We start from the raw sequence: 70,432 nt of genomic DNA on the forward strand, positions 1-70,432 counted from the left end.
TCTTGATCATTTTTGTTTCTGATATTTCTTACTCCTCCTAGCCCCTTAGTACAGCATTACCTGCATTTCAATTCTGTCTTTTCTTGGAACACATTTCTGCTTTGTTGACTCTTAAATGACAGTATAGTGTTAAGCACTTGGGTTCTAGCATCCTAAGAGCCTAGCTTTGAATCCTCAACTACTTTCTAGCTGTGTGAACCTGAGGTAGTTGAATTTTGAACCTTAACTCCTCATTTGTGAAATGGTATGCATATAAAGTCCTTAGCACACTGCCTGGCACTGAGAAATGAGCAAATGGTAACAATGATCAACCTTACCTGAGTCCTCTTTCCTGAACTACAATTCTGTACCACCTGCTAGTCTTTTCCATTAGCTCCATGACCTCTGATCTACCTGCTAACATTTTCCAGACACTGAGAGAAGATGAAGCTTTCTAGAGAACTAGAGGTTGAGGGGGAATTGAAAACTACTGGTGGTCTCATCAGAGCCTCAAAGGGGCCCTACAATGGCCTCAGTGAAACATCAGCAGAGAAGGCTCTAAAGAGCGACTCCTTGTGCTGGCTGACTCCTGAGATCCAGAATAGCAGGCAGGGCTGCCTTGGTGAGCACATAGAAGACGGGATTTCAACGTCTAAAAACAGCTAGGAGTGGTGAGAAGAGATATAACAGAGTCTGCAGCTCTTGGAATGGGGTGAGAAAGGTGAGAGCAGCACCCTCATGGTGTCAGGCCGAGCTCTGGCTGGGGCCTCCTTCAAGGGCCTCCTTCAGTAGCAGCATCAGAGGTGCTCCTGTTTTGAGCTGAGCTCTTGCAGGTCCCCTTTGAGAAATTCTCATTAGGCCCCATGTGTAGAGTAGGGGTTGCAGCTTTTCTAAGCACTGCAATCCTGTCCTCCCTCCCTGTTGTCTGCTGTGTGCTCCATATCCTCAGCAGAGAGCTGTGGGTGGGGCAGGGAGGGTAACCTCTCAGCTATTCACTCCCTAGCAGCTTGGCCAAGATACTTGGAGATCTAGCTCTGACTCAGAGCGTGCTCCCATTTAAATCCCACTTCTGCCATTACTATCTTCGTGGCCCTAGGCAAGTTAATTTCTTTATGCCTCATCTGTACAGTAGGGATAATGATAGACCTATCTAATAGCTGTGAGTCTTAATAAGATAATGCCAAAGAAAGCGTTCAGCTTGGTCCTCCTTTACTATCTGGAGCCAAAAGCCCTGTCCTCAACGAAATAGGCCCCCCCCCCCACTTCCACCGCTGCTGTCTCCATTTCATCTGTGTTGTTCTCCGTTCACATGTTCACAACTTCATTAGTCAGAGATAAAATTGTTGGATCTGTGTCCTAGCACAGGACCTGGCATATAGATGGATGGTTGTAATACACATTTTTAGAAGGTATCAGGCTACTGTCATCTACTCTTGGTTACTCACTACCAAATTGCAGGGCCTAGTCTCACTGTCCTGAGACTCCAATAACTGCAGTCAGTAGGCTGGGCTTGAGGCTTCATGGAGTGAATTGTCGATGGACATTAAGCATATAACAAAACCAATGGCATGTTTCAACTGGGAGCCTTACGAGTAAGGAAAAGCACAGTACAGAGCAGAGAGGAATTAGGAATTTTCTAGATGTATCAGGTAAACTGAAGCCCAATGAAAGTGCAGGCTGAGTGGAAGCAGAAGGTGAGAGATTTTCAGGAAGAAGCATACAGAAGTCCTGGATTAGAAGGGCTCAGGCTGCTGGACCAAGACAAGGTTCAGGTGTCCGGGAGCAGGTGATGGAGCCAGCCAGTAGTCTCCACACGGCTGTGGATCTGGAATGAGGTTTCTGTGAGCCCCCTGGGCTATGAGAACAGTTTAAGCCTTTATCTTGATGATAGTAGCTAACATTTATTCCATTTTATGTATGTGTGTGCTGTGCTAAGTACTCTGTTTACTCATTTACCTTTCACAACTCCTCTAGGAGCCTGGTGCTATTATTCCCATTTTGCGGATGATGAAACCTTGGCTCAGGAAAGAAAACTGGTATCAAGCTTACCCAGTTGGCTTCCAGCCTTTGGTCTTTGAATCCAGACCTGAGTGCTCAACTCCTGTCCTCCTAAATCCCCCGAGGGGCCCAGCCTGAAAGGTCAGTGCAGCTTTCTACTGGTACTTGCACGTTCCTCCATCCTGGCTCTGGGATCTGAGCATCCTCAGCAAGACGATGAAGGGAAGACTGCCCCGCAGAGCCGCTACAGAATCCTGCCCCCACCCCCAGCGTGGCCGCCGCGGAGCCGCGCAGCGCGGCCGCAGTGCGGTGGGCGCGGGTGTGGCACGCGGCCACCGTGGCTGTGAAATCCGAGGGCAGCGGACTCCAGGAGGCTCGCGGAGCGGGGCCGGGGCCGGGCCCGGCCGGGAGGGACGCCCCGCAGCGTCCGGCAGGGGGCTCCCCGGCCCAGCCGGCGCTCCAGCCGCCTGCCTAGCATCCCCTCCGGGCTCGAGGGAGGCCAAGCAACGTTTATTTCCAACCCGAACCGACTCTTTTTTTCTTTAAATGAGTTCCATTCTTTATTTCTTCATGTCCTCTCCCAGGGCCAGAAAGAGGCAGAAAAACGACACTGAGAATCCATTCCAAACGAGCAGCCGAGAGGGGAGGCAGCAGCTCCCAGATGTTGATGTTTTGTTTTTTGACATAAATCTTTGCACTCATATGGGAGTTTTCATTGATTCATGTTCCCATCTGCTGAATTTCCTTTTATTTATTTAATATGGCTTTTTGGGGAAATCTCACTCCGAAGCTCAAGAGAAGCATAAACCGTGGCAACCGCTGTACCCACCTCTCCTCCCTCCTCCAAACCTCGGCTGCTGGGGGCGGGGTGCCCTGCAGAAAAGGGCTGCCCGGGGCCCTCGCTAGGGGGCCCAAGCTCCGGACTCGAGGTACCAGAGAGATCCCGCTGCCTGGGGCCTGCTGAGAGTGTACACCCGAGAAGCCAAGCAGGAGAAAGGCCTTCCTGCTCATCCACAATACCCTTTCCCAGGGTGCTAAAAACCACTCTGGTTTCATTAACTTGGAAATCAGCAGCAAGCAGTGGATGGTCCATATTAAATGTGATACTGTATCTTCTTTCTCACCCACATTCATCACCCCTCCACGCCAATAATGATCCATCGGTAATTACTGCCTGGCCTTGAGAATCCTAACTGCTTGTTATGGTGAGTTCCCAAGCAAGTTAACTTCTCGGAATCTCTGGTTGCTCATCTGTGAAGTAGGAATAATTATTCCCATTGTCTCAGATGTGGATTGGTACATTTTGCAGTGGGCTGAGACTGGCCAAGAGAGTTGCCTAACAGATCCTTACCCATTCCTACCACCATTCCCTCATTCCAGCTCTACCCATAGATCTTTAGGACAGATCATCTGCCAGCCAGGGCTGGGGTGGGTGGGTGGAGTGCCTTTAGTCCATGAAGCAGAAGACTAAAGTTAGTGACTCAGAATGCCTGACACTTTCTAGCAATATGCATTTGAACTTGAAACATTGACCCAGATTTGGAAGGGACCCAGAAATCATTTCATCCAGTCTCTTACCATGCTGGCCCTTCTCATACCTTTACAGGGCAGCCTCTTCTATTGACACAAGTCCCTAGGTATTAGATTACCCGTTTGGGTGTATGAAACCATTTCCACAGACCAAGCAGTACATTGTTAAGGTAGTTATATCCCATTCCAGTAGAAGGGAATTTCCAGAGCTCACTTGAAGTCTTACACTATTCCATAATATCATCTGTGTGGGGCTAGCTAGATGTCTTCCTAACATATATCCTGTCCAATCCAACCTTCCTTTGCTAAATAAATTAGGGCTTATCTGAAATTGTGTTTAAGCTTATCCTGTCTATGCATACATCTTTCATCTTCAACCATGTATATTGTCTTGCCTGATACCTTTATATGTGCTTAGTACCTTACAGGAGGAAAACTTCCAAAATATTTAATGAAGAAAATAGGATGCATAAGAAAGCATTTTTGTTCTCTGTGCAACAACTACCTAAGATGAAACCACTGACTTCATCTAGAGCTAAAGCCCATGGAAACCTCAGCCATGATTTGTTCCTCAAGATTGCCATGGGAGAGAAATCAAAATCAGAGCTGCATAGTGAGTGTCAGGTCAGCCTAGGTTACAATAAACAACAAAAGAAAAAGAAAAGAAGAACTCATTGGCCAAATAAACAGAGAGGTAACCTTGGAAACAATGAGAGATGGTTTAATACTGTATAATAAGATGGTTAACTATCCATTAAAATCCATTCTTCCCTTCTTCCATGATAAGAGAATTAAACTGAGATATGGGTCAAGATCTACCTTCAGATACACATGACTTTGTAAGCAAGTGATATAATTTTGTAAAGCTAAATCCTCAAAACTTTGCATTAAACCTTGAACTTACTCCAACTCTTAACAGTTAGATATGTACCACCCCTACAAAGGGCAGTCAGTTGCATGGATTCCTAAAAAGTATCAGAACTGCCTGTATATTTTAAGCAAATCATGATGTAAGAGGGCTGGGAGTTTGGCCTAGTGGTTAAAGTGCTTGCCTAGCATGCATGAAGACCCGGGTTCGATTCCTTGGTACCACATACATAGAAAAAAGCCAGAAGTGGTGCTGAGGCTCAAGTGGTAGAGCTCTAGCCTTGAGAAAGTCCAAGGACATTGCACAGGCCCTGAGCTCAAGCCCAGGACTGGCAAAAAAAAAAAAAAATTGGAAAAAAATCATGATGTAAGAGAGAAACATGCATTTTGATTTGTTAAACATTAAGTTAGTATTGTACTGGCTTTCCAGGACAATTGAAGTTAAATATGCTTCCGTTAAAACAGTGAAGACAGTAAACTGATCAAGAGCATAGGTTTTGAAATGAAAGCATGGGTTTGGACATATATCTCAGCACCACCCCTTGGGAGCAATAACCTTGGGCTATTAGAAGGCATGGTGGCTCAAGCCTGGTATAATCCTGGATTATGGTTCAAGGCCAGCCTGGGCACTAAAAAATCCATGAGACTCTTATCTCCAATTAACCACCAGAAAATTGGGAAGTGGTGCTATGGCTCCAGGGGTAGGGCAGCAGCCTTGAGCTGAAGAGCTCAGAGACAACACCTAGGCCCAGAGTTCAAGCCCCATGACCACCAAAAACCAAACAAAACAACCTGAGGCTACTGATGAATGTCCCTGGGCTTCAGTTTCCTCCTCATTAAGTGAGAGATCGGTGTGGTACTGATCACAGTGGCTTTGGAGAACCATCTTTAGAGTTGTCCATTACAGCTGAAGATACTAATGGTCTATAATACAGAAATTCTACTACTAATTTTTGTTTTGGGTCAGTCATAGAGCTTGAAATCTCACAATGCTGTCCCTGAGCTCTTCAGCTCAAGGCTAGTGTTCTACTACTTGAGCCTCAGCTCCACTTTTGGTTTTCTGGTGGTTAATTGGAGATAGGAATTTCATGGATTTAGTGCTTTGAACTATGATCCTCAGACCTCAGCCTCCTGAGTAGCTAGAATTACAGGTGTGAACCACTGGCACCCAGCCATTACTAATTATATATCCTAGAAAAATTTAGACCTAGTACACCATATAAAATTCAAAATTATATATATACATACTATGTTTTTATTCATTTATATTTTAAGAATAGACAAAAAGTAGACTATATCTTTTAACTACAAGGGGAGTTGGGTGCTGGCTAAGAGTGGAAGTATCAAGGTCAGGACTAGCTTTGGCAGGAAAATTTGTAAGATTCTCTCATGAAAATATTTAGCAAAAAAAAACTGGGTTGGAGATGTGACTCAAGTGGTATAGCACCAGCTTAGCAAACTCAAGGGACTGAGTTCAAACTCCAATACAGCTCAAAATAAAGAAAGAAAGAAAAGAAAGAAGGGAAGAAAAGAAAGAAAGACAGAGAGTGGGAATATAGTTCACTCAGTGATACTCTCTAGCTCAGTAAGAAGAAAGTTTTCATCATATATATAGAATGGCTACATGTCAATATAAATAATATTTAATTGTTCATGTACATGTTTTAGACATCTTCTACATATATGTGCTATTCCACAATTAGAGTAAGGCATAAGTGAGCTGATAGGGTTGCATGAGAATTGAATGAGGTAATTAATGCACATAAAGCTCTAAGGTCCCCTGCCTGGTGCATAATAAGTACTCAGTGGAAGTGACTTTTTCATACTAAGGGACGAATTTGAAGCCTTGCAAAAAGCTACATAATTAGCCACTGATTAAATTAAGAAAAATCCTATTGTTTTTCTTTAAAGAATGTTGACTTTTTGTAGGTCTTGTATCTTAAGTGTGTATGTATAGGGATGGGAGGTGTTGATTGATTTAGAGCTCTTTGAGGATCACAAACTTAGTGTAGACTTAGCGAACTTTACTCTGCCCTTTGGAGAAGACAAATTGAGAAGGGAGAGAAGAATTTGTGCTGACTCCTTATGAAGGAACCAGGTCTCAGACTCCAGCAGACTTCTGGATATCTCACTTATACCCTCCTGGCTGCATTATGCATTTTGCAGTGTGGATGAGACCTCAAAACCAGCCCAGGCGACAGTCAGTTGGACTTGACCCAGCTCAGTGGTGGCAAGGGAAGTCATTCTGCTGACTGTATGCTCTAAGGCACTGTAGAAGCAGCCAAGATTAAGAGTGGACACCCAGCCAAAAGGTACTGGGATCAGCCAGAAGGCCAGGAAAACCTGGCCAGAGTCTTCCAGCCAGGAGATGCCAACAGAGCTGAGCACCTCTGGAAATGAGTCTCAAGGGTTTCAGACTCAAGACTACTTTGCGTAGGCTTGGCCATGAGTTTCCAGATGTGTCTCCCCAAGGGGAGCCCAGTTTAGGGTACTGGAAAAAGTCTTCATTTCCCGGCTGTCTGTCTTGATTTTCTTTTTGCTGCTGGAGAGAATATCACAGACTTGGTAAATTACAAAGAATATAACTTCATTAGGCTTCTGGTTTTGGAGGCTAGGAAAGCCAAGATGAAGGGGCTGCAACTGGGGAGAACCTTCTTGCTATGTCAGAGCATGGGGAAGGGCAAGTGAGTGTGCATGAAACAAGAGAATAGGAGGCAAAGAGAGCCATGGTTATAACAAACCTGTTATTTCAGGGCCCTCCTAACTTAGAGGCCTCGTTAAAACCTCGTGATGAAAATCAAATTTCACCTTTAATTTTGGAGCAGACATTTAAACTATTGGCTCACTTGATTTCCATGCTATGGACCGATAGACTTCCTGATATAGTGGAATCCAGACTCATGTGCAAGCCTTAGCCCCATTCCTTACACTGAGGATTCTTAAGCTCATGACCCTTTAAGTTTTCACTTTTACCCTGAATCTTTTATACTTATCCAACCAGTTGCTCAATTCATCTTGTATTTACTAAGGTATATGCTACCCAGGTGCTTTTTCTAGATGCTAAAGATGAACAAGGGAAATGTAGACCCTGCCCTCATCAAGTTTATAGTTTGGGGGGAAAAGATACAAGTTAATGATGACAATTACTATTTGTTAGGAAAAAAGAGGCTTAAAGGGGCTGGGAGTTTGGCCTAGTGGTACAGTGCTTGCCTAGCATACACGAAGACCCAGGTTCAATTCCTTGGTACCACATGCATAGAAAAAAGCCAGAAATGGTATTGTGGCTCAAGTGGTAGAGGTCTAGCCCTGAAAGAGCCCTAGGACAGTGCTTAGGCCCTCAGTTCAAGCACCATGACTGGGGGGAAAAAAAAGAGGCTTAGAGATCTATGGGTGATGCATGCTAGAAGGCTTAATGTGGTTTATTGATATTTCTCAATGATGGTCCCTGGATCACCTACATTAGAAGTATCTGAAGTAATTGTTGAAAATTCAGATCCTGGGTTTGATAACAGATGTGCCATGTCAAAAGCTCTGAGAAATGCAACCTAAACTCTCTGCTTTAGATGAAAACAGGGAATAAAATTAACATTAGTGAAAATCAGCCATTGAAAAGTATACACTGTAGTAGGATTTAGTGCATTCATGGGGTTGAATGTACTAATTCACAATCATCTAGTGCCAAGTTATTTTCATCATCCCTCAAAGAAACTCCATATTCATGAAGCAGTCATTCTCATTGCCTAACATAGTCCTGCCCCTTCACTACCACCAACCTGTTTTCTGTCTCTAGGAAATAAGCAATTCTGGACATGGACTTTTGTGCCTAGCTTGCTCCACTTTTTTTTTTTTAAGATCCATCTATATTGCTGCTTATATCACTACTTTGTTTCATTTTATTGCTTAATTTTGTCTACTTATACATCGATGGATATTTGACCATTGTGAATGTTGCTACTATAACCATTCTTGTACATGTATTTGCTTAAGTACCTGTTTTCAATTCTCTTGGGTATACACAGAAATGGATTGCTAGATTACTTGTTAATTCTATTTTAAACTTTTTTTAAAAAAGTTATTGTCGGGGTAATGTACAGAGGGGTTACAGTTACATTCATCAGGTAGTAGGTACATTATTTCTTGAATATTGATACCCCTTCTCATGTTTTTCTCCCACTTTCTCTTCCCCCACCCCCTATTTTAAAAATTTTAAGAAACTGCCAAACTTTTCCATAGAGGCTGCACATTCTAGCTAACATTTGTTAATTTCCTTAACTACAATATGACAGTAGTTATGAAACGGTGTCTCATTTCCCTAATGAGTAATGGTCATAAGCTTCTTTTCTTAGGCTTATTGGTCATTTGTAGGTCTTCTTTGGAGAAATGTCTATTCAAGTCTTGAACGTTTTAAAAATTGGGTTGTTGGGACCAGGAGTTTGGCCTAGTGGTAGAGTGCTTGCCTAGCATGCACAAAGACTCGGGTTCAATTCCTCGGTACCACATACATTGAAAAAAGCTGGAAGTGGTGCTGAGGCTCAAGTGGTAGAGCTCTAACCTTGAGAAAGTCCAAGGACAGTGCTCAGGCCCTGAGCCCAAACCCAGGACTGTCAAAAAAAAAAAATGGGTTGTTAGCTGGGCACCGGTGGCTTATGCATGTAATCCCAGCTACTCAGGAGGCTGAGATCCTGAGGATGGCAGTTCAAAGCCAACCTGGGCAGCAAAAGTCTACAAGACTTTTATCTCTGATAAACTACTCAGAAGAAGCCAGAGAAGGTGCTGTGGCTCAGGTGGTAGAACATTAGCCTTGAGCAAAAGAAACTCAGGGACAGCACTCAGGCCCTGAGTTCAAGCCTCATGAGGCTGGGAATGGCGGGGGGGGGGGGGGGGGGGGGGGGGGGGGGTAAGAGGTGGGAGGAGTGAGGAATGGGTTGTTTTTGTTGATGAGATGAAAGAGTTGTTAACATGTTTTGGATAACAGAAGTTTCTTGACTGAATTCTTTGCAGATAAATAACAGGGAAAAGACCTCTTTCACTTTTTTTTTTTTTTTTGTGGCTCATAGGGCTAGTCCCTGAGCTCTTCAGCTCAAGGCTACTGCTCGACCCTTGAGCCAAGTCCCACTTCCCATTTTCTAGAGATTAACTGGAGATAAGTGTTAGGTCCTTTTATTCATGGGCTGGCTTTGAACCTTGATCCTCAGAGCTCAGCCTCTTGAGTAGCTAGGATTATAAGCATGCAGAACCGTGCCTGGCACAAAGCTTTAAATTTTGATGAAGTCTGTTCTAAATATTTTTCTTTTGTTGCTTATATTTTTAGTGTCAAATTTATGGAATAGTTGCCAAGTTCAAAGTCATGAAGGTTTTTCCTTAGACTTTTTCTAAGAGTTTTATAGGTCTTTTTCCTCATGTATTTGCTCTCTGATCCATAATGAGTAAAGATTGTTTTTGTTTGGGCCTCTAATAATAGAAAACTAATACAGTCCAGAACAAGAAAATGATGTGTAAATATAGTCAATATATGTAGTTGAGGTTGTTTTCCTGCTTGGGTCTTATGACCCAGCAGATCCAACAGTGCTCCAATGTCTATTGCAGATAGGAACACAGACACATCTGGGAATCCCTGATAGAAGAACCCTGATAATAGGTCGGGAGTTTGGCCTAGTGGTAGAGTGCTTGCCTAGCATGCATGAAGACCTGGGTTCGATTCCTTGGTACCACATACTTAGAAAAAGGCAGAAGTAGCGCTGAGGCTCAAGTGGTAGAGTTCTAGCCTTGAGAAAAATCCAAGGACAGTGCTCAGGCCCTGAGCTTAAGCCCAGGACTGGCAAAAAAAGAAGAAGAAGAAGAAGAAGAAGAAGAAGAAGAAGGAGGAGGAGGAGGAGGAGGAGGAGGAGGAGGAGGAGGAGGAGGAGGAGGAGGAGAACCCTGATAACAGTTCTAGATTTTTTTTTTCAGTCCTAGGGCTTGAACTCAGGGCCTGAGCACTATCTTTGGACTTTTCTCACGGCTACAGTTCTACCACTTGAGCCACAGCACCACTTCCAGCTTTTTTCTATGTATGTGATACTGAGGAATGGAACCTGGGTCTTCTTGCATGCTAGACAAGCACTCTACCACTAGGCCAAACTCCGGCCCTAGCTATGCTTTTTATACAAATAATGTATTCACATTTTGAGAAAATAGTTCCTAGGTTTGTGCCCGGGCTCTGATAGATAATAAATGGCTGGCTTGAAATGCCAAGGGAGTATATAACATTTACCCATTTGTGACAAAGGACATTTGAAACAGCTAGCTGGAAGAGATGAAGAGGGAAGACATATGGGAGGGGACATATGGCTTCCAGATCCTCTTTTATGTGGTATTAGGTTAGGCTTCTTTTTTCTTCCTCATCTTCATCTTCTTTCTCCTCTTCTTCCTCCTCCCTACCTCTGACAGGATCTCATTATGTAATCTCTTAATTTTATCTTATTGGGGTTTGATGTCAGGGCCTTGGTCTTGCTAGGCAGGTGCTCTATCACTTGAGCCATGACCCCAGCCTTTTTTGTTTGAGTGGTATTTTGAATAAGATTTTATTTTTATGTGTAGGTTGGCCTGAATCATGATCCTCCTATTTGTACTTCCCATGTTGCTGGGATTATCAACACATGCCACCATGCACAATTTTTTTGTGTGTGGGTCCTGGGGCTTGAAATCTGGGCACTGTCCCTGAGCTCTTCAGCTCAAGGTTAGCACTCTGAGCCACAGCATCCCTTCCAGTTTTCTGGTGGTTAATTGGAAGTAAGAGTCTCATAGAGTTTTCATGCCTGAGCTGGCTTTGAACCTCAATCCTCAGATCTCAGCCTCCCAAGTAGCTAGGATTACAGGAATGAGCCACCGGCACCTGGCACATTGCATAATTTTTATTGGTTGAGGTGGGGGAGGGTGTCTCAAGAACTTTTTGCCCTGGCTAACCTCAAACTCCAATCCTTCCTCTTTTTCCAAGTAAGCTACTGCACCCAGTTCTATGCTTTCAAGTCTTTCAGGTTTATACTCAGAACTGGAATTGTCAAATCACATGGTTAATTCCTTTTTTAATTTTTTGAGAAGCCATCAAACTATTTTTCATTAGAAGTGGACCATTTTACATTCTTACCAACAGTGCATGAAGGTTTCAATTTTTTAATAGTATGAGGTGATATCTCATTGTGGTTTTAATTTGCACAGGAATCTGCTGCCTTTTAATAACCTTTTTCTTTTGGAATAATTTTAGATTTACAGAAAAACTGCACAGATAGTTTAAACTATCTCATTCAGTTTTCATTCTCATTTCCCCTAAGGTTATCATGGAGCTAGCATGGTACTTCATCAAATCTGGGAATCTACTTTGTGATAAGTGAACACAAACAACACACATGCACACACACATGTTATTGTTCTTGCTCTTTTTTGGCAAGGGATGAAGGGCCTGGAATGGAAGCCACAGATTTTCACATGCTAGGCAAGGTTCTACCATTGAGTTACCCCATCTTATGCAATGGTTCATTTATCATTATGCGAAAGGGCCACTGATGTACTGGTCAGAAGTTTCTGCACAGCAATCCATCCGAGCTGTTCCAAGAAGTACAAATGTAAGTGAGTTAAAGGGGTGAGGTGTAATCTAGGCAAATAGAACAATGTCAAAGCATGGGGGTAATAAAGAACTTGGGACATTTGAGGGTAATCATAATAGCAATAATAGTAATTTATTGACACTTACTATATGCCAAGCACTAGTATGCACTTTAGAACATTATTTCACTTAATTTTTCACAATAGCTTGATAAAGTAAAAAGAAGTAACTTGCCTAAAGCCACATATCTATTTAAAAAAATGGCAGAGGGCCAGGAGCATGGTCTAGTGGTAGAGTACTTGCCTAGCATGCATGAAGCCCTGGGTTCGATACCTTGGTACCACATACACAGAAAAAGCTAGAAGTAGTGCTCTGACTCCAGTGGTAGAGTGCTAGCCTTGAGAAAAGTCCAATGACAGTACTCAGGCCCTGAGTTCAACCCCCCGGGGCTGGCAATAAATAAATAAATAAATAGCAGAGTCAGGATTTGAACTCAAATTCTCACCTCCCTCATTATTTTTATTCTACTAGGCTCCCATAGCATTTACTCTCTTGCTTATGGAAAGTCACAAAATATTAAATGGCCTTCTTTGTCCTTGGCCTACTCTCCTGTCTTCCCCAAACTACTCATTCTGTAGAACTCAGAGAAGCCTTCCCATTCCAAAGCTAGTCTTTCCTGGAAGTCCTGGGGCTTGAACTCAGGACCTGGACACTGTCATTGAGTACTTTTTGCGCAAGGCTAGCTCTCTACCACCTGAGCCACAGCACCACTTCCAGCTTTTTCTGTCTATGCAGTACTGAGGAATTGAAGCGGGGGCTTCATGCATGCTAGGCAAACATTCTACCTCTAGGCCACACTCCTTGCCTCCAAAGCTAGTCTTTAATTTATTGATTATAGCATGAGTGAATAAATAGGAACAGCATTGGTTACAACTTGCAGCTGTACAGTCATTCATATGTTTATATGCTTAATGCTGTTTGTCCAACTGTGATGTCAACCCTGGGATGGCAAAGATCAAATCTGTTTGGTTTTCCTGACACTGATAGGTGCTAACTAAATATTAGCTGAATAAATGAGGATATTACCAATTTTTTAATGTTTAATGATTGATTTATTTTTGAGGTACTAGGGTTTGAACTCAGGGCTTCATGCTTGTTAGGCAGGTACTCTACCACTTGAGCCATAACTCCAGCCTTTTTTCCTCTGGCTACTTTTGATATAAAGTCTACTTCTTGCTAGGGTCAGCCTGTATCATGATTTTCCTACTATAATTATGATTACAGACATATGCTACCATGCCCAGATTTTGCTGTTGAGAAGAGATCTTACAATCATTTTTTATCTGGTCTAGCCTGAAGACTTGATCTCCCAATCTCAGCCTCTTACATAACTGAGATGACAAGCATGCATCACTGCACTCAACCATTGTCTGAGATGAGCATTCAAGAACTTTTTGCTAGGGCTTGATTTGAACCAGAATCCTTCTGATCGCCGCTTCCTGGTCACTGGTATTACAGGTGTGAACCCTTTTTTTTGCCTGACATATAACTGATTTTTATTTTTGAAGAGGAAGGAAGCCAAATGGATTGCTGGATATCACTTAAGATATCAGTCATAGGTTCCATCTTCCCCAGGGACAACCTCAACCTCATTAGCTCATCTGTCAGACCTCACTGAAAGTACCAATGATTTCATTCCCCAGGGAGAGAGAAGCAGGAAAGACCTTGGTCTGATTAACCTAAGGAACCTTTCATTGACTGTTAAGAAGTCTGTACCCAAAGATAGGGATGTTCCTATTTGAGAATATCATCAAGAAAAGAAATAAAAATGAAACACACTTTCAGAACATCAACGGCTTTCAAGAAGGGGAAGAGGGTCAGTGCCCTCCTGGCCATTTTCCTATTTTGGGATTCTGCTTTCCGGCAGCACCAGAGAGCCTATGCTGCAGGTGAAGGCATAATTGCTCCTTCTTTCCCCTGGTTCCCCCAGTGTTAAATTAGCTTTATGTCAATACCACATCGGCAACTGGGATGAATTATTGAAGCTCATTCACTGCAATGGGCCTCAGTTCCACTTGCTTTATGGAATGGAGGTGAATGTGAGCATATTATTTCTGTTTGTCTTATTGCAGTCAGTACATTTTCAGTCTATGGTTAATTCAAAGGGACTGGGCACTGATGGGCAGATCCCTGCTTCTTTCTAGGAGAACAGTGGAAATGGACACAGTAGGAGGGCTGAACCTGAGTGGAAAAGGAGCCCAGGAACATAGAAGCTGGCTCCTAAGTCCAAGGGGATCTTAGTTATCACCATTCACACTGCAGTCCCAAACACTTATTCAAATATATACAAGCAGGTGCCATCTACAACACACACACACACACACACACAACACACACACACATTCACACACTCACTCTTTTTTTAGTCCTGGGGTTTCTTGTGCACTATCCCTGGGCTTTCTCGAGGCTAGCACTCTACTACTTGAGCCACAGCACCACTTCTGAGGAATCGAACCCGGGTCTTTGTACATGCTAGGCAAGCACTCTACCACTAGGCCAAGCTCCCGGCCCTTACTCAGTCTTAATTAAGCTACACTCAGCAGGGGCTAAGTATAAAGAATGATTTTTGTTTGTTTGTTTGTTTTATTTTTTGCACTCAGGACCCCAGGTGCTGTCCCTGAGTATTTTTTTTTTTTTTTTTTGCTTAAGACTAGCATTCTACCACTCTGAGCCACAGTGCTACTTTTGGTTTTCTGGTGAATGATAGGAGACAAGAGTTTTATGGATTTTCCTAGCTGGGCTGGCTTTGAATCACAGTCCTCAGATCTCAGCTTCCTGAGATTACAGGTTTGAGCCACTGGTGCTATCTTAAAGACCATAAAATTCAAAAAGACCATAAGATTTTAAGCCTTTTCCTCCTCCTCCTCCTCCTCTTCCTCCTTCCTTCAACATCAGTGCTTCTGTACAAGTGCTGGCTAATTTGTACCCCATACTTGTAGGGATAGATGACTTGGAATACCCAAGGTAAAAGACAGGAATTCATCTGCTAGAGGCTTCTGTGTGCATGTGAGAAGTCAGATGAAGTGAAGTGTTCCTGAAACATGTATGTGTGTGTGTGTGTGTGTGTGTGTGTGTGTGTGTATATGTGTATATATATATATATATATATATATATATATATATATATATATATGGGATCTTGGGAGATAGCACTATCCCTCTATCTAAGAAGTTATCACAACAGCTGGAAGGTACTACTCTCTAAATATATATATATATATATATGTATGTATTTATTACAGTACTAGGAATCAAGCCTAGAGCATCTTGCATGTTAAGCAAGCACTCTACCACTTCAATAACACCCCTAGCCCTTTTGTTTATATTTTGTCTTTGAGATAGGATCTTATAACTTTGCCTTGGTTAGCTTCAAATCCCTCCTCCCTCTGCCTTGAAAATAGCTTAGATTACAAGCATGCACCACTACCCTCAGTTGTGTTCCTGAATTTCAAGATATGTTTCTTTTCTTGGACTGAATGAGACGGGCTTCCTGGACTTACAGTTTATTTGGAAGGCTGATGAAATATCTTCCTGATGCTATCAGCTGGTCACCTGCCTCTCAAAATCCCATCATTAAATATTTATCCTTTGGGGAGTCCCCAGTTGAAAATCAAATACCTTTGGTTGAGGCAACACACCATAAGGTTATCATCTAACATTTTGGCAAGAACTCAGTTTTGCCCAGAAAATCTCTTTGCCTTGCTCTTTAGACTCTTACTTCTTCAGATCTGATCCAACCTTTCCTGCCCATCTCTTCCTGACTCATAAAGGAAGGTAAGTTCTCCCATTAATGCATTCTCATTATTCCCTACCATTTTCCTCAGCAGCACCTATTGTAACTATATATATTAATTTTGGGGATATATATATATATATATATATATATATATATTGCCAGGCCTGGGCTTGAGCCCAGGGCCTGAGCACTGTCCTTGGACTTTCTCAAGGCTAGAGCTCTACCACTTGAGACTCAGCACCACTTCTGGCTTTTTTCTATGTATGTGGTACTGAGGAATCGAACCTGGGTCTTTGTGTGTGCTAGGCAAGCACTCTACCACTAGGCCAAACTCCCAGTCCCAGTATATAATTTTTTTTGAACTCTAGGTCTGGGCAGTCTTCAGCTCAAGGCTAGTGCTCTACCACTTGAGTCACAGCACCTCTTCCAGTTTTCTGGTGGCTAATTGGAGATGAGTCTCACGGATTTTCATGCCTGGGCTGGCTGTGAACTGCAATCCTCAGATCTCAGCCTCCTGATAGCTAGGATTATAGGCATGAGTCACTAGCTCCCAGTTGTAACTATAATTAAATAGATATTGGTGTGATTATAATGGTATAGTTTGTGACTTGTATCATGGATGGAGGCCTTCAATAGTTGGCTGGGTTTTTGTCATTTTTGTTGTTGTTATTATTTTGGTGTTGGTACTAGAGCTTGAACTCAGGGCTTAGGCTGTTATTCCTGTTATTGCAAGGCTTAAACCACACTTCCACTTAAACTACACTTCCACTTAAACCACACTTCCACTTTTGGCTTTTTGCAGGTTAATTAGAGGTAAGAGTCTTTTAGAATTGCCTACCTGGGCTGGCTTTGAACTGATATCCTCAGATTACAGGTATGAGCCATTGAGTAGTTAGCTGCTTTTCTCTCTCTTTTTTACTATTCCCTCAGTATAATCTACAGGGAGATTATTCAACAAAACTTAAACAAAATTGGTGTATTTGGGAAGGAGGGGACGCGGATGATAAGGACAGAGCATCCTAAACTCTGCTGGTTGGACCCTACAAACATCATGTCTCTCCCTTCCTCACATGGTATCACCTTCCATATGTCATGTTAAGAGTCCAAAGAAGTCACAAGGGACCACATTAAGATGGAAGGAGACAGACCTTTCTCAATTCAAGGAAATAGGCTAACAAGGCATCCTGGCCTAGTCTGCATTCCTTCTTTCCAGAATGTAAAGATCTCGTAGTTCTAGAGTACATATATCTTGTGTGAGATACTTTCTCTTTAAGATAATTAAAACAAGGTGGTTTGTTGCTGAGGATATATGGTATTGATTTTGTTTTAAAAAATATTATCAACTATCATTTATCCAAAATTTACTATATGCTAAGCATTTGGGTAGGCATTTATAGTTATTTATATATAATATATAAATGTATATATATAAGTATATATAGCCCTTTCAACTTCTTTGCGGGGGGGTAGTACACAATAATTCTCACAATAATTCTGCAGCAGGAGAAACAAGCTCAGAGAGAATAAATAATTGGCCTAAAGTCCCACCATAGAAATCTCCTGAGCCAGGGTAGCATTTTGAGGCCAAAAGTTACCAACCTTTGCAGAATTTCGAGGCTGGGTCCCATTTAAGCCCTACAGGAGATACCTACAGGGTATTTTCCTAGGCTCTTAACCTCAGTCAACAGAAACTGGTGCATTTAATGGATTTAAATATAAAATGGGATCTTGGGAGATAGCATTATCCCTCTGTCTAAGATTTAACCAAACTGGCTCCTGATTCCTGGAGCCAAAGATCAGAGGTGTCAAAATATCTAGAATTGCTGTAGAAAGAATTTATCACAACAGCTGGAAGGTACTACTCTCTAAATATTCCCCAGCAAAACACTCCTACATTCCTGGTCCCCTTGTTTGGAAGAACAGCCCACGATGAATCTTTTCCATCTATAATTCTCTTCTCCCAATGGTAATCCTTGAGGCTTGTTTCAGAATGACTGAGGCAGGTGACAAATGAGTCACATGGGGTCAGAGCAAAATTAGCCAGTGGGAGAGAAAAATTGCCACTGTAGGTGGGCCCTAGGGAGCTACACTCAAGCCCTAGTCTTCTTTGTTTTGTCCCTGCAGAAAACATATTTTTTTGGTCCTGGTTTGGAGGCTTGAACTCAGGACCTGTGCATTATCCTTGAGCTTTTTTTGTGCACACCCAGCTAGTGCTCTACCACTTGAACCACCACTCTACTTCCAGCTTTTTTATTGGAGATGTGTCTCATGGATTTCCCTGCCTGGGTTAAATTCAAATCAGGATCCTCGGATATCAGTCTCCTGAGTATCTAGGATTTACCAGTGTGAGCCACCAGCTCCTGGAGGAAGTGGATGCTTTTGACATGGGGAGCATAATATGCTCTGTTTCTTTTCTGTCCCAGTATACTGACTTTAACTTGATTTCTTCAGTGATTCTCAGAACTTGACCTTCATCACTCCAAATTACATCTGGAAACCCTTTGAGATTGTCATGGTCTCATCTCATGGCTCCTGAAACTTGATGTGAAACAGACATTTTGTGGCTCATCTTTTTCACATGCAGAGATCCCGATGTTATCTCTTCTAGCTAGTGAACTCCTAAATAGTAGGATCCAAGTTAGGGCTGGATATTGTCCACTGGCATGCATCTCCTTTCTCTACTTTTTTCTCATGTGTTGCAAAGACTACAGAGCTAGCCTACATTCCTCTGACTCTCTTACCCTTAGGTGCACTTGTGTGACTAGATGGCAGAAAGAAGGAAGAAGCCCTCTTTCTGCTATTTTGGTCATTTTGCTGGCATGTGGGACCCGAGAGACATGGGATTCTCTTATAGCAGCCATCCCAGTTCACTGAGCTCTGCTTCCTAATTCCTTGATGGCAGCTCTCTGACAATGTGCTTTTTAAATCAATAGTTCCAGCTGTGGCCTTTGACCTCTTGCCTTACTGGTCATGGCAAACATATTAGCCCCCTTGGTGTACTTTCAGGGAATGGAGCTTATCCCAGAAGTTATTTCAACAATTCCCTCTGGCTAAAAGTACCGAGGGCTGGGAACATAGACTATTGTGGTAAAGTGCTCACCTAGCATGCACAAAGCCCTGGGTTCAGTTCCTTAGTACCACATACTCAGAAGAAGCCAGAAGTGGAGCTGTGGCTCAAATGGCAGAACACTAGCCTTGAGCAAAAAGTGTCCAAGGACAGTGCTCAGGGCCTGAGTTCAAGCCCAATACTGATAAAAACAAAAAAACAAACAAGCAAACACCTAGCATACTTTCTGTTTCCACCAAACCTTCACATGGTTGTAAAAATGAGTTCTAAAATGAAAGCAGAATAAAGCCAATGTTAAGGAGAAAACATTGCTTTTCTCATCCACTGATAGGCTCATGGCTGAGATCTGTATAACAAAAGACAGATTAACAAGAAAAAAAAACCCAGTCCACATTTATTTAATAGAAATTTTATATAACATTGAAGCTTTCATATGGATAAAAAGACCCAAACAAACAAAGAGATGTGTAAGTTGTCATGCACAGGTATGATTAGACAGAGGAAAATATGACCTAATGGAAATAAAATGGAGTTAGGGCTTAGTAAGGCCTGTTTGTTCAAATTCTTCTTGATAATTCTGTCTTTGAAGACAAGGTTGTTCCTTCCCTGGGTATCCGGAATAAGGATTTTATGACTTATTTCAGGAGAGAAAGAAGGGACAAAGTCTAAGGTATTATGGCCTGCTTCACAGAAGAAGAAAGATGGGTGAGAGAGAGAAGGGGATGGCAGAATGACCTTCCTGTCATTAACAAAATGCTATATTATTTTGGAGCAGGTGTGCCCCAAATTTATTACTAGGATGATAAAAGGTAGGAGGCCAGTGCTAAGTAGACATAAAAAATTCATTATCATAGAGCTGAGGGTGGGCTGGGTGGTAGAGTGCTTGTGTAGCATGCGTGAAGTCCTGGAGTCTGTCTCCCTACTGCCCCTTCCTTGTCCCCCAATCAGCCTCTCTTACTAACAACTGGTAAGCTTTCTCATTCAGATTCTAACAATGTTATCCAAATTCCTCAAATAATGCATAATAAATATTTGTTGGGGTTTTTTTTGTATATCAGTTATACCTCAATAACAATGATTTAAACAACAATAAATTCCAAGCAAAGACACAGTTAGAGACAAAGCAGATAGATAGAAATGAACATATTTCAAAAGTATATGGCTGGGCTGGGAGTTTAGCTTAGTGGCAGCACCTAGCATGCACAAAGCCTGGGGTTTGATTCCCAGTACCACATAAACAGCAAAGGCTGGGGGCCAGGAGTTTGGCCAAGTGGAAGAGTGTTTGCCTAGCATGCACGAAGACCCGGGTTGGATTCCTTGGCACCACATACATAGAAAAAAAAGCCAGAAGTGGTGCTGAAGCTCAAGTGGTAGAGCTCTAGCCTTGAGAAAGTCCAAGGACAGTGCTCAGGCTCTGAGCTCAAGCCCAGGACTGGCAAAAACAAAAACAAAGACAAAAAAAAACCCAGCAAAGGCTGAAAGTGGTGCTGTGGCTCAAGTGGCTGACAGTTAGCTTTAAGCAAAATAAAGTTCAAGAACAGTGCCCAGGCCCTGGGTTCAAGCCCCAAGACTGGCAAAAAAAAAAAAAAAGTGTATGGCTTATTATAGGAATTAGTTTTATGAAGCTCACTCTTTTTTTTTTTTTTTTTTTTAGCCTATTCTGAGGCTTGAATTCAGGGCCTAGGCACTTTCCTTGGGGCACTTTTTGCTCAAGAGCTAGCACTCTTCCACTTGAGCCACAGCACCACTTTGGGCTTTTTCTCAATATGTGTTACTGAGGAATCAAACCCAGGGCTTTGTGCATGCTTAGCAAGCACTCTACCACTAGGCTATGCTCCCACCACGGCAGCTTACCCTTCACATATAGGAGTTCAGAACTATACTATACATTCAGTGTTAAATGTGAGCTTAACATGTCTCTCCCTCACACATGCAATATGACTTAGAATTCTCTCAAACATTTTCATTCTCTTGGCCTCAAATAATATGAGGTATGATACCGAAGGTAAGACACATGTGTATTAGAGTCAGAATCCAGGTGAAGTGGTGAGCCTTCAGTGAAAGAAGGAAGTATGGACTAGAATAATGAGGAGAGAGAGCTGGAAGTAGATGAGTGGTATAATGGGAGTGAATTTAAGTAGAAGTGAGGGAGGGAGGTGAATTAAAGGGTGTTTGAGGGACAGAAAAACAGGAGAACCTATTCCCAACTCCCTCACTCCTGGCTAACAAGCTCAACTGCACAGTATGTGAAAAACATAAGGCCCTAGATAAACATTTACTGAACCAAAGAACAAAATCAGGGAGGAGAGAAGAAGGAGAAGGATGCAGTGGAATATGTGTACATTAATAACTCCTAACAGCCACTAGGTTCTATCATAAGACAGGCACTTTGGTAAGCATCTTAAAAACATCAGCTTAATTCCTCAACAAGAAGAAATTAGTAGCAATGGGCAATCAAACTGAGGCTCAGGTAGTTTAAGTAACTCAATCACATGAGCTGTGACAATCAAGATTTGAATCCCAACTTATTTGACTTCAAAACCAATGTTTCTCATTAGCATATTGTTCCCCTGGAGTCAAGTGTAGGTGTAGGCCTTTCACCTCTCCGCATCCTGTGTACCCAAAAGTCTAGAGGGAATCCCAAAAGATATGATCCCAGACCTGGCCAATCAGTGCTGAGAATACTGAGAGAAAAGGAATGAGGGGTAGGTGTACCCCGGCTGAGGAGGGACCATATTAAAACCTCATCTTCAACAACAGAAAGAAAAACAATTTGAAACTTAATCATCTCCCAGAATTATGATCCCTCCCCGCAGCAGGGAGCACATTAGCAGAGCTGAGAAATGATAATTCAGCAGCCCCCAACCCAGCAGGGAGGGAAGAAGAGGAGGGAGGAGAAAGGGAGGAAAACAGAAGCAAGCTTGGAGTGAGATGGGGGAAGGGGGAAAGAGGCAGGGTCTGACCTTCCTTATTCTTTGCCCTGTCCAGGTCTAAGACAAGGTTCCAGGGTACTGGTCTGAATTCTTTTGATTCTGCTTAGATAGGGCAGGAGTCAGGAGGCTCCCTGGATTAGTTGTTAGCAGGGATTAATGCCCACGTCCAGAGCTGCATCCAAGTCCACTCAGGCCAGATATGGTTTGTGGTCTTAGCCTGCCTGCGTGGGGAAGAGTTTCGAAGGCATCAGGGCCGGCCTTGTGCGCCCCTTGTCCCAAGGCACCTAGGAGAATCAGCGGCCCTTCAGAACCACAGTTGCTGGACAGCTCCCAGCCCCAACCTCCATATACCCGAGGGGCGGGGCTAGGCTTCCCACGCCTCCGAGGGCCCCACCCTTAGGGAAGCGCAAAGACTGCTGGGAACTCCGGGGGGTGGGGGGGGGAAGGCTGGGGTCATGGAAGGGTCCCGATGGATATCTGTTAGGAACTTTGAGACTGGAGCCCCGGGGGCAATTTCTCCAGACACATTCCTTCCTTCTGAGTCGAGACCCCCTTGGTCCCCACAACACACTCCCCCCAGGCGGGGGACAATGGTGCCTTCAGCCCCCAGACATGAATGGGGCCTTTGAAAACAGCACGCCATGGGGTCAGCGTCGGCCACTGGGTCCACGGGGCCGCCCAGCCTTCGGATCAAGGAATGGAATCCCCAGCCTGGGAAGGGAGGAGAGCTAGTGCGTGTGTAAAAGGATCCCTCGGTCGCTCTCTGATGAGTCTTGGGAAGAGATCCATTCCAAATCAGACAGTTCCTAGTAAAGAAATATTCTAAGAAATATGTAAGCGGCTGAGGAGGAAGGACTATTCCCTCATTGTGCCAGGAGACAGGACAGTTCTCTGATCCCCTTCTCAAGAGCAGCAGAGCAAACTGCAGGGGGAGAGAATCTACCAAGATTTTGCTACCTCCCCAAATCACGGTTTCAGTGTTTAGATGGGGCAGTTTGCCACCTTCTGTCAGTGCTCATGTCCCTTCATCTGGGGCTGTCCCTGAGGCTTGATCCTTCTTGATTCTTCCCTTTCCTCTGGCTCCTGCACTGTACAGCCTATCAGGTTTCTATGGAAACAGGCTAGGAAGGCTCTGCCAGAAGGCCAAGGCCACTACTGCACTTGAGGGGAAGGGGAGGAGAGAAATTGAAGTGAGGAGCGGGAGGTGAGTTCTAGTTATTCCCAAAGGCGACAGCCAGGTGTGGTGAGTGGGACTTCTATGGGAGGAGTGGGCCTAGAGGAGAGAGTGGGTGGATAGGGTTGGGGTGAGGCCTGGGAGCTAGATACAGAGATGAAATTATATGGTTGAGAGGTTTCTCATTCCCTTACTTCCAGTATCCCAGCAATCTAAAGAAGCTCTCTTGCAAGAAGCTCTATTTCTTTTACTCCCTCCAGGGAACTAAAGGGTGCCTAAGAAACCGGAGAGGAAATCAGAGTGAGGAATGGGTTCAAGAGGGTTTAGGAATTTCCTTTGGTCCTGTGAAGGCAGAGGTAGCCAGATACTTAGGCATGTCTGGTACTTTAATGGTACCTGTCCCTGGAACCTCCTTTTAAGGAGTTAGGGGTGAGGTAGGCCTGGAAGATGGTAGCTTCTCTCTTTCTGTCCATCCCCTCAGGATATTGGACTATAAAAAGAAGAAAGTGGGGGTGGCAGAGTGGGGGTTGAACAGAGACAGGAGGGCCTAGGGAGGGGTGTGTGCAAGAGTTGGTACAAATAGGGAATATCTGAGAAGTTTTATCTGTTGATTCTTAGCACATAAGCCCTAGTCCTCCCTCTTTCCCAATGTTCCAAACGTAAGGCAAAGTTGCTTCTTGGCCAGGGACTATTGGAGATCTGAGTCCTGGAAGAGTGTGCTATGGGGTCCCTTGGGAAGGGGACTCTCTGGTTATCAGAAGGCTCAGCAAAGCTTCCCTGGGGGGAGAGGGGAGTGAAAGGGATCTCCTGGGAAGCTAGGGTTCCCTGGATCCAAGCCAATGGCTCTCCTTTGGCCACAGCCCCCAGCACAGTCATCTTGGTGTTTGCTTATTTTGGTTATTTTTTGATCAGATATTTTGGCACTGTGCACACTGCCTCCTGTTGCCATGGCAGCCGTGACAGGGGCTGAGGCACCGTGAGAAAAATACCAAAATTAATGAGTGAGCGAAAGTGCAGCCGAGAGAAAAACAAGGTTAAAAAAAGAGTTAAAACGGTAATGAAAACAGGCTTCCCAGCTCCACAGCAGAGCAGCTGCTGAGGCCTCCCTGGGGCAGCAGCCCTCACCCAACCTGGGGCTCCTGGAGTCTCCCAGACCTCTAGACAGGACTCGCTTTCTTCCCCTACCCAGCTAGTCTCAGATCCAGCAAAACCACTTGGGAACTATCCTAACCAGATCAGTTCCCAACACAAGTAGCATCCTCCCTCCCAGAACAGCATCCCAGGGAACAGCTTCTCATCTCCTAGACAACAGAGTCCCAGATACAGCCCCCACACAATAGTGGTCCAACTATATTACCAAGAAATGGCCTCCCAGCTACACCCGAGCTTTGGAGCTTTAATTGCAGGCATAACAGCATCCCAGCTAGAGTCCTGTACATAAGAACAGCCCAGCTACAATTCTGGGCAATAGCATCCTAGCTATAGCCAATCCCCAGTATGCTGTCATCACAGCTATAGCTTCAGGACCAATAGAATCCTAGCTACAATCCTATACACAATAGTAGCTCTGCTCTTATCCCAGGTAACAGCCTGCTTCCCAGGTACAGGCTCCTAGCAACAGCTTCTTATCTCCTAGGATCTGGGCAGTGGATTTAGCTACAGTTCCACTTCTATCTTGTTAACAGAGAACAGCTTCTTGGCTACAGCCTGTCTCAGGTGTATCAGTCTCACCTATAGCTTCAGATACAATGCAATTTTCATTATAGCTTTCTCTCATCATACACACACACCTACACACACACACACACACACACGCGCGCGCGCGGGTTTCTGATAATCTGATCAGCTATAGCTTAAGCACATCCACATCACATCACTGCAACAGTGTCCTAGCTGCAGTCAGAAGCAATTGAGTTTCTCTTAGTTTCAGGTTATACAGCATCCCTGTCCTTTTAGCTACAGCCATCCCACATGTCAGCATATCACAGCAAGCATCCCAACCATTTCCACACCTGATATCACCCAGACTCCATTCTCTAGAGACAGGCCCAGCTAGTCTCTCAGTCACTGTCAGATTCAGGAGCCTCCCCTAATGCTTTACTTGCCAACCAGTCCTCCTCCCAGTTTGGTACAAGGCCAAGAGCCTCGCTTCCCTCTTCAGATGCCACCTCTTTTATTCCCCAGTAATCTTCCTCCCAACCCCAGCCCTCTTTCCCAGTCTTCCTTTCTAGGGAAGACAGGCCCCAATTCCCATACCCACATTGCCCCCAATCAGGACCCTGTCACAGAACCCATCCTGGTAGCTGGAGTTGGAGGGGACAGAAAGCAAGGAAGAAGGTTAGGCACACCCTGACGTTGCTGCCTTGGCCCAGTTCTGCTCCAACCACTTGGTGTATGATTTGGGTTTGATGGTGATGGAGCAGGGAGGATGGAGAAGAACATCTGGGAGATTAGCATTTCCTGCCAGGCTCGGTGGCTGCTGAGCCTGCTCAGCCCAGAGCAAGGGAGGAGAACAGAGGAGCCTTTGAATGGCTCCCAGCAAGCAGCCTGGGGAGGGTTTGCTGCAGCGGGCAGCAGGCACATGCTGGGGGCAGGGAGGCTGGGGCAGCTCTGCTGTGGAAGATTTCTTCTCTCTGGGCCACTGATTTCCTCCTTGGCTCTATACTCAGTCAGAGGAGCAAGTGAGAGCTTTGCAGGGACTGTGAGGCCACTTAGAGGACAGATCCTCCTTTCACTAGCATATGTCATTTCCCATCCAGAGCCCTGTCAGTACTTGGAATCCTGGGGCTGAGGACTACGACTGAGGGTGACAATAGAAGTTCAGTCCAGAAAGGGTAAGGGACTTCTTAGGGTGAGATCTTGGGGAAGTTCTTGCTAGTTTTCTTACCTAGCCACAGAGATCTCCCTTACCTGAAGACTATCTAGAGAGAGGCCAGAGCTGGGAAGATGTGGAAGCAGAGGAAAGAGACAAGGGATCTTAGAATGATGGTAGGGATGCAGCACGGAGAGACGACAGGGATGAGGACGTAGAAGCTATGGCGGTAACCCAGAGACGAGTCCTGCCATATCGAGGGCTTTTTCCACACCCAGTGCCAGCTCTTGCTAGCAGGGAGCTCTCAGGGTTCTGACCTAGAATACCCGGCCTGGGACTACAGGTGGCACCGGCAGGAGGTCTGATTGAATTGGGGCACTTGGCAGCCCGGGGTACAAACCCTGAGGAGGAAGGAGCTCCTAAGCTGTTTACAGTCCTGCAGATGGCGCCAGAGAGCCAGAGCTGAGCGCGAGGAACCGAGTGTTGGAGTGTGTGAGACACTGCGTGTGACACCGTGTGTGACTGCTGAGTGTGAGTGTGACGGGGAGCGTGTGGCACTGCGAGGGCGTGTGGCACAGGCCGTGACTCCGCGCGTCCTCGAGGCTCAGGGACCCGTGTGACTCTCTGAGTGTCCGGATGTCCCGGGCGAATGTGTGCGGCCACATCCCCCCCACGGCCCAGAGGGCAGGTGACAGGGGGCCCGGGGAAGAACCGAGGTCAGGCTCGCCGCTTCATCCTCTCACTGGCGTACCGCCCTCCCCCTCGCTCTAGAACTCGCGGATCCCGCCCCCCTCCCGCGGTCCCCTCCACCGTCCCACCCCGCGGCGGCTGCGGCCCCCGGGCTGACCGCTCTGCGGCGTCGGCCGGAGGGGGAGGTGCGCTTCCCCGGAGCGCAGCGAGAGGGAGGGCCGCGAGGGGTGCCTTGGGGGTCGGGGCGGGGGAGAGTGGACCTGGAGGGCCAGGTGCAGGGGAAGGAGGCTCCGACGGAGACAGCTCCCCAACCCCGACTTCCCAGGGGGGAGGATGGGGGACAGGTGTCGGTGCGCGCGGGGAGGGGACTCGCGAGGGTCCAGGACAGAGGCTTGGGTGGGATTAGAGAGGTGAAGACGGGACGGGGGGGGAGGAATTAAAAGGGGGAGGATGTGTATCCCAGCCTCAGGCAAGGGAGCCCGCAAGGGGGAGGAGGTCCAGTCTGGGGGAGCGGTGCTTAGGGTCCCCTCCCGGCGGGACCGGAGCGGTCCCGAGCTCCACCTCCCGGCCAGAGGGGGGGCGGGGAGGCGGGCGGGAGGCGGGCGGGCGGGCCAGGAGGGAGGGGGAGGGAGGGGGCGGGCCGGGCTGTGCGCTCCGCTCGCTGCTGGCTCCGCCACCGCCGCCGCCGCCGCCGCCACCGCCGCCGCCGCCGCCACCGCCGCCGCTACCGCCTCACACACTCGGGGAGCGGGAGCGCGGCGCGGACGCGAAGCTGCCGGGCTGCTGCGCCCGGAGCCAGCCGGAGCCGGAGCCCGAACCGCAGCGCCAGCCCCAGCCGTGCCGAGCCGCAGCCCGGGCCGGGGCCGGCGGCGGCTCATGGACAGCGGGGCGGGCGGCCGGTGCTGCCCGGAGGCGGGTAAGGATCGGGCGGCGGAGGCTCGGGAGCCCCGAGCGGCTATGGCCGGCGGGAGCTGAGGGAGGGGCGCCCAGTGGAACGAGGCCGCGGGGGCCCGGCCGGTGTCCAGCGCTCTAGGACTGAGGTTGGGGGGTGCTGGGCCACCGAATGGGGGTTGCGGCCGAGGCATTGTGGCCTCCGAGATTCACGGCAGGAAGCCGGGAGATGGCGGGGAGGTGCGGCGGAGCCAGACCCCAGTCCGGCGTCGGCACCCGGGGTGCGCTTGAAGCGGCGAGGATGGGAAGACTCCAGGAGCGCGCGGAATGGAGATGGTCTGGGGAAGCGCGCGGCCCTCCATTTGGCGTGGGGTCTCCTCGAGGACGAAACCAGCCAGGAACATTATCCACAGCGCGCGCGCGCGCACACGCACACACACACACACACACACACTTGTTGGGCGACTAGCTGGGCTCACTCAGGCGCTGCCAGCTCGCCGTGGGCACCTGGAGGGCCATACCGCCGACACACACACAGGCGTGTGCACATCCGTACATATATGAACACAGACCTACCTCCCGCACGCCAGCGCCCACTGGGGCTCCGTCACCAGCTTAGAATCTGCCTCAGCGTCTGCACGGCCAGCAGGGACACACAACCCGTGGCCACCAGGAGCACAACACAATCGGGTGTGACACTGGGCAACTTAGACACATAAACAGCCCTGTGCCCTGTGGATGAGTGTGACAGCTACAGTTAGACACGTGAACCCTTAAAACCTAGTCCCCCCAACACTTGTCCCTTTAAGGAACACACCCTAAATATACTGTTACTCATCCCTGGGCCAGTACATAGGTACACAGCACAGGTCTCATTGGCTCCACACACACACAGACACACACACACACACACACACACACGCAGCCCAGTGTCTCAGCACACGCCTGGATGGCACACACACCCTAACACAGTAGGACGCACCTACAGCAGAGCCTCCTGGTCACCACCGCTTCACGCTTCTTAAACACGGGTCGCCACACACCTTACATCCATCGGGTCACGTTACACCCTGCGGCGCGTGCACACAAACACACTCGGCCTCTCTCCCCGGAGGAGAGATTCGGTCGAGAATAGCCCGCGGGGTCTAGCTAGCCCCCTAAGCGCTCTCGCTCGTTCTTTCTCTCTCTGCAATTGGGACGTGGTTGTGGTTAACATGGGCACAGCGGGAACCCTAGGGCCGGACCGACCGGCTTCCAGGCGGGCACCTCCCCCCACCTCCACTCCTGGGCCGGACCGGCCGAGGGTTCCCGGAACCAGCTGGACCTGGCAGGCCGCGCCAAACTGCCTGCCTGGGGCTCTCGAGCCTTAGGTACCACCCTGGGGCGCTGTTTGAGACCCCCTTTCGGGCCGTAAAACTGAAGTATCAGAGCCACCTGGGAACCAGTACACCTGGGTCCAGCACACCTGTGCACCCACCCCCCTCGATCTGTCCCCCTTCTGGCCCGTCCTGAGGGTCAGGCCCTGGGGCTAGAAGGGGGGAGGTGGCGGCCGGCGACGCAGCAGCAAAATTCGTTGGGAAGATGGACTCGTACCCTTTCCTCATCCCGGCTACTCTCCGGTAGCTCAGACTTCTGGCCTCAGTTTCCCCAGTGGTGGTCGGCGACACTCTTCCATCTGGCTGGGAGATTGGGGGCGACGCCGAGGCCTTCACCGAGAGCTGGGCCGGTACCCCCTTCTCCCCCACTCCCGGTTTCTTGGGAATGTCCCCGCCCGGCCAGGCTCTCGGCTTTGTGATTCCGGCGCCGGTTTCCTCCCCACCCCCTTCCCGGCGCCCGCTGCGCTGCTCCGCGCCGGCGCCGGCTTGCGGGGTGTGTGTGTAGGGGGGGGACCCTAGGCCAGACCGGCGATCGCCGCAAAGAGGGATTCCCCGCGGCGGCCCCGGAGGCGAAGGACGCAAGTGGCCGGCCGGCCTAGGCGCGTTCTGCGCCCTGGCGTAGCCTCGCCCTGGGCTCCCGGAGGCCAGGCGCCGCCAGGGTGGGGGTGGGGCCACCCGAACCCCAGGAGCGCCGCCGCCCCCCACCACCCCGGGCATCCTCCCGGAGGAGACGCTCCGCGCGCTGGGTGTGTGCAGGGAGGGCCCGCTGACCGCGGCCCTGAGTTCCCGGGCTGCTCGTGCCGGCGAAGCCCGGGACTTCATATTGGAAGACGCCAAGCTCCTTCCGGTACCTGCTCTGGGTCGGCCCCTGGGATCTACCGGGAAAGGGGCAGCCCCCAGGAGGTGTTCCCGGCCCATGGGTGTGGGGGCAGGTATAACTTTCTTGTTATTCGGGTTTGAGGGGATTGAGAACTGTAATAGACTACGACAGGTAGTGGAATCCAGGAGAGAAGTGCAAGGAGCAGTCTCCGTAGATGACATGGCCAGAGGCAAGGTGGTAGGCCAACAGACAGACCTGTGGTAGGGTCTTGGAAGCATCGAGTTTTCCCTTTTTCTCCTCCCACCCCCAATTCCCAGTTTGGAAGGGACTTTAGCTGGAAGTCTTGTTGGTCTGGCCTCTTCCAGGCAGAGGAGAAGCTTGCTGTGGTTACTTCAGCCCTGAGGTGGGCAAGCGTCAGGGCTTCTGGAAAGAATGGGTGCCTACTAGTTAAGAGGGCTTCGTGAGAGGAGTCGGGACAGAGGCGTCCGTGTAATGCAGGCGTGGGAGCTGTCCATATGAGCAAAGAGAGTTTGGTACTTCAGAGAGGGGTTCTGTTTAAGTTCTGTCAGGGTCTATGGGTGAATGGTGAAGGTGCAATAGTGAATATATATATGCATGTATTTAAGTATGTATGTAGATCACATCCTTTCATAGACTTCGCCAGCTGCAGGGCATTGCTTCATGTAGTCATCAAAGCAGCAAGCACCTATTATGTGTCCAGTGCTGGCAATAAATTCTCTCTTCTGGGGTTGGAAGACTTTATTTTTACATCTGTTCTCCAGAATATAATGGATCTTATTTAATCATCGGATTGTATTTAATCCTCCTGAATAACTTCAAGAGGCAGGAATGATTTCCATTTTATAATATAAAATAGGTGCAGAAAAGTGACTTCATATAAGTAAGGTCTCTCTGTCACACACACACACACACACACACACACTCACACACACATCTAGGAAATGGTGGAGCAAAGGGTTCAAACCCAACAATCTGGCTCAAGAATGCAGGTGCCCAGAAGATTGCAGAGGCTAATAGAGGGTTGTGGAAGATCTGGGAGAAGAACTGAGGGCTGCTCACTGTGGGAGGCCTCTTAACAGCTCCACCCCACGCAGCCCCTCTTGCTTCCCAGGCTCTCAGATGGTCCCTTTGTCCCTTGGTATTTTATGCCTGCAGCAGCAGTGGCTGTTGTATAATAGTGTTGGTGTGAGGATAGGTATTCAGAGCTGACCTGGTCAGTAGGACGGTGATAGGTCTCCTAGTACCCAGCTGGAAGTGAACCTTGGACCCATCCCCACGTAGTCTGGAATTGAAGATTTTTTTTTTTCCTGAATGAACTCACCTGTCCTCATTCCTGCTTAGATGTTCCGCAGACGTGGTTTCCTTGAACTTTTGGGGCCCTTGTCCTTAATGGATCTTATGGTCCTCAGTCCTGAGAAAGATGGGTCACTGTGCCTGCCCTTGTTTAGGTTCTTTTTTCTTGGGATCTGGGTACCCTTGCCCAGGAAGGCAGGCAGTCCTTGACAGGGCTGATAAGGCCCTAATGGCTTCAAAGGCAGCTGCCTAAGCCTAATGACTCCTTGTACCAACTGCTGGGGACAAAGTTCATAAATGGTGGGGGTAGGGATGAGGGCGGCCACTTACTGCCCTTCCTAGCCACATGCTCTTCCTGGCCACATGACCTTTGGGTGAGCCGCAACAGAGCTTGGATTCTGACCTGGAACACTAAACCCTCTTCTTTCCCTCTGGAAGCCCATAACAAACATCATGTTACAGGTTTGGGGATTTCTGTTGATTCACTGCCCCAACCCAACCTTTTCCCCAGATCTTAGGATTCAAAGAGGTACTCTAGTTCTTACATCCTGGCTCTTTCTCATATTACTTCTGCTACCTAAAGATGATTAATGTATTTTTGTATCTCAGTTTGATCATTTGTAATATGGGAGGGAAGCTGTAATAATAAATATATCCCTTTTGGAAGGCTAGGAGGAGTCAATGAGGTTTCATGCACGTTCCTTTAGCAATATGTTAGTAAAACCTTAGTGTTCACTAGGATAATGGTGGTGCTGAACGATGTGGGTGGAAAAGGTGATGATGATACTGTTTGCAGGGCCTTGGGCTTTTTCTGAACTCTGTGGTAGCCCTAGAGTAGGTCAACATTGTTCTCAGTCTTTCTGCGTCCTTTAAAATATCACTGCTGCCTTAAGGTGCTCTCCAGATTCGGCCTTCCAATCAAAATTCCTAAGGGTGGGGCCAGATAATCCTCATATTGAAGGTGCTTCTAAGGCCTCAGCGGTTACCCCACTTTAGACAACCCTCTCTCTGGCCCTGTTTTACATCTCAGGAATCTCCCTCCCCTGACACCTTCCTAGCCTTGGATTTTACTCTATAGTTCTTCAAACTCAATTGAATACTGTAATTTTTCCATGACTCCTGGCTGGAGGTAAGGGATTTCCTGAAGGGGGCCAGAGCTCTGAAGGGTTAGTCTCAGGTTGTGACCTCAGATGGGGAGAAAGCCTCTTGTAAGATTCTTAAGGAGGAATATAGCCACAAAAAGTTAACTATTCTTGGTCTGGAGATGGTGGCTGATAGTGAGTGGCTTTGCCTTATTTCTTCTCTTCACTGGGTTTAGGGTAATTCCCACAGGCTTCCATGTAGTCACTAGTCGGCTCGTACTTACACAGAGAATCATGCCAGGATGAGTGCAGGGCAGTAAGACAAAGTACCCAGAAGGGAATGAAGTCCCTTGGGGGATGTGTTTGGGATGGGACTTAAAGAGGAGCCCTGTGCCAGGTGCCAGTAGCTCTTGCCTATAATCCTAGCTATTCAGGAGGCTGAGAGTTGAGGATCTCAGTTTGAAGCCTGACCAGACAGGGAAATCAGTAAGATTCTTGTCCCTAACTAATTGCCCTTCCCCCACAGCAAAAAAAAAAAAAAGGCCAGAAGTGTAGCTGTGGTTTAAGCTGTGAGCACAGAAATTCAAGTCCAAGACCTGTATACACACATACACACACACACGCACACGCACTCATGCACACACACTCACGCACATACACGCATGCACAAAGGATGAGCCCTGTGCCAGGTCCATGCAGATAGAGAGGGAGGTGGTTGTACGGTGGTAGATCCATATAGGCATCAAATAAATTTTTCCTTCTTTTAAAGAGGTTAAGGTTGCAAATGAGAATAAACCCATACATTAATCTGATAAGGACCTCACACATATTGAGGAGGGACCTCTAACTTGAGAAAGGGACCCAGGAGGAAGTGAAGCATTTGACTCATGTAGAGAATCTGTATATTCAGTGAGCATTTTCTGAGGTCTCTTCTGTGCCCTAAGTGGAGAAGGCTTACATTTTACCCCAGCAATGTCCCTGGTAGAGCAGGGGACTCTATAAGTAGACAAGTCAACAAGCAAGGACTGTTGGCCAATGCCAAGAGGTGATAGACACAGGAAATTAGGCAAAAGTTAGTTATTGAGTGTCATGTGTATCTAGGTCCAGTTCTAGGCCATGGGGATAGAGGAGTAAATGAGTAGAGGCTTTCCCTTTTTCAGCTTTTACAGGAAGCAGATTTTCCAAATAGGTTTCTTTATTATCTATTTGGTAGTACTGGCCTTGGCTTGCCAGGCAGGGACTCTACTGCTGAAATTTATCTCTAGTCCTGTGCTAACTACTTTGAAACATTTGTTGAGTACTGACATTTTTTAGGAATTTGACTTGTAAACCCACTAGGGAATGGATAACTATATTTGACAGATTAGGGAAACTGAGGTGCTAAATCATTTGTTCCAAGTTATACAGCCTGAGACTGGGCAGCTGGAGTTTGCCTTAGGTTATCTAATGCCTCAGCCAGGGTCCTTTACCCTGTTACTTTATGATGTCAAATGGATACACAGAGGCAACTCAACAGAACTGACCCAACCATTGAGGTAGAACTGTTACTGTGCCAGTCTTTATTGCCTAAGTTACTAGGCATCTATTTCTAGTACCCAGGCTAAAGTCTGGCACATCGTAAGAATTTCATTGAATTCCTACATGCGCACCTATTTCTTCTGTGTGCCCAGCTTTACCAAACTGCAGTGGTAGAGATAGGAAGTTGAGCGAATATACAGAGTTGTATCCCATCCTTCAGGATGCTTAGGATTTGTGTAGTGATGGAGGACAGTAGAATAGGTGCGCAACACCAGTTGAATAAATAACAGAGCAGGTGTTATCCCAGGCCACCCAGTGATTCATTGCCTCAAGATTGGAAAAGACAATAAGTGGCTGTGAGTGAGAGGCAGGAGAGGTTACTGTGAGAAGGAATCATGGGGTGGCTACAACATGCCTTCTGTGGGATGGGTGTGGATGGTGTCAGGCCTGGGGTGGAAATTCCAGGAGTGGGAAAAGTAGGAGCCTCTGCCTTCCAAAGGAACAGTGCTGGGCTGGAGATTTTGGATTTGCATAGAGGAAGAGGCAGTCAAGGCTGGATAGGTAGCTGTCAGGTCTGGCTTAGGTAGACAGATGGATAGCCACAAAATCAAAGTGGGGGGGGGGCACCGGGTGATAGAATAGGGTTATTGTAGTGGAGGTACAGTTGTAGTTGGCTGAGCATTTGTAAGTACTAGAAGGATCTAGAGGAGGACAAGGAAAGGCAGGAGTGAGACAAGACAGGACCAGTTAGGCAGGGAAGTAAGAATATATGGTAGGACCTAGATGTTGGTGAGAAGGGCCAAATAGAAGCTAGAAAGGGTGTGGTGGTGTGTGTAGAAGGTTGAAAATTCAAGACCAGACTGAGCTCCATAGCAAGACCCTGTCTCAAGAAATTGAGGGTTAGAGATCTAGCTCCGTGGTATACAGCTCGCCTAGTATGTGTGTGTAGGACCCTAGATTCCACCCCCATTGCTGAAAAATAACCAACACCCCCCCCAAAAAAAAAACCCTATACATCCATAGAGTGTGTGAGTGGCGATGGAGGAGGGACCTGGGGAAGGCCCCAATGGTGTCATCACAGCAGTGTCCCAGTTAGACCTGCTGGACTCCCAGTTTCTAAGGACAGGCCAGGGCAGCTCCCAACAGCAATTTGAGGGCCAGTCCTGACCACAGTCCCGACCCCACTCTTGACCTCAGCTCCCTTTTACGCATTTTGCTTATGGCAACAGGCAGAGGAGAAAAACCCCAGGAACAGCGAGCTTGATGTGCATGTTTATGGGGAGGAGTTGGAGAAAGCTAACTCCTCAGTGTTAGCTATTTTTACGAGCCTTGGTTGGGGTCCAATCCAAGCTGTTCTTAGAGGACATTGGTGGGTGATGATTGTCAGAGAAGGTGGCTTTGAGATACCCTATCACATCCATGTCCACTGATTTGACATTTTGAAAGAGGGAGACATGAGGGACTCTTGCTCTCTCACTCCATTATGGTTAGTAGTGGTGCCAGGGTCTGGGGTGACTAGGGGGCACACCTTTCTCCTACTGATGCAGGGAGAGGCACTTAGAATAGAGATGTCCAGGGCCTAACCTCTTTACTTCTCTCTTTCTCTCCCTATCTCAGTATCAGGGTAATTACCATGGGTGACTAAGGCAGGATGCTGGTGAGAAGGAGGTGTTGTGCAAAGCACAGAGCTGAGAACAGGGAGGGAAAGAAAAGGAGGGAGGAGGGAGGGCTGGTACCCAAAGAACGTCAGGTGGATAAGGGCGTTCCATGGGTGGGAACTGCTCTAGGCCTGCCAGGCCTCTTACCAGCTCCTCCAGCTGGGCCAGACACGGCTGCTACACCCGGCTGTGGGTGAGACTCTGGGTTATGGGTTCTGAAATCAGGTTTCTGGGGTGGTATTGACTTTTCTTGAGGGGTAAAATAGTGTATAAGAGAGAGGGGTTGCTCTGGGTAGCCCTCAGGGCTAACTTCCTCTTCCTAGCTGATGGCATCTGTTTTGCTTTTTCTTGTAGTTCTCCTGATTCTGGAGCCTGCCAGGATGGGGCCCCTGAGGCCCAGCTCAGGCCCGGGGGGACAGCAATTGTTGTTGCCCCTCTTACTGCTGGCACTGCTGCTCCTGTCAGCTCCGTCTGCAGGCCATAGCACTCCGATAGTGTACAAGGTGCCAGAGGAACAGCCACCTAACACCCTCATTGGAAGCCTTGCGGCCGACTATGGCTTTCCAGATGTGGGCCATCTGTACAAACTAGAGGTAGGTGCTCCATACCTTCGAGTTGATGGCAAGACGGGTGACATCTTCACCACAGAGACCTCCATTGACCGTGAGGGACTCCGTGAATGCCAGAACCAACTCCCCGGTGAACCCTGCATCCTGGAATTTGAGGTGTCTATCACAGACCTTGTGCAGAATGGCAGCCCCCGGTTGCTGGAGGGCCAGATCGAGGTACAGGACATCAACGATAACACTCCCAACTTCGCCTCACCTGTTATCACTCTGGCCATCCCTGAGAACACCAACATTGGCTCACTCTTCCCCATCCCACTGGCTTCGGATCGAGATGCTGGACCCAACGGTGTGGCTTCCTATGAGCTACAGGCTGGGCCTGAGGCCCAAGAGCTGTTTGGGCTGCAAGTGGCTGAGGACCAGGAAGAGAAGCAGCCACAGCTCATTGTGATGGGCAACCTGGATCGTGAACGTTGGGACTCCTACGACCTCACCATCAAGGTACAGGATGGTGGCAGCCCCCCACGTGCCAGCAGTGCCCTGCTGCGTGTCACTGTGCTTGATACCAACGACAACGCTCCCAAGTTCGAGCGGCCCTCCTATGAGGCTGAGCTGTCTGAGAATAGCCCCATCGGCCACTCAGTCATCCAGGTGAGAGGTCCCTTCATGTCACTTCTCAAGGGATCCATCTTTAGAAATAGGAGTCCTAGCTGGGTGCCAGTGGCTCATATCTGTGGTTCAAAGCTAGCCCGGGCAGAAAAGTCCTTGTGAGACTCTTATTGCCAATAAACTACTCAAAAAAAGCCAGAAGTGACGCTGTGGCTCAAGTGGTAGACGTCTAGCCTTGAGCACAGAGAGGCTCACGGACAGCACCTAAGCCCTGAGATCAAGCCCCAGGACTGGCAGAAAAAGAAAGAAAGAAAGAAAGAAATAGGAATGCTCTTGAATCAGGTTAGAATTCTTTTCTTCCCCCATCTCAGCATTGAGGTGAAGCCTTCCCACCAACCTCCCCTCCCCCACCAGGAGAGGTGATGTTATCTTCTTCTGTTAAGCTACTTAGGTGACAGTGATAACATTGAAATGGTACCCCCTCTTAATTGTTCCCCCTCCTACCACTACCACCACAAGGCAGACTCAAGTTATGGAAATGCTCCCAGTCACAAGGTGACCTTCTCTTTTGACCAGGGGAACTGAGATGGCACAAAGGAACCCTATCACCTCTGATTCTGTTGACCCTCTCCTAAGATGGTGGGATTTTTCTAAGCAGGGAGAGGTTCCCTTTAGCCGCAAAGTCAGATGAGATCATTTTAGCCAAGGGGATCCTCAGAGTTCTGACAAGCCACACTGGGTTGTTTATACACCTGCCTCTTCCCCTGGGCATGGGGCACTCATGGGGGGTGGGGGTCACTAAGCTTTGTGGAAGTTCTCAACATCCCTCTCCCTGGGAACTGCCCCAGGGGCTGTGTGGCTTGGTGGGGCTGGGGCCTGGGAGGGAGCAAAGAAAGCGTCCCCACAGACAGGTGGGTGTATCTCCCACTGTCATCTCAGTCTGGCCTCCTGCCAGCCCCAGCTCCTTTCTCCTTCCCCATGGGCTGAGGCTGTCTCATTCTGTGGTGGGAGGGAGCTAGGAGGGCTTAGCTGCTCTGGAGACCGTTACCCATCCTGGGAGACCCTTTTCCCTAAGTCCTGGAGCTGAAGTGGGTGGGTGGGAGTTTCTACCTTTTTAGGATAACTGGCAGACTGGAATCTGGAAATGAGGCTGAGAAAGAAAAAGGAAACAGTCAAGATATCAAATAATAATAGCCTAGGTCCTGGGCACTGTTCTAAACATACTATGTATAGTATATCATTTAATCCTTGAAGTATAAGTAAGCATTATCCCCATCTTATTGATGGGAAGCTGAGCCCCTAGAGATTAAGAAACTTGCCTAATATCACAGCTTATATCAGAGCCCACTGTTAGTCATACTCCGCAGTCTGACTTCAGAGTCTGTGAGTGGAATGGCTTTACATCGTTGCAGGGAGATGAACATGAGAGCAGGTCAGAGAATGGGCTTGAGGCTCCCAAGGCTGATAAGAGAGTATGAGAATAGGGGCAGAGTCAGAATTGAACAGGGACGTGAGATAGATGGAAGTCAAGAGTCACAGACAGAGATAGAGACTTAAGACAAGAGGCAGATAAGAATCTGGGTGCCCAGTCCACAGAAGGGAGATAGTAGGAGAATAACCATATGTCTGTGTTAACAAATAGGCTAGGGTCAGGGCTTAGAGAAGCTGTTAGGATTTGGCCCTCAACACTGGGGCCGCTCAGAAGTCTCCTCTGTAGTAAAAGCCCTAGAACATAGCAATGATTTGAGGACATATGAGGTGCAGACCCCAGCACCAGAGATTTTCCAGAGACCGAAGGATGGGTGGATAGATGACAGACAGATAGACAAAAAGACAAAGAAGCACTTTCCATGTGCTAGACAATGGTAGGAATTTTTATGTGTTATCCATTGACTCTTTACTACAGTTCTGTGGAAAGTTCTTTTATTAATCCCCATTTTATATGTTTGTAGACTTGAGACTTGAGGTTAAATAATTAGCTCAAGGTCACATCCATATTTGGAAAGTGGCTCAGCTGAGATTTGAACTCAAGACTTGTTTTGCTTGCCACAGACAGATTCTGCCAAGTTTGTCCCCTGCCTTCATCCCTACCCATCCCACCATCACAGTCTGTCTGGTTATGAACTACTTGCAGTCCTTAATTTCTTCCTGACCCGTGGTCCCTCATGGCTATTCTTACCTGGTTCCTGTTCCTCCATTACTATCCGTGTTTGTATAGACTTGGGCCCAGTTAGCGTCGGCGTTGGCGTGGGAGGGCGTGCCTACTGCAAAGGGACAGACAGTTCATTGTTTGATGCTGGGAGCCCAAGCCCGCTGCCAGCAAGCTCTGTGGCCTACACTAACCCCTCCCTCCTGGCCGCAGGCTCAGGCCGGATTCCTGACACTAGTGCCTTGCCAGCGCCTGCCAGCAGTCAAAGAGCTGCTGAAACAGGTTTCCCCGGTTTGACAGAGCAGTGGCTGGGTGGAAAAACAGTGGCTGGGACAGTGGCTGATCCAGGCCTGATGGATTTCCTCTGACCCACATCCCTACCTGGCTGCTTTCAATAGAAATCCCTCACTGTGGCCTCCAGGTGGGCACAGGAGTCTTCACTCATGCATGCAAATACTTATACACAAGCATGGCCTCTTCTCACCATTATCTGTCACACAGCCCGCACAGTCATACATGTATGGGATGCATGCCTGCGCACATGGTATGTTCATAAGTACATGCATGGGCACTTCCCTATTAATGCACCATTTCAGAAGATTGGGGGCTGATGGAATTTCATTAAGGAGTTTCCCTGGTGGTGTATTGGATCTTTATATCCACATGTGAAAGGACTATTTCAGAAATGGAGGGTAGAGCTAGACACCAGCAGCTCACACCTGTAATCCTAGCTACTCTGGAGGCTGAGATCTGAGAATGACTGTTCAACTCTAGCCCAGGCAGGAAAGTTTGTGAAACCCTTCCCTCCAATCAACCATCAAAAAGCTGGAAGTGAGCTGTGGCTTAAATGGCAGGGTGCTAGCCTTGAACAACAACAACAACAAAAAGCTCAGGGATAGAACCCAGGCCTTAAGTTCAGTCCCCAGCCCTGGCATGAAACAAAAAAAAAAGAAAGAAAAGGAAAGAATTTCTTCCCTGTCCTGTCTCTACTGGTGGGCTTTGTGACTGAGAATGACTTATCGGTTTCGTATAGGCTCTTCAGGAAAATAGGTTCATAATGTCTGCTACAGTGTCAGGATGGGGGAAAAGGCATTGCATGTTCTGTATTGGAAAGAGCACTAGGTTAGATGCATTGTGTCCACCCTTCTCACCGGGAAGAACATTGGCAGTACATGTATCTGTGATTTGCTATGCTCGGCCTCACCCATTGCTGTTTTGCTTGGGTTTTGCTCCTCCTCTATAGGTGAAGGCCAATGACTCGGACCAAGGTGCCAATGCAGAGATTGACTACACATTCCACCAGGCGCCTGAAATTGTGAGGCGTCTCCTGAGGCTGGACAGAAACACTGGAGTCATCACTGTTCAAGGCCCTGTGGACCGTGAAGACCTCAGTACCCTGCGCTTCTCAGTGCTTGCTAAGGACCGAGGCGCCAACCCCAAGAGTGCCCGGGCCCAAGTGGTCGTGACCGTGAAAGACATGAATGACAATGCTCCTACCATTGAGATCCGAGGCATAGGGCTGGTGACCCATCAAGACGGTATGGCTAACATCTCAGAGGACGTGGCAGAGGAGACAGCTGTGGCTCTGGTGCAGGTATCTGACCGAGATGAGGGAGAGAATGCAGCTGTCACCTGTGTGGTAGCAGGTGATGTGCCTTTCCAGCTCCGGCAGGCCAGTGAGACGGGCAGTGACAGCAAGAAGAAGTACTTCCTGCAGACCACTACCCCGCTGGACTATGAGAAGGTCAAAGACTACACCATTGAGATTGTGGCTGTGGACTCTGGCAACCCCCCACTCTCTAGCACCAATTCCCTTAAGGTGCAGGTGGTCGATGTCAATGACAATGCACCTGTCTTTACCCAGAGTGTGACTGAAGTTGCCTTCCCAGAAAACAACAAGCCTGGTGAAGTGGTGGCTGAGGTCACCGCCAGTGATGCTGACTCGGGTTCTAATGCAGAGCTGGTTTACTCTCTGGAGCCTGAGCCCGCTGCCCAGGGTCTCTTTACCATTTCACCTGAGAATGGAGAGATCAGGGTGAAGACGTCCCTAGATCGAGAACAGAGGGACAGCTATGAGCTAAAGGTGGTGGCAGCTGACCGGGGCAGCCCCAGTCTCCAGGGCACAGCCACTGTCCTTGTCAATGTGTTGGACTGCAATGACAATGACCCCAAATTTATGCTGAGTGGCTACAACTTCTCAGTGATGGAGAACATGCCAGCACTGAGTCCAGTGGGCATGGTAACAGTCATTGATGGGGACAAGGGGGAAAATGCCCGTGTCCAGCTCTCAGTGGAACAGGACAATGGTGACTTTGTTATCCAGAATGGCACAGGCACTATCTTGTCCAGCCTGAGCTTTGATCGAGAACAACAGAGCACCTACACCTTCCAGCTGAAGGCAGTGGATGGCGGTGTTCCACCACGCTCGGCTTACGTTGGCGTCACCATCAATGTGCTAGATGAGAATGACAATGCCCCCTTTATCACTGCCCCCTCCAACACTTCCCACCGGCTGCTGACCCCCCAGACGCGTCTCGGTGAGACAGTCAGCCAAGTGACAGCTGAGGACATGGACTCTGGTGTCAACGCTGAGCTGATCTACAGCATCGCTGGTGGCAACCCTTATGGACTCTTCCAGATTGGGCCACACTCCGGTGCCATCACCCTAGAGAAAGAGATTGAGCGGCGTCACCATGGGCTGCACCGTCTTGTGGTGAAGGTCAGTGACCGAGGCAAGCCCCCACGCTATGGCACAGCGTTGGTCCACCTTTATGTCAACGAGACCCTAGCCAACCGCACACTGCTGGAGACTCTACTGGGCCATAGCATGGACACACCACTGGATATTGACATTGCCGGAGATCCAGAGTATGAGCGCTCCAAGCAGCGTGGCAACATCCTCTTTGGTGTTGTGGCGGGTGTCGTGGCTGTGGCTTTGCTCATCGCCCTGGCAGTGCTTGTGCGCTACTGCCGGCAGCGGGAAGCCAAGAGTGGCTACCAGGCTGGTAAGAAGGAAACCAAGGACCTGTATGCTCCCAAGCCCAGTGGCAAAGCCTCAAAAGGAAACAAAAGCAAAGGCAAGAAGAGTAAATCCCCAAAGCCTGTGAAACCAGTGGAAGATGAAGACGAAGCTGGGCTGCAGAAGTCTCTCAAGTTCAACCTGATGAGCGATGCCCCAGGAGACAGTCCTCGCATCCACCTGCCCCTCAACTACCCACCAGGCAGTCCTGACCTGGGCCGCCACTACCGTTCTAACTCCCCACTGCCTTCCATCCAGCTGCAGCCCCAGTCACCCTCGGCCTCCAAGAAGCACCAGGTGGTGCAGGACCTGCCGCCTGCAAACACATTTGTGGGCACTGGGGACACCACATCCACGGGCTCTGAGCAGTACTCCGACTACAGCTACCGTACCAACCCCCCCAAATACCCCAGCAAGCAGGTAGGCCAGCCCTTTCGGCTTAGCACACCACAGCCCCCACCCCATCCCTACCGCGGTGCCATCTGGACCGAGGTGTGGGAATGATGGAGCAGGTGTAGCATGCCTGCCTCACTCACCAGACCACATGGGGGCCAACCAGAGTTAGCAGTGGGAGGTGGGATCTCTGATCTGGGAGTGTGGAGGCCTTGGTAAGAATCCTGCTGCCTAGTCCAGGCATGAGGGATTAGGCTGAGTGGAAACTGAGGGAAGGTGTTACTGTGTTCTTCTCCCTGCCCCCTCCCCAGACGGGAGAAGCCTGTGACTTTCTGATTTGGGATGCTGGACAAGCTGCAGTTTTTGTGGGTGGGAAGTTGAGAGTCAGGTGAGCAGAAGGGTTTAAAGCCAGAATGGGGGAGCACAAGGCAAGTGGAAACAGGTTTAATCTAAGCCTGGGTCCCTCTCTGAGACCAGCCATAAGTATTTCTCGGGAGGGAAACAGGCAATCTGAGGTCCTGGTGGGCATCTGGGTGGGGAATCTGCTGGGGGAGTTACAAACTCCCCACTTTGTGCCTTTTGTGTGTACTGTATATTAACGTTTTCCTCATGCCCAGGCTCCTGGGGCTGGGCCCCGACCCCCATCCCAGCCCTATACACTTGCCCCTGATAATAAAGTTCTCTATTTTTGGAGTTTTGGTTTCTTATTTTTCTGGAACTGAGAGAAGAAGTGAGAGAGACTGAAAGCAGCCCTTTGTCGTCACCTAAGGACCTCAGTTTCCCCATTCCTAATCTTAACCCTTTTCTTCAACTTCAACACCTTCCTCCCCCAACCACACATACACTCTCTCTATTCCCAGCCTATTTTAGCTGACTATTTTCCTATCCATCCTCAGACTCAATTTCCATGTTTGGGCAAAGTGGGAGGCATCTGTAGCAAATTCCCCTCCCTCTGTATTCATGAGACCTTCTCCTTAGGAACGACCAAGAAAGAGCAGGTGTAGATACACTCAACCTCCCACTATTTCCAAGGTTTAAGACTTCATTTTTCCAGTCTGTCCATGGAGTGGCCTGTGACAGGCCTCACACCAGGGCACCTCTGTATGGTGGCAAACAACCAGTCTGTCTGCCTCAGGTGAAACCAGAAAGCCTGCTGATTATATCAGCCCCTTCCCTCAGGGTGAGATCTTCCCCAAGTCCCTTTCCCAGCTCTGCATGGAAACACTCCTCAACAGCCAGCAATTAGTGGGCCCCTGTCCCTTATGTCCCCACCATGGTCACCAGCCCAGGCTATAGGAAGGAGAGCCCAGGGAGACTCCAGACTTCTGTGCTTTTCAGTGACCTGCTCTGCACCCCCCACTCTTGGGCCCTCCTTTCTGAGAGGATGAGACCTTTTAGTTTGCTATACATGAAGCCACCTTTCTCTCCTTCCTTCAGCTCTTTGCTCTGGCCATCTTGGGCTGCTGGTTCTCTCTCTCTCCGTCTCTCACTTCTTGCTCTCCTGGGTCTGCCTTGTCTCTGGTTATGCCTATGGGAGGCTAAAGTGTGGGTGAGGGGCCTCAGGTCTTGTGAGAGTCTCAGAGGCCAGAGGCAACCCATCTCCATAGTGACCGAAGAGGCTTGAGACATTCCCAGGAGGTCCAAGGCGCCAACTCTCCTTGATTTCATCCACAAACTTCCCAATGCCCTGGTGTACCCCCAATGTGAAAACTCCCAAGATTTTGGAGGAGTAGGACATGGTAAGTGAGGTTTGGTTATATCTCATTTTTCTGAACAAACCAGGTATGAATAAAGTGACCTCTGACAACTCCCAGTGACCCATTCTTCTCCTGAACCTCCCACCCACCCCAGCCCCCAGGCTCTGAAAGACTGTTCCTTACTTCAGTTGAATCTAACCCTAACGTACCATGGAGCTATGCTGAATACCCTCTTCCAATTTTTGGTTACAATCAAGCCTCACCACCTGTTGTCACCAAAATATACAAGTCAAGTTCCTACCATGTGCTCAGCATGATACTAGACTGATGGGAAAAAAAAAAAAAAGATCACACTTGTCCAAAACACAAGTGAAACAAATGACAAGTCTCAAGTGAGAAGTGCCATCATAAAACTTTCCCCAAATAATTTCTTGACTACTTTTATAGTTATTAATTCTACTTCCTGAGGTCATGCTAAGTGCAAGGTACTATGCTAACTACTTCCTGTGAATTGCTTATTCAGTGTTTATAACGCTGTGCTGTAGACCATTTGACTACTCATTTGATAGAAATGGAACCTTAATGATGGAGCCAGTATTTAAACACAAAGCACCAGGAAATCAGATTTCCAGACTCTACCATTATCTACTATGCTATTTTTAAAAATGCATGATTAAGTTTGGGTACTAAGAGAGTCACTATCACACTGGCCGATTAAAGGTTCTGCATAGCCCTATAATAAAAGGGAACCTGTAAACTTATATAGTTCTTGACTTTCCCAAGCTTTTCTTTCCTTGGGTGGCCTGAAAACTTGAATAAGGACATGGAAATGGTCTTTTGTGAGGAGGAGGAGAATATGACAGAGAGCCAGCTTGTCAGTGATAAGCAGGATTTCAGCAGGAAGTAGACTGCCTCAAGTCACCAAGTGAGCAAACTCCTGCAGCGGGAGTGAACCTGAGTGTGCTGGAGACAGGGAGAGGCAGAAAGGTATTCTGCATGGAGTGGTGGGTGTAGGAGGCAGCTGTGATTGGAAGAACTTAGGTTGTACAAGACATGGGTGCCTTGCCAGAAGTTCCTCAACAGGAAATGGAAGTCCTTGTAAGCTCGGGAGTTTTCTACAAGAGCTGAGTTTAAAGTTCATTGGAATGTAGGGTGGAGTTAAAAGGGAACCGAGATTGAAGTACAATACTGAGCTCAGATTCAGACTAAGACTGGCAGTAGGCATGATCGGTGAATGGATATGACTGAATTTAGGAGAAAGGGCCATCTGGACACAGCATAGGAAGACAAAGAATGATGAAGGATCTCCCAGGTAGATATCAGCCATGTGAGTGTGGGGTGGTGGGCCAGGGATGAGACTATTGCCTGTGAGTACTTGATTAAGGAAAATTCAGTTGAGTTTCAGACACATTCAATCTGAAGAATGTGCAAGGGCAACCAGTTAAAAACATTCTGCAAGGGCCCAGAACTTGGGGACCAGGATGAGAGACATTTTGGATCTAGACTTTTAAGATGTGATAGTCACGGAATTACAGGGAACAGTAAGTGTTCAGTATAACCCAATCCTCTATTTCACAGAAAAGAATCATAGGAATAGAGCCCTTGGGACTTGCCTGGGAGAGAGGACTGGTAATATCCTCCATTCCCAGGCTTGGGTCTGCAGTGAGGAAGGGCTGCTAGCCAGAGTGAAAGGAAACTGAGAAAAGCACCAACAGCCATGGTGCCTGTGCCTCTTAGTGTCCTCCTGCAATCTATGCACCTCAACACCAAGTGAACTATGTATTGCAACTCCCAGCCCCAAATACGCAGGTCACTTCTGGAGACCTTGTCTCCATTTCCCCAGGTCCTTCAGTCTGGGATCACAGCATGGGTCTCTGAAGATGGGAGGCAGCTCTGGGGCTTTCTTACCTGCTCCAGAGCTCCTTATCCTGCCAGCTGCCACACTCCAGCTTCCTGCAGGGGGATGGAGATCGGGGGTAGGAGGATCAGGAGGATGTGTTTGCAAACCTGGGACCATGTCTCTGACCATAGACTAAAGAAAAAGTACAGATGTCCTGAAGGATTCCAAGAGCCTAGAGACTTACCAGCAGGTCCTGGGCCTTGCTGCTCTCATCCCTGGCCTTCAGGGACCCCAGGGTCTGTACCCTCTCCAACTCCTAATTTCTGGTTGGCAGGAGAACCAGTGGCAATCCCAAGTGGATGTTTGGGTGGTTGGCTGGCTGTGCCAAGTGCCAAACAGAGGTTGCCAGGTTTCTGGGCTGATCATTAACCTGTGGCAAGCAAACAGTATTCCTGGCTGGGCTCTGCCTGTCACTCCTCTACCCTTCCAACCTCAACACTGAGTCTAAGCTCCAAGGCTGGCTCCATCAAGCTGGAAGCCCCTCAAAGAAGCTCCTTGCCATCTCCTAATGGGAGTTTCCATTGAAGATAACCTTCCCAGTCCTTACTAGGTGCTATGCCTTCCCCAAGTGGGGCTCCTCATAGGGTTCTGTCCTCTGCAGTCCCTTTCCTGCGTGGAACATTGGTGAGTTTCTACTTCTGCCCCTACCTCCCATGCCCTGGCTTGTTATCAGGCTCTTTGTCTTCCTTCCCTTCACCCTGTTCTATTCCCAGGCCTCTTTGAATGGGAGTGAAGTGGGGTTGCAGAGATGGGGTGGGAATGGGGCCTCAGTCAAGAGTCCTGAGGTTGCCTCAAATTACACACCAGGGATGAGGAACGGGCTGAGAGAGAGGTTGGCATCTCATTTGGATGGAGGCGATGGGAAGTTACAAATCAGTGAGACAGGTGAGGAGCTGGCGTCCGGAAGGGTGCTGTGGGGACATCAGGGAACTGTTTTGGTGAGAGCTGTTTGGGAGGTAGGGATCTATTGCTTTTAGAAGCTGTTTAGAAGTTGGAGGCTGTGCTAGTGTTTAGAGGCCATGCTAGCCTTTAGGAGTGGGCTAGTATTGTGCTCTTTGCTGTTGGGCTATACTCTATGGCAGCTGTGGCCATGTTGGGAAGCTGAACTAGGACTAGAAGAGCTGTGCTATAACAAGTGGCAGTACTGGACTAGAGTCCTCATGGGAGCCTTGGGGCTGTAATAACACGGGGGCATGTGCTGTGTTGGGACTTCCAGTGTGTGGACTTGGCTGTACTGGGAGCTGTCTTAGAATTAAGGGATGGCCCTCTATAAAGCCTGTGCTTTCTGGGATCTGTGCTATGCTCAAGGGCGAGGCCTCTTCTTGGCTGCTACTGAAGCCTGGGAGGGCCTTGCTGAGGCTGGGATCTGGTGTGGTACTGGGCTCACAGAGCATCCTGGCCAGCCAACACCGACACTCTTCCTTATTCTCTCCATAGTTACCTCACCGCCGTGTCACCTTCTCGGCCACTAGCCAGGCCCAGGAGCTGCAAGACCCATCCCAGCACAGTTACTATGACAGCGGTCTGGAGGAATCTGAGACACCATCCAGCAAGTCATCCTCGGGGCCTCGACTCGGTCCCCTGGCCCTGCCTGAGGATCACTATGAACGCACGACCCCTGATGGCAGCATAGGCGAGATGGAGCACCCCGAGAACGGTGAGGAATGTCGGCATGGTGAGGTACTCTGAGAATGAGTAGAAGTTCAAGAATGGTGGCAAGACCTCCATCTATGAGTTCTTAGGTGTTCAATCATAACCACTATACTGATACGTATTGGATCACTTCTTACAACCCACTCTCTCGTATGAACATCTTATTGTGCCCACTTTACTGTGGAGGAAACTGAGGCTCAGAGAGGAGGTTAAGTCAGTCGCAAAAAAAAAAAAAATCACATAGACAGTGACAGACCTGGGAGGGATTCACATCGAAGTCTCTCCGACTCCAGAGCCTTAGCGTGCAACACGACCTAACACTGCCTCTCTGAGAACAGGGACCCTGACAATGGAGGCCAGGTGGCTCAGGTAATGGTAAGGCAACCTTGAAAGGTAGACGGTAGTCCCCAAAGAGAGTGGGAGGGCCTTGTGAAGAGAGAGTGGCCCCTGATGCTATGGGGAGCTCAGAGAATCCTGGGATGACCCTTGGGAGACGAATGGGAGGTCTGATTAAAGAAGAGTGGCGGGAGGTGTGGGAGAGGTGTGGGTCCAGGAAATGGTCAGAGCAGGGACGAGTGTGGGAATGGATGGTGAGGCGTGCTGTCAGAACGAGCCTGTGCTGTGCATGTGTGTGCATGGAGTACCGGCCTGAAGATGGCCTTGGAACCTAAATAGGCTAGCTATGGGGTTGGAAAAACTGTAGCTTGGAGCTGTCCTTGGGTCTCATTCTTTCTCTCTTTGCGAAATAGAGCTGTCCTTGGGTCTCGTACTCTCTCTATGGGAAGTTTCCCTCCCCTCAAAAGATGAAAAGCTCCACTCTCCACCCTTCAGTCACAGGGCCCTGTCTAATCTCCCAGGCCCTAGGCTCAGAATGCCCTCTGTCCCCTCCCTGCCCCTCCATGCCTGATCTCATGCCCATCTCGTCCTTTTTGTGCCCGCGCAGAGCCGGCTGGCCGGAGCAGGCCCTGAGGCGGAGTGCCAGGTATGTGGGAGCTGCTCTGGGGTCTGGGGTCTGTGGGACTCTGCCCAGCACCCAGCCCCACCCCACCCAGTGCTCCGTGCCACACTGGGTCCCCAATTCTGCCTTGAGCTAAAGAACCTTGGCACTCTGAGGGTTAATGACAGAGCTGTCCCCTCCTCACCTTGCACTGGCAGGAGGCCAAGCCCCCGATGGGTGGTGCTAGGGGAGCCCCTGCCCTAGGCAGTGCTGCTTAGTCCTGTCCCTGAGGAGGGGGTCACTGCCTGGCACTGTCCCCGAGTGAGGGCGGGACAGGGACAGCTGTGACAGGAAGTGCTTATGGCCCAGCCGTTCCCATAGAGATCTCCGCTGCCCAGCAACCACACCGGCTACTGCTGATGTCAAGCGGCCAACTCCTGTTCCCGTGGGTGTTCTGGGCAGGGAGCCGGGACAAGGCCAAGGGTGGTGGCTGGTGAGGGGCTGGAGTGAGGTGGGCAGGGGCTGCATGAGCGTGCTTGTGGGCGTGTGAGTGTGTGCTTACGTGTGAACACCCCACTCAGATCTTTATCCCTTCCCTCTGGCTTTAAAGCAAGGCTTGGCTGTAAGGTGGGTGGGATGGCAGGACACCTGGGAGCATGTAAGGCTTGAGAGAGTTTTAGATGGAAGATACCCATCTTTGTCTGAGAACAGAATTGTCCAGTGGAATCAATTTGTGTGTTCATGCCTATCTCTTATGTGTGTGTGTGTGTGTGTGTGAGAGAGAGAGAGAGAGAGAGAGAGAGAGAGAGAGAGAGAGAGAGAGAGAGAGAGAGAGAGAGAGAGAGAGAGCGCACACCAGTTGTGTCCTTAATGAGGATGGGAGATTCCTCACTCACCCCTATCTTAGGTCAGATTGCATGTTGAAGCCTGTCTGGAGACAGATGATGGAGTGTCGTGATGTTGTGTGTTTGTGCACCTGTTTGAAGAGACACATTTGGTAGGCATGTGAGAAGAACACTGGAAGAAATGTGTCTATTTAAGGAGTGTGTGGTGTGTGTGTGTGTGTGTGTGTGTGTGTGTGGTGTGGATGTGTGCAGTGGGCAGACAGGTGGGTAGTGGGAGACTGAGTCTATTTGAGGTGCTGTGTGCTGTGAGTGCAGTGACAGGAGCTGTGTTGCACCTCTGTTCTGAGGCAAGGCATGGATGCCAGTGGGAGGCCATGGAGCAGAGCTGTTCAAGGCTACCATGCCTGATGATGGTCCTCCTTGCTGTCTGGCAGACCTGCGTCCTTTGCCTGATGTTGCCATGACGGGCACGTGTACCCGGGAGTGCAGTGAGTTTGGCCACTCTGACACATGCTGGATGCCTGGCCAGTCATCTCCCAGCCGCCGGACCAAGAGCAGCGCCCTCAAACTCTCCACCTTCGTGCCTTACCAGGACCGAGGAGGGCAGGAGCCTGCGGGCGCCGGCAGCCCGAGCCCCCCAGAAGACCGGAACACCAAAACGGCCCCCGTGCGCCTCCTGCCCTCCTACAGTGCCTTCTCCCACAGTAGCCATGACTCCTGCAAGGACTCGGCCACCTTGGAGGAGATCCCCCTGACCCAGACCTCGGACTTCCCGCCCGCAGCCACACCGGCATCTGCCCAGACGGCCAAGCGCGAGATCTACCTGTGAGCTCCCTTGTGGCCGGCGGCCACCCCTCCCCAAGCCGCCGGCCAGCTCCCAGCTGGGCTCATTCCAGGGCCCCCACCCTCCATCCCCTCCAGCATGGACTACGTGGCCAGGACCCCAAGTTGGGGAATACTGGCCTCAGGCCCACGCTGACTCCTCCCTCATGCAGGGTCCAGGTCCTCTCCTGCCTTTCCACCTCCCAGCTCCCAGGAGTCCCTTCCTTCCCTTTATGGGGCTCCTCCTAGCTGATGCCCAAGAGGGCTTCTCTGTAATGACTGAGCTCCCCTCCATCGACTTCCAGGGAGCACCCCCTCGCACTGGGCAAATGGTGGAATGAAGGGTGAGCAGCACATTTCAACTCATGTTTCCCGCATGGCCGACCAGGGCGGGGACAACAGACCCCATTTCAGTCCTGAATGAAGCAGGGCTGAACTGGGGAGCCCCTTTCCTTGGAAACTCCTAGAGGAAGAGGAAACTCTTGACCACCAGGGGCGCCCTGAAGGGCTTTTGTTACCAAAGGTGGGGTGGGGATGGGGGTGAGAACATGATGGAGGCTTTGTCTTCCAGTACTGCTCCTGGGCTGGCCCACCTGCCTGCCACATACCCATGCCTGGTCCCCTCTAGGCACTCCGCTTCCCTTCTGGTCATGCAGTGTCTGTATATAAGGACCTTGGAATGATGTCCCCATTTCTGCCTGATTTGCAACTCTTCTTGTTGATGTTGTGTTGTCTTGGGGGACCCCTCTGGGGGGGGACCTGCCCTGTGTCCCCTACTCCCTGCCCCAGTGATGCCCCCACCCCAGGCCTCTATTGTTCCATGTTGTAAATACCCCTGGGGTTGTGGAGGGATGGGGGTGCAGGCCAGGGAAACAACACGGGGGGGGGGGTGGGGGTGGGGTTGGGGGTAACATTTGCCTATCAGCAGAGCTGGGCTTTTATTTAATTTTTTTTTTAAGAATACAAATCTCTATTTTTTTGGAACTGTTGCGCTGTGCCCTGGGGTGGGGGGGTCCCCGCTCAGGCTGGCCTCCCACACCCGAATGAGCATCACAGAAGGGCCCTGAAGCTGTGGGGGGGCAGCTGGACAGGGGTGGGATGACTGTGCCTCTGGCCTGGTTGGGTGAGTTGGGAGCAGGAAGGTTTGCTCAGGGGGTGGCTGGTTGCTGCCTCCAGTGTGGAGGGCCTGCCCCCTGCCCCCCCTCTCTGCCCCCAGCCCCCAGCCCCTGCCATGACTGACCCTTCAGCCTGTAAAACCACCATTGCCTTGATCTCAGGGGGTGGGAAGGGCTGCCTCAGGGCACCCTGGGCTCCAGGCCCCCTTCTTCCAGTTGGGCTTCCCTATGCCAAGGCCAGGGTCCCATGGGGGAGGGGGTGGGGAGATTGGGGGGGCTGAGAAGCCCTGTCAGCCATGATGAGGTGAAGGTCTCTTCTTCGCCTCGGGGGGGCCAGGGTGTGAGGGGCGTCCTGAAGAGCCCCCATTTCCCACTGTGGCCATCTTAAAGCCTCAGCCCCTCTTCCTTCCAGAAACCCCCACTGCCTTGGCCCATACCTCTCCAGCTCTCCAGGGGCCCAGGCAGGGAGGCTGGAGACTCAGGGTATGGCCTTTGCTTGACTTAGTCTAAGCTGGGGGGGAAGGGATGGCCCAAGTGTGGGAGGGTGGGTGCAGGCTGCTGGGTTGTCTGGTGCCTTTGGGAGCTATGCTGCTGGGGTCTTGACTCCTGTGACCCCAGAGACCCCACTCCCACCCCAGAAAAGCCAGGGGGCTGTAGACTCACCCTATTCTCTGACTCTTTACCCCTAACTTGCTTTGGGGTAACAGTGCTGGGAAGGAGAGCATCATGAGGCTGTTAGCTCCGGCATCCACAGTCCTTCTCTGGAAGGCAATGGGTAGAATGGGCTGGGGTGGCAGCAGCCAGTTCTAGGGGTTGGCGGAAGTCTCCTTTCCCTGGGGCAGGCCCAGAAGGTGGGCCAGGGGCTTGTTAAAGAGATAGCCTCTTACCCCTGCACAAACGGGGCAGGTGCAATAGCAGTGGATTGGTAGAAGGAGGTGCCCAGCTGGAGAGGCAGTGTCCTCTAAGGCTGTCCTGAGTCTCAGAGGTCAGGATTGGGACAAAAAGATTGTATGAGGCCCATTTGCTTGATGGAGAGGTTGGCCCAGACAAGAGGCATTCCTAGGGCCAGTGGACTCCCTTGGAAGCCTCTGACCCGCTGGATGCCCTACCTTGGCCTTGGAGACTCTTAAGCACTGAGTGGAAGGGCAGAGGAGCATTTGCACAATGGAGAAGCCAGAAGGAAGGGGATAGTCCAGGTGGCTGGGAGGACTGAGAAGCACAGAGCAGAAGTCCTTCCACCAACCAAGGCAGAGACCCAGCTGGCCCCCTGGATGGGGCCAGGGCACTGCATCTGTCACCACCTGGACACTCAAGAGGTGAAACCAAAGGTGGGCAGGGAATGGGTGACAGCACTGGGGACTACTACTCCTGTCGGTCCTAGGTCTGTGAAACCCCTCCCAATGCCTTGTGTCGCGTACAGTTTTATGTACCAATAGGCGACATTTGGCCAGGGGAGACCCCCTACACCCAGCCTGACCCAGTCAGTGTCTTCCTAGAGGGGACCTAGTTGGTCCTCTTTCCCCTACTTCAGAGCATGTCTCTTGGTAAGGGGAGGGTATGTGGGGACAGTTCTCTCCTAGGGTCCTTGAAGCTTCTCTCACATGGAGGGGGGTGTCTCTAGGCACCCTTGACCTGGGGGCTTCCTAGCCCCTATGCCTCCCTTTGGGGGTGTCTGGGGAACATGTTTTCCCACTGGGGACCATGGAAGCATGTCTCCCCCTCCCTACCCAGGCTCTTTGGGGAGCCTGTTTTCCTCCCAGGGTTCCTGGGAGTACTTAAGACAAGTCAGTCTTGGGCCATCGCCCTTTCCAGGGAAAGGGGCAATCTCTGAAGTACCTGGGAAGGGATGTTTGTAGCCCTCCCCCCGTCTCTCCTTGGGGGGTGTCTCTGCTCTGCAGCACTTTGGATGGGGTTGGGCATCTCTGAGTTGTCTTCTCTCCAGGGGGCTCTGGGATACCTCTTCTCCCGAGGGCAGGGCCTCTGGAGCCATTTCTTCCCTGGATGCGGGCTGTCTCCAGGTGTCGGGAGGGCTTGTGTTGGCCATGAGAAAGTCTCTTAGGAGGCATCTCCACTCGGGACTTCTCTGGGAGTGGGGATGGTATCTCGCCCACGGGGTTCCAGGGCGGGGGTGCCTGCCCATGGGGACGAGGAGTCTGTGTCTCCTCGGGTTATCTGAGTGGGGAGGGGGGCCGTGTCTCTCTCGTGTGTCGGGGGTGGGCTGGGGAGGGGGGGTTGGGTGCGTGGGGTGCCCATTTTTGGGGTCGTGTTTCTCTTGGTTCTTGCCACTTCCCACCGCCTCGCTCCTCCCGGGAAGGGCCCCGCCCCGCCCCCACTCCATCCCCATCCCTGGCGCTGCGAGCACAATCCCGTTGATTTGTAATGATTTCTGTCTCTTTCTGTCTTTCTTTCCCTGACCTCCTCCCCCCCCTCCCCGCCGCGAGCATGCGCAGGCACCGCCCCCACCCCTCCGGTTCGGTTCGTTTCCGGTTTGTTTGCTGAGCTGTCAATGAAAGACCCGTGTAATTATCCCCGAGCTTTACAATAAAAGTGTGAAAACCGGACCCCACTGCGCTTCTTCCAGGCCCTCGGGTCTGCGTCCCGTGGAGAATGGAGCTAAGTCTGGGCTGGAGGTCTGGCCAAGGCGGGACCGACCCGCCCTGGGATTCAAGGGCGCCCTCCGCGGAGGGAGGGCGTGGAGGGAGCGCCCCTGGCCTGCCCGCCCGCTGGGCCCGGTCCGCGCGGGACGCGGTGCAGGTCCGGGGTGGAGGAGCCGCTGGGCACGGCTGGGCGCTTCTGCTTCCTCCTCCGGGCGCCCTCCCCGGACTTGCCGGTGGGGACCGGGCCCTCCTGTCGTTCCCTGGCTGATTACTCCCCGCTTGTTTGGCAACGAGCTTGAACTGCGGAACGAGATGGGAGAAGGGGCGGGAGGCATCTGTCTGTCTGTCTGCCGCCTCCTCCCACGCTCAGGAAGGAGGGGGAGAGAAGTCGATTTCGGGGCAGGGGACCGAAAAGGTCTCTCGGGCCGTCTCCGACGGAGCTCCCCTCCCCCTTCCGGGTTCAAGCGTCCCGGGGACTCCTTTGTCCCGCTCCAGGGTAAACACTGACTGGCTCCGCAGAGGTCGGAGAGCAGAGACCGGATCAGCCGGTTCCTGGCCCCACCTTGCCCGGGGCGCCCCTCCACCCCGCGCGCTCTCACTCGCCCGGCGCCCCCTGGATCCCCTCTGCCTTGGCCGGCTCTGCGTGGGCTCACTCCCGGATCCTGGGGTCTACTCAGCCACTGGGATTAGTTAAGAGCAGGGACTAATCCCGGATGAGCCTCCGTGTAAACCCGGATCGACTTTGGGAACGGTGGGGGAACTTCCAGGCGCGAGTTTTTGGAAGGCCCTGGAGCCCACCTCAGGTCCCCAGGATACTTCTGAAGACTGGTGGTTGGATGAGCTAAAGGGGAAAGGCGGGGCCGGGGGCGTGGTGGAAAAAAAAAAAAGGTACTGCCAGGTCTGGCTTCAGCACAGCTTGTTGTTTGAAAGTGAGGCCGGGAGGAAGGAAGGAAAATCAAAGGCCCTTAGCAACCTCAGGATCCACAAAGATTTGGTCAGATCTCAGTCTACAACCCCCATGCTCTGCACCAGTCTCCCAGCCACAGAACCAAAAACTTGCTCCCTTCCAGTGGCCATGTGACAGACCCCTAACCTTGAGGCCCCACCTCTATCTAATCTGAGAAGCTGATGAGTCAACCTGGAGAATATGGTCATTCTCCTCCCCCCCCCCCACATACATACACTTGATTAGACAATGGAGAATGAGGAGCCCTTCCTTTTAAGAGTAAGGTCAGGAAAAGATGTCAGTGATCCGGGGAGTTGATTAAGATGGGGGTGGCCAGCTTGGTACCACAGTCCAGACCCTGGTTTCTTTACTCATTCTACAAACATTTCCTGAGCCCCTCCCTTGTGTCAGGACTGCACAGAGTACAGGGACACCCCAAGAGTGACACATAATCCCTGGGATAGGTAGACAGGTAAACAATGACCACATCAGGTGCTCAGCCCTGTCTTGAGCAGGAAATTCTGGCTGAAGAATCAAAGAAATTGACTTCTCCAGAGGCCAGAAGGCTTTCTGGAAGGGTGGTGCTCAGGTTAAGTTTCAGGTTGAGGGCAAGGTTAGCTCACTGAGGAAGTGACTAGAACAGCCTTATTGGTAAGGAGCTAGTGTGTGCCAGTGCCTAGAGTGGAAGAGAGGGTGATATGGCTCAGGAGAGCAAGAGAAGTGGGGTAGGTAGGGGCCAGAACTAGAAGGACTTGCTGATCAACCTAGGATTGAGGGGGAAGGGAAGCACTCTGGGGGATCCTAAACCTCTGAGATAAAAGGCTAGATTTCCAATTCTTTACAGATTCTTTTTCTTGACCCAAGCTTCTCTGGTGGTGCCTGGGTTGGGAGTGGTGACAAACAGACAGACAGGAAGAGGAGCCAGGTGCACTTTAGGTTAGCTAAGCTGGTCCCACCTCTTCCCATCACACCTGGAGTCAAGAGAAACTTACATAGACAGCTGGTTGCCCCATTGCTTAGCAGCATGGTCTTGGACAGGTGAGCAAAACTTAACTTTCTTCACATGTAAAATGTAAATGATAATGAGGGTTATTGTACCGCCTTAATGAAGTCATTTGTTCACTCTCTCATTTAACATACACTTTATAGCAACCATGTGGCAGGCCCTGTGCCAGGTGCTAACAAGAGGGCCCTGAAGACCGGCAGGGTCCATACTCACTCTGCTGGAACTTACATTCCAGTGGAGAATAGACTGTAAACAAACAAACAAATGAGATAATTATAGATTGTGTTCAAGAGTGCTGTGAAAGAAACAAACAGTGGGACTGGAAGGATGAAAACCGGAGGTGGGATAGGGGAAGGGGCTGGCTGCTTTATTCAGCATAGCCAGAGGAGCTTCTCTGAAGAAACCCAAAGATTTGGAGCTCAGGAAAATCATTCCAGGTACCAGGAATTGCAGCTACAAAAGCCCTGGAGAGAGTTCTGCCTGAATCCTGCTAAAATGGTAAGCTTTCTGAAGGTAGCTTCCTCAGTCTCTCATTGTTAACCTAGTGGATAATTCTGGGTGAGGTGACTAGAAGAGGAGAATTTCTGGTTTGCTGAATCATCTCTCATATACCCTATGCCCTAGAATGGTATTGGGGTTGTTCCTGGCCTCCTATCAGCCCATCTGTCTAGCTTAATCTTCATTCCAGCTGTTCAATAGCCATCTCCCTCCAACCCCAGGGCAACGAATTCTATCTCCTCCTAAGGCAAGGTAAGCAGAGTAAGTCCTTCCAGAATCTGCCAATTCAGAGCTTAGACGGGTCAGAATTTAAATCTGATCTGCAAAGGCCCAGGAACAAAATACAGGCCCTGAAGAAGATCACCAAAGTGTTGAGTGTTCCTTTGGGTCTCACTTCAGGGAGGTGACCTGGATTCTTATCCAATTCCCCCTAGAAAAATACTTCCTACACACAGATACATCTCCCACAGAGGCACCATCCCTACTGCAGAGCACATACAGCTCTTCTCATACACTCACTATCCAGCTGCACACTGCATCTCCATGGCAACCGGGAGGCCTGGTCCACGGATGTTAGAAATAAGTGCTGGAGGAAGACGGGGAGAGGGGGAGGAATTCCAAGAGAAACATCAGAAATAAGGAGCCTAAGAAAGATAAGACTCCTGAGGAAGCCTCTACCTTTCCATGCACCCTTTGCCAGGAAGATGTGAGTGGACTTCAGGCCTGAGGATAGAATTGTTCTAGGTGGGCTAAGCATGAGCATGTGGCCATGGCTGTATGGATGCAGGTAATGGGGCACAGTGAGCATGGAGAGGAATAGAAGCAGGAGGATTTGAGTGACAATGTGGAATTTGAGGAAGCCGAATACCCAGTCTGGGTAAAGGGCAGATAAGTGGGGTGGGCAGGGTAGGAGACATAGGGGGAGTACTTTATTTTTTCCTGGCCTAATTGGCTGTTCAGGCTAAAACCACCTCTTAGTCACTTAGTCTAATTAGAATTGTTCAGGAGAAGATAGTGGGGGAGGGGGAGACGGGTTTGCAGGGGGAGGGTGGATGGAGACAGCAGGGTGGGGGTGGGGATAGGATTTCCTTCTCCAACCTTCATCTGTTCTCTCCCTGCCCATTGGCGGAAGTGGGCTGTACCTTTTCAGACTGGTCACCCTAATATTGGCCCTTCTAGCTGTCTTCCCTGAGCTCACCTTTTTTTCTGCTTTTGCCCTACTTCACATTTCTGGTCTCTATCTTATTCTAGCTCTTACTCTCTTACTCTCCCCTTTGTTCCCCTCCACTGCTTTCCCTTTTCCCCGTCCTCATGATTTCTGGCCACCAATGAAGTTTATTTAATAAGCAGGTAAAGAACTGGGGAATCCTGATTGGGGCTAGTCTACCAGGATGTGGAAGAGGAGCCTTGATCTTAAGGGAGGAAGAGGGAATCAGACAGACTGGTTGGGTGGGATTCCCCAGGTCTTTACCTGCAACCCCAAACTAAGTTTTTTCACCTCTTGGAGGTTTGGGGGAAGGATAAGGTATGTGAGAGCTCAACTGTTGGACTGTCCACCAAGAACAAGGTCTATGAGTATCAGTTTCTCTAGCAATAGGCTTCATAAGTCCTCAATTTGTCCAGTGGACTTAAGACTTTAACTAAAGTACTTCAACTAAGTATAAAGGCTCAATAAATGGCAGCTTTTATGATCATTTCAAATTCTTTTCCTTTTTTCAGGACTCTTCCAGGAGCCAAGACATATCAGCCATCCAAATCCCTTCACCCTGCTACTTCCCCATTCTTGGGGGCCAGAATGACATCTTCCTAGATCCGTGGCCTTGCTCTGCTCCTGAGTAACCAGTGACATCCCCTTGTAGGGGAGAGTAGGAGGGCTAAGAGCTAGAATTAGACACAGAGACTGGAGAGGTAAGGGCAATAGCTCTGAGTATGCTGGGTGAGACTTGAATCATGCCCCTTGTCCACAGAATCAGAAGAATAGACTCTTCCAAAGCCTAAGGTCTGTTTTTCCCTTTGCTGCAGGCTGTGGAGCAGGAGGAAAGGGGACAGCCATAAATGATGTAGGGAAGTAGACTTGCTGAGGGGACAATAAGAGATGAACAGCGTCCAGAAGTTTAAATATTTCATGTGGTTGCAGCACTGGGAAGGACAAAGTCCCCAAGCTGTGTTTGTGAGTGTGTGTGTGACTCCTTCATGTGACTTGGAGCGGTTCCATCTGCCCAATGTTCTCTATACCTCCAGCCCTGAAAACCCTGCACGTACAGAAAGCTAACCCCCCACCATGAGACTTTTCCTGGCTAAGATCCCTCTGAATCCCTCCCAGCACATGTATACTTTATTTTATTTTTTACAGCTATAGGCGTTTATTCAGCTTTTAGAATGTATTTTACCTAGTCACATGTAATCAGTATCCTCCCACCTCTTTTTTTTTTTTTTTTCCCAGAGCTGAGGATCAAACCTATGGCCTTAAGCATGTTAGGCAAGTACTTTACCACTGAGCTTACACTACCCAGCTTTTTTCAGATTCCCCAAAGACTTGGTGCCCTAAACCTTCATACCTTCAGCATTATCAGAAGAGCCTGAAAGTGCTAGATAAGCTGGTTGGTTAGGAACATAGCCAGTGGGGCTGGTGAGGAGGAGTAGGCCTTGAAGCAGGAGCAGGTTGGAATGGGTGGATAGCAACAGGTTCTGATGGTATCTATGCCTATGCTTACAGAAGGGCTGGGGGCCGCCTCCTTTAGGTGTCCTCTATTATCATAGAGAGCTGCGCTATGACAGCTTCCTAACTCCATGTCTAAGAAGTCGAGTAGAAGAATCCTTGGTCAACAGGCCTCCTTTTTGGCCTTTTTCTTGACTTTATCCCAGTCTATCATTATTTTGCTTACTTGTTCAATTTCTTGTTCGATTTCTTGTATGAGAGCTGGGTGTAGTGGCTCACAACTGTAATCCTAGATACTCAGGAGGCTGAAATCTGAGGATTGTGGTTCAAAGCCAGCACAGACACTAAAGCCCATGAGACTTTAATCTCCAATTAACCACTAAAAAAAACAGAAGTGGTGCTATGGCTCAAGGGGTAGGGTCATAGCCTTAAGCTGAAGAACTCAGGGACAGCACCTAGGCCCAGAGTTCAAGCCCCATGGCCGACACACACACACACACACACACACACACACACACACACACACACACACACACACACACACACACAACTTGTAGGAGGAAAGAACCTTGTTTAATTTATTTACCACCACCACCAGTTTGCTGAATGAATGAATATATGAATTAATGAATGAATGGAAAGAAATCTTGGTAATTGTGCTAAGAGGAAGACAGCAGAAGAACTATAAAAGGAATATAGATAAGCCAGGTCCTGAGGGCTCAATCCTAGCTACTCAGGAAGCTGAGATCCAATGGTCATTGTTCTAAACAAGCTAGGAGAAGGAAGACCAAGAAACTCATCTCCAATTAACCACCAAAAGAAGCCAGAAGCAGATCTGTGGCTCAAGTGGTAGAGTGCTAGCACTGAACACCAAAGCCCAGACAGTGCACAGGCTCTAAGTTCAATCCCAGGACCAGTACCAAAAGTCAAAAAAGCGGGGAGGCCATCGCGGAAAAGGGAGAAGGAGGCTGTGATGACACTGGAAGATGAATGGAGCTGAGGCAAAAACAGGAATGGAAGCAGATGGGATGGTTACAGAATCTGGAGGCCTGAGATTTAGGGGAAAGACCTAGGTCCCCAGTGGGACTAGAGGCAGGGACTTTGGGGCAGAGGAAGTCTAATTTGGAGTAGGGAGCCAACGACAGAATCTGTCCTTGGCAAGGCAAAGCCTGAGATTAGAGTCTAAGGCTTCAGTACATGGAATGCAGGAGCCCCCAGGAGCAGCTGCGTCTTACTTAGGGGCTTCCCAAACTCATATCACCCTCATCCTCAAACCTAGACCCGATACCTAACCCAAGTGCCATCCTGCTGCCCTTTCAAGCCCATGCACACAAATGCCCCAGGCTGCACTGACCAGTGCCTGTCTCTAGAGAAAAAGCCTAGGAGTGTTCCTCTAACTGGGGTAGGCATGGAAAGCCAGCAGGGGTCCTGACCCCTCTCATCCCCCATGGAAGCCTCCATTCTCCCAAATCAAAGGTGACAGCAGTATTAACTCATTAGCACTAAGTGCCCAGAGGAAACTGGGTTGGAAAGAATAATTGCTCACAGGACACTGTCTGGTCACTTGGCACTCTACAGCTCAGGGGCTTTCTGAGAAGGCAAGTGAGGGACCATGAGAGTAGCCTAGAGTGGGAGTGGTGAGAGTTCCTATCAAAGAGACCATATTTCCTCCAAAATTGCCTAGAGTGGCCCAGTGTGTGTGTGTGTATGTGTGTGTGTGTGTGTGTGTGTGTGTTTACTGGGGGGTGGGTGATGGTGAGCAAAGAGATTGCAGGTGAACTCCTGCAGTAGTTGTCATGGCAACCCAACCTGGATCGCGAGGGGGTAGTCTCTCCCAAACCCCTGTGAAGCTGGACACACACACACACACACAAACATGGAGCTTTGCAGAACTCTATCTTACGAGAGTGTTGGCCACTTCTCCCTGGGCGAGACCAAAGCGGGAGCCATGAAGGAGTTTATATCTGCTGAGGTACTAGACTAAACTAGGGAAACATTTCCCAAGGGGGTGGGGTGCAATTACACTTGCAGTGTGCCTAGGCTGGTGTCCCAGACAAGTACATACTCAACTGACCCACCTCATTCCTGCAGCCAGACCACACAGCAGGGGAATTTGGGAGGGAGATGATAATTAACAAAGACAACAATAATCAGTTAAGCTTAATTGAGAGTTTATTAAATCCAGCTATATAGTTATGGTAAGCATTTACAGTCAGTGTCCTATTTTATTCTCAGAACAACAGTACAAGGTAAGAATTATAAGCCCTATTTACAGATGAGAAAACTGAAATTTTAGGGCAGGGGTAAATAACTTGTTTGCTCTAAGTCCTATGAGCCAGACAGAGATAGGGCAAGACTACAGGAAGGGAGGAGACAGAGGACAGGTGCCAGCCCTAGAAGCCATGAGTCCCATCCCTAAGCCCTATGGGTCACTCATGCTCAAACACCCCTCCTCTTCCATGGCAGGGCTCATCTTGCCATGCAAGAAGCAAGGCCTGGGAACTTCAGATCTAGTGCCTGCCTGGGTTGGGCTGGGGCAGCTGAGGGCACCTGTGAGGGTGTGGGGTACACTGAGCAGCGGGCATCGTGATTGGCACGAGCCAGGGGAGCGGCTGGCAGCCTTGTTCCTGGTAAACACGAGGAGAGGTTACTTCACAAGGAAACAGTAATTAACTTTAATTAGCACCTTGCATCTCGGAATATTATTAACATCTCAATTTCTCTAATCAAGGCAGCAGGAGAGGGGCGGCATCTGCTTTGCCAACTCCTTCCTGGCCATGCTCCTCTGCTTGGCTTGGCTTGGCATAGCCCTTACCCCTTCTGCATGGTGTCAGGAGTGCCTCCTCAAGGGTGAGGGGAGCTTGGGCTGACAAGACAGCCAGCAGGTTCAGGCTGAGGACTCAAAGCCGGCCTCTGCCAACATAAAGCAGAACAGGGTGTGTGTGTGTGGTCACATTATCTTTTCAGAAAGACTGCAAGCTCCCCCAAAATGGCTTGCATTCCTTTGACTTAGAGAACAGACATAGTTGTCTTGTTGTTAGTCATTTTTTCTCCGTCTTTCCTCCCTTTTCTCCTGTCCCTTTACCTTTCTTCTTGGAACTAGCTCCTTTTCTCACTTTCTTCTTTCTCTTTTCTCTCTGTTCTCTCTCATGCAGCCCCTCCCCCATCCATCCCTACTAGCTGCGTGAAGGTGAAGTCTCCCTTACAGTGCAGAGACTGTGCTCCAACTTGGGATATGAAGTGGACAGGATAAAGTCCACCCTCTAGAATGTAGAATTTCACTGGGGAGATAAGGCTTAGGTAAAAAGGACTATTAATCCTTGCTGAAAGGCATCATAAGGGAACAGATACATAGTAGATGGTTATGTGGGTTCTTGGAGGGAAGGCAGGTTTGGGAGAACCCAGGGTCCTAATTTTGTGGCGCAAAGGCAGAGGCCATGCTGGGTACTTGGGGGGCAGCAGGACCCTGAGGCAACGAGGATGCTCGGTGATGTGTCCTCTTCAGAAGGCCACTGTGGAGGGAAGTCCCTGAGGGCACAGGAAGTGACTCCCTCTTCATTATCCCCACCCTCAGTGGCTGTTAACCCTGCCTCGTGTGCCTGATATTAATAACTGACTGTCCTCCTCTGTCTAATTACAGCAGCATGCTGCTTGCACAATTTGTTATTTATTAGGCAGTGTCCTCGGGGCTAGCTCTCTGGTCCATCTAATTTGTATTTATTGAGCACCTACTATGTCTCAAAGGCCTGAGATGCCCAGGAGTAGGTACCAAGTGCTAGAATTAGGCTCTATAAGGGATGAAAGTGTGGAAGGACAGTTATATAGGACAGGGTAGTTCAACAAAACAGTGACAGGGGCAGCCCAGAGTTCCCCAAGGGAGAGGCTGTGTCTGCATCAGCTTCATCAGCAGCCCTCACCAGCTATTTTATTTGCATCTATACCCACTCTTGATTTTGTACCATCTACAAGGTAAGAGTCCAGCCTGATATGATAGCTCACATCTGGAATCCTAGTTACTCGGGAGGCAGAGATCTGAGGATCCAGGTAAAAGGTCAGCCCTAGCAGAAAAGTCTGTGAGACTCATGTCCAATTATCTACCACCACCAAAAAAGCAGGAAATGGAGCTGTGGCACAAGTGGTGGAGTGACAGCCTTCAGCAAAATAGTTAAGGGACAGAGTTCAGTCCAGGCACTTAAGTCAAGCCCCAGGAAAGAAAGAAAGAAAGAAAGAAAGAAAGAAAGAAAGAAAGAAAGAAAGAAAGAAAGAAAGAAAGAAAGAAAAGATTGAGTCTGATGACTAAGTTTTAATTGGAAATTCTATCCAACATTAATTTAAAGCACTGGTCAAATAGTCGGTGGAACCCAGTGTGGGGAAGGCACAGAGTATTTGACTTTATTTACCATGGCTCAGGAGACTGACCACCTATAAGTATAGAGTGAGAACAGCTAGACTGGACTGTTCTGCTCTTGGAGGCCGCTCAATCAGGCTGGATATCTATCTGCCTTCCCTTTTCTGATACTATATTTCTCAGTTAGGATTGCCTTTCACTATGGCCTATGGGTTTCAGTCCCATAGGTTTCTCACAGCACAGCCAGAATTATTAGACACATTTCGTGGTTGAGGACAAAGTATGAAGTCACACAGCTGGGAATATTAACAGCTGGGTCCGACAAGCTTGGGGTAATCACTTCCTTAATTGCAGTCTCCACTTTATGGTAAGCTCTCCACAGATCTGAAGCCACCTGGAGGCATGTTGGGGGAGGCCTGAGCTGGATCCCTGGCACAAGGAGAATGCAAAGAATGGCCTCTTGTCCGTTAGCAAACAGAGCTGGTTAGCCTCCCTCTCTCCTTCCTCAACTCCTCCCCACCTTCTCACCAGCTCCAGCTCCCTGAGGGCTGGGGGGCTGGGCTTCTATAATTGTAGAGTAGCCTGCACAGGGCGGGGAAGGCTCTGTCGTTTCTAAAGGCCTTTTTGATGTTGATGATTATGGTGATGATGATGACAACGAGGACCAGGCTGTCCTTTCCCGTCAACACTGAGCCTTTCTTTGTTTCTCTCCATCGGGGTCTCTCTGCTCGGAGGACTGATGTGATTGGGGGATCACCAGCATTGACTTCGCCTTGGGGGAGGAAGGGGACAGTATTGGTTGAAGAGAAACTGGAAGAGACAGCCCACCCTTCCTTCACCTTCTCCTAGCTGGACAGCACAGGGGTGCATAGCCATGCTCATTAGCATCTCATTTGCATAAGGAACAATTGAGGAGATTGGAGTCATGCCTCTGAGGAAACACCTGCAAGGATCTGTGAATGAAAGCCTCTCCACCCCCCTCCTCGGTTCCTCCGGGATCCCAGGGAAGTGGCAAGAACCCAGCTGGACTAATGATGGTGATGACCAGTTAGCATTCAGTGTGCCTACTAAGTGCTGGCATAGATGTGGACATGGTTTGTCTCTCTTGATTTTCACACCCAATTCCCCTAGGTGAAACATTTTATAATCTAATTTCAGAGGGGGAAGCTGAGTCTCAGCCTCACCTCCCCGCCCCCAATAGACTCCGATGGTGGCAGCGCTGGGCTCTCAGACACCAGTCTCCATGGGTTCTAGGATCCCAGGAGGCTTGGAATCAGAGCTCAGAGAAGCTCTTAACACACAGACCCACATGCTCACGCACGCACATGCACAGTGCCCTGCCCCTCCCCCACGCCTGCCTAGGGAGGCAGAGGAGCTGGCTGACTTGGCCCATAACCATGTTAGCCAAGATCCAATTAACTAGTTAGCGCAGGCAGAGCTGGGGGCAGGCAGGGCACTCTGGAGAGCGGACGGATGGGTCGGGTAATGCGCAGAGACAGCCAGAGACAGAGGCTCCACTTTAACCTGATAAGCAGCTCCCAGCATCAATATGCCCTGCTTGGCAGGCTCAGCGACCCCATCCAGGGTGGCTGGCAGGAGATATTGGGTTGGCCTCTGACCCTCACCTACCCTCGGCCTTGTGGCTTCCCCTCAGCTACCCTTACTCCCTCCTTGGTTTCCTTTTCAGAGCTGCAAGGCAGGCAGCTTTTGTGAAACACATTTTTAACTAAATGAAGCCAAAGTAGAAAGCCGGGGATATCTGTCATTGTGTAAGAAAGGTGTGAGGTGCCACAGTCACCACCTAGAGGTGGGAGGCTGGGGCAGGAGTGGCCAGAGGACTTCATGGGGGAGAAGACAGTAACAACAGACAGTATTGATGAAGTTCACCCTGTGCCAGGCACCATACAAGCCATTTATGTATCTTTTCTCATTTGTACTCGCAACAGCCCTTCGCTGTAGGTATTATTAAAATCCTTATTTTGCAGATGAGAAAACAAAAGCTTAAGAAATTTGCCCAAGGTCACACATCAATCAAGCTCCCTCAGCCTCAAATCAACTATGCTTTATACAAATACCTGAACACAGTCTAGGACTGACAACAACTCTAGTACATCCTTTTGTATATTCCTGAGTAGGTGTTTTATCATCTTAAGAGGTTTTTTTTTTTTTGCCAGTCCTGGGCTTGAGCTCAGGGCCTGAGCACTGTCCTTGGAGTTTCTCAAGACTAGAGCTCTACCGCTTGAGCCTCAGCACCACTTCTGGCTTTTTTCTATGTATGTGGTACCAAGGAATCGAACCCGGGTCTTCATGCATGCTAGGCAAGCACTTTAACCACAAGGCCAAACTCCCGGCCCTCATCTTAAGAGTTTTAAGCCTGGAGTGGTAGCACTTACCTACAATCCTAGCCTTCAGAAGGCAGGAGGATCACAAGTTCAAGGCCAACTTGGGCTATATAGCCAGCCTTTCTCAACAAACAAACAAACAAACAAACAAAAACAGGGGCTGGGAGTGTGGCTTAGTGGTAGAGTGCTTGCCTAGCATGCACGAACCTGAGGGTTCGATTCCTCAGTCCTACATATAAAGAAAAAGCCAGAAATGGTGCTGAGGCTCAAGTGGTAGAGCTCTAGACTTGAGAAAGCTCAAGGACAGTGCCCAGGCCCTGAGCTCAAGCCCCATAAATGGCAAAAAAAAAAAAAAAAAGTGAGGTGCTGTGGCTCACACCTGTAATATTAGCTATTCAGGAGGCTGAGATCCAAGGATCTCAGTTCAAAGCCAGCCTGGCACAAAAGCCTGTGAGATTCTTATCTCCAATTAATCTGCCAGAAAACTGAAAATAGCCCTGTGGCACAAGTGGTAGAGTGTCCCTGAAGAGCTCAAGGATAACGCCCAGACCCAGAATTCAAGCCCCATGCCCAACCAAAGGGGGGCATAAAGCTGAGTGTGGTGGCACCCAACTGTCATCACTTTTCTCAGGAGGACTGTGATTGGAGGCCAACCCCGGCAAAAACAAAAGATCCTACCTGAAAAATAATGAAAGCAAAAAGGGCTGGAGATTAGCTCCAGGGATAAGTACTTTCCTCAGAAGTGCCAAGCTCTAGCTAGGCTTTGGTGGTTCACACCTGTAATCCTGGCTATTCAGAATTCTGAGATCTGAGGATCTTGGTTTGAAGCCAGCCCAGGCAGGAAAGTCCATGAGACTCTTATCTCCAATTAACCCACCAGAAAACCAGAAGCGGTGCTGTGACTCCAAGTGGTAGAGCACTAACCTTGAGTGAAAAAGCTCAGGGAGTGATGTGCCTGGACTGAGTTCAAGCCTCACAATTGAACCCCCCCCCAAAAAAGTGCCAAGCCCTGCGTTCAAACTCTAGCTCTACCAAAAAATCAAAGAAAAATAAGTTTTATTCCTGATCTCCATTTGATGAATAAGTGAAATTGAAGTTTAGAGGAGTAATGTGACTTATTTAACTGATATGTATCTGTCACACTTGAATTCAGGCCAGTTCTGACTTCTAGCTAGTGCTCTTGAGGAAACTATGGGGGGGGGGGATAGAAATCCCACCCTGCAAATGAATTGCTAATCTATTTTAGTCTTAATTTGTTTATTGGGAGCCCAGCGTGTGCAAGGTACTATATATACTGCACATGAAGAGTGGGGGGGGGGGCGGGGGAGAGGAACAAATGTCTGCTTGCCTTCAAGCAGCAGGAGAGCAAAACCTTGGAGTTTATTGTCAACAGACTGGGAGTTGCTTTGGTTGGGGGATTTCAGGGGATAAACAATCAAAAGATGTCCTTCCTCTGTCTCTTGTGAAAGACTGCTCTTTTTTTATTTTGTTTTCTAGTGACTGAACTTGAAGGACAGTTAAGGAACTCCCAAGGTCATACACTGAGATGGGCCAGATCTGTCACAGTTGAGGCTCATTTCCTCTCAGGTGAGTTCCTATTATTTTTTTTTGTGCCTCTGTCCTGGGACTTAAACTCAGGGCCTGGGCACTGTCTCTACCTTTTCTCTACCACTGGAACCACTGCTCCATATCCAGCTTTTTGCTTTTTGGTGGTTAATTGGAGAAAAGAATGCCACAGACTTTCCTGCCTGAGCTAGCTTTGAAACTGGATGCTCAGATCTCAGCCTCTTGAATAGCTAGGATTATAGATGTGAACCAACAAGTTTCTCATTCTTTGCCTGAAGAGGACTTCCCTAACCCTGCAAGCTCCTAAGTTCTGGCTGATGTCCCCTCACAACCCAATAGTGCAGAAACATGTTATGTATTCAGTGGCTTGTATTCTTTTCTTTTTATTTTTCCCAGATACCAGCAGCTGAAGAGTTAAGACGTCCCCAGCTCAGGGGATCAGAGGAATTGTCTCTACAGGAAGCCACTCTCCCAGTCCCTAAGGCCTCTGGGGAGGGGGGAAGGGAGAGACTTTTTTAGCTCTTTCCCAGGCTCCTTAGCCTCCCTGGGGATCCAGCTACATGCCAGAGAAATGACCCTTGACCCATAACCCTCCGCAAACCCTCCCCAGCAGGGAAAGACTCTGATCCCCACTCAGGGCCCTCAAGGCACTGGGAGAGTGGGACCCTCCTACTTCCTCACCTCATTTTTTTTTCTTTTCCTCCCACCATCTCATTTATTCCTCTCTGTCCCTCATTCCTGTTCCAGTTACTGTATTCAAATTCCTGAACTTTTTCCTGTACTTCAACTCTAGGCTCCCAGTTCCCTGGTCCCAGGCCCTGTTTGTAATCTAAAAATAAAGAGCCTGTGATTCAAGTAGGCAAGTCCGGAAATAGACAATGTAGCTCAGGCATCCGCCAGGTGGGGAACTAGAAAGGACCCACTAACAGACTCAACAGCCCTGCACCCCCAGGTACAGGAACACAGTTGTTCCTGAGGAGAAAAAAGGCCCAAGGGGAGGATGGAGAAAGTATAAAGAGCATTGTTTGGGGTTAGGGAGCTGTCGGGGGCTCTTCACGGCCTTTTTGTCATTAAGAACGAGTACTATTTTCTACTTTCTCAGCAATTGCTTGGAGTCACGGGAGGCTGCCTGCCTGGAAAGTTAGTTCTGAGCATCCACAGTCAGGACTCAAATCCTAGGAAATCCCTGTAAGATTTGCATCTGTTTCCCTAGGGATATCTTGCTTCACTTCCCAGGAATGGGAAGAGGGCCACTTTGGGCCAGGCTGTTTAGAAAAGTCCATTTCCATACCTCTGCCACCTCCTGGGCCCTCAGCCAGCACAGAAGCCAAAGTGGGTTGGGTTAGCTCTGATCTGCCTGTGTTTCCATTTTGCAACCTAATGGTCATGGGAAAGGAGGGCTCTACTGTAGCCTGAAAGGACACCCAACTCCTCTTTGAGGTTCGGGGTCATAGCTTTGGGGTAGCAGAAAGAATAGAGACTTACCACACTGTACTGAGAATCCTTTCCATACAGAGTCCTCTGTCACTCCTTACTGTGGAGTAAGTAATGAGGAGTGTGGCTCACATTCTTCAAGTACTTACTATGTGCCCATCCTTGGCTAAATGCTACTTTTCCAATACATCATTTTCTCACTCTCAATCGTGTGTGTGTGTGTGTGTGTGTGTGTGTGTGTGTGTGTGTGTGTGTCCATGCTAATCGTAGGGCTTGAACTCAGGGCCTGAGTCCTGTCCTTGCACTTATGTGCTCAAGGCTTGCACTTTACCACTTGAACCTCAGCTCCATTTCTGGCTTTTCAACGGTTAATTGAATATAAAAGTATCATGGACTTTCTTGCTTAGGCTGACTTTGAACCATGATCCTAGATCTCAGCCTCCTGAGTAGCTAGGACTACAGGAATGAGCCACCAGCATCTAGCAAGAAGTTGATTTTTATCATCTTTAATTTACAGATGGAGAAACAGAGACACTGATTGCTCACAGAGCTGATCCTGGAGCCCTTGGGCAAATGCCAAAGCTGAGATTGGAACTCAGGTCAGTTTGACCCCACAGCCTTTGTCCCATAGCCTCAGTGTACTTCATGTGGCTGAAAAGCAAAAACATCTGGAGAGCAAAGGTGTTCCTGAGTCCTAGTGGCTCTGATGGTGTCTCTAGATAGTAGCTTGCTAGAAGCAGCAGTTTTCTTCTACCTGGCCAAAGCTCCCCCATTTCCTGGGCACCAGACTTGGGGGTCAGATAATCTCTGGTTCCCTCTACTCCTGGCCACCTTCACTTTGAACTTCTGGATGGCCGAGAGGCCAGCTGCAGTGGCTCTTGAAGGCTGCCCCACAAACCTCATCCCAGGATCCTTCTAGCATCCCAGAGCCCCTGGCACCTTACAGTAGTCTGCAGTATCCTGCAGGGCCAGCTGACCCTTGCTGACCCCAGACAGGCAGCCTTTGGTGGGTGGCAGCCTCCCAGGAGCAGAAATCCTGTTTTCCTTCCTGTTTCCTTGGGGGAGAGGGGACTGGATGGGTCTGGCATCCTTCAGCACAATTGCAGAGGAGAAAAGACTGATTTAAAAGGCTGCCTCATTCTCCCCTTAGTCATTTCATTCCCAGCTACAGTTAGGCCAGCTCTTGTGCGGTTCTGCCACATCTGGCTTTTGCCTCCTAGAGAAGAATTAGCCCTTAGGCCCTGCAGAAGCTGCCTGGCTCTTCCCAAACCTACTTCGGACAATTCCCAAGAGCAGACCCTCTGGATTGCAGTCCTTTTGGTTGAGACAAAATTAATCTACCACAAGGGAAATATCATGCATGGAAGGAGCTCACCCTTGAAGCTGATAACATAGGAAACCCCCCACATACACATATACTTGTACCAGGACATAAATATATATGTGTGTGAATATATATGAATATATCACCCTTAAAATTGATAATGTAAATAAATACACACATATATATATATATATACTAGTTCATATATATGAATGTGAATATAGATATATCAACCACAAATCTGATACTTTATATCAATTTCTTCCTTCTTTCTCTCCTCCTCTTCCATCTCCATTCCTCCTCCTTCTCCTCCTCATTCTTTTCTTTCCTCACTTCTCTCCCCTCTTCTTATCTGTAATTGTATTATTCTTTTGGGGATTACTGTATACTCAAAGCCTCAGGGATATTAGGCAAGCAGTTTATCCCTGAGCTACATTCCCAGACCCTGTGGACTGGGGATTCTTTATTTTTTGTGCCAGTACTGAGGCTTGAACTTGAGGCCTGGTGCTGTCCTTTAGCTTTTTCACTCAAGGCTGATGCTGTTGATACTTGAACCACAGCTTTACTCTTCTAACTTTTCCCTAGTTAAAGATAAAAGTATCACAGAGTTTCCTGCCCAAGCTGACTTTGAACTAGGATCCCCAGTAGCTCAATAGCTCCTGAGTAGCTAATATGAGCCACCAGGGCCTGGACAGGATATTTTTATTTAATACTCACAATGACTCTAAGACTTATTATTCATTTTCTTTTTAGAGATAAGAAAACTGAAATCAGAGTCTAATCATTAGTCAGTGGTGTAGCTGGGATCTGAACCCAGCCTTCGTTTGCTTAAGAATTTTTTTCACCTATTTTTTTATGACAGTAGTGGGGCTTAAACTCGGACCTGTGCACTGTTCCTGAGCTTTTTCACTCAAGGCTAG

At 49.1% G+C, this 70,432-nt stretch overlaps 2 protein-coding genes and 1 long non-coding RNA gene across 3 annotated transcripts; 2 read left to right on the forward strand and 1 right to left on the reverse strand.

Moving 5' to 3' along the window:
• The first annotated feature begins 27,168 nt into the window (after positions 1–27,168).
• Positions 27,169–42,516, forward strand: Pcdh1 (protocadherin 1). The gene is made up of 3 exons (XM_090331324.1): positions 27,169–27,344; positions 35,442–36,304; positions 39,655–42,516. The coding sequence occupies exons 1-3, from the start codon at positions 27,305–27,307 to the stop codon at positions 41,932–41,934; spliced, it is 3,183 nt and encodes a 1,060-aa protein (XP_090187450.1). The 5' UTR covers positions 27,169–27,304; the 3' UTR covers positions 41,935–42,516.
• Positions 40,440–45,722, reverse strand: LOC150063966 (uncharacterized). Its single transcript, XR_016535195.1, has 3 exons — positions 45,605–45,722; positions 45,429–45,473; positions 40,440–41,076 (listed from the first exon to the last, which is right to left on the reverse strand). It is a non-coding gene; the product is annotated as an uncharacterized LOC150063966 (long non-coding RNA).
• Positions 45,723–45,771: 49 nt separating this feature from the next.
• Positions 45,772–53,347, forward strand: LOC150063967 (uncharacterized). Its single transcript, XM_090331326.1, has 3 exons — positions 45,772–46,044; positions 46,858–47,077; positions 49,290–53,347. The coding sequence occupies exons 1-3, from the start codon at positions 45,976–45,978 to the stop codon at positions 49,682–49,684; spliced, it is 684 nt and encodes a 227-aa protein (XP_090187452.1). The 5' UTR covers positions 45,772–45,975; the 3' UTR covers positions 49,685–53,347.
• The last annotated feature ends 17,085 nt before the right edge of the window (positions 53,348–70,432 follow it).

Source organism: Megascapheus bottae, chromosome 4 (assembly GCF_031878675.1).
Source record: "Megascapheus bottae isolate mThoBot1 chromosome 4, mThoBot2.hap1, whole genome shotgun sequence".
Taxonomy (NCBI): domain Eukaryota; kingdom Metazoa; phylum Chordata; class Mammalia; order Rodentia; family Geomyidae; genus Megascapheus; species Megascapheus bottae.

Excerpts from the sequence above, each read along its gene's own strand:
- Pcdh1 (XM_090331324.1), top strand. The coding sequence starts at position 27,305 with ATGGACAGCGGGGCGGGCGGCCGGTGCTGCCCGGAGGCGG. Across the intron at positions 27,345-35,441 it reads CCGGTGCTGCCCGGAGGCGG|TTCTCCTGATTCTGGAGCCT; the intron begins GTAAGGATCGGG and ends TTTTTCTTGTAG. Across the intron at positions 36,305-39,654 it reads TCGGCCACTCAGTCATCCAG|GTGAAGGCCAATGACTCGGA; the intron begins GTGAGAGGTCCC and ends CCTCCTCTATAG.
- LOC150063967 (XM_090331326.1), top strand. The coding sequence starts at position 45,976 with ATGCCTTCCCCAAGTGGGGCTCCTCATAGGGTTCTGTCCTCTGCAGTC. Across the intron at positions 46,045-46,857 it reads CTTTCCTGCGTGGAACATTG|TTACCTCACCGCCGTGTCAC; the intron begins GTGAGTTTCTAC and ends TTCTCTCCATAG. Across the intron at positions 47,078-49,289 it reads GATGGAGCACCCCGAGAACG|ACCTGCGTCCTTTGCCTGAT; the intron begins GTGAGGAATGTC and ends GCTGTCTGGCAG.